We start from the raw sequence: 72,089 nt of genomic DNA, 5'->3' as shown, positions 1-72,089 counted from the left end.
CGTCCACAGACTTGGTTCGTCACTGAACCAACACATCACAGTGGAAGAGCGACTGTGATACCAATTATAATAATTTGATCCAATTCCATTTATAAAAGAATCTTTCTCCCAAGTCTCATTCTTTTGGACCTTATGGTTTTAAAATATGTCTATAGCTATATTAAAAAATTCATCATACCAATATAATTTATCACTCTCATTTCATTTCTCATATGAAATTCAGTTCATTCTATCTCGATTACAATCTTTCAAAACCGTTTTTTTTATTCATATCTTTCATCCCGACATTATCTCTTCAAAACCGATTTGACAAACTTAGAGTCCATTTTAGTTCACTTGTTCATATTTGATGTTTGCAGTTTGCTTGCTATTGCTGATATGTAGTAGATATTAATTGATTTTTTTTTTTGTTAAAAGCAATTGTTTCAAAATTTTACCAAATACTTTTTATGTAACATCTCAGCCAAATACCATGTAGATATTGTCCGCTCTAGCCCAAATCCAACACTTTGAGCTTCACGGCTTTAAAACGCGTCTGCATGTATTGGATTCTCACTTTACTTATAAGCCTCGGTCACACTCTCTTCCTTTCCGATGTGGGATTCAATTCATTCCTGCCCCAATCGTCATCCCTTAGGATCGGTCCTTGCTCAGGCATTATACCCCGGCTCCACCCACTCCGGATCGGGTCGTTACATGCCACCAGCTTCGCCCTGTTTCGTCCCGGACCACACATCGTACGTGGAGAGTCGGCTCTGATAACCAGTTGTAACATCCTGATCCAATACCATGTAGATATTGACTGCTTTAGCCAAAGTCCAACACTTTCGATCTCACGGCTTTAAAACGCGTCTGCATGTATTGGATTCTCACTTTACTAATAAGCCTCAGTCACTCTTTCTCCCTTTTCGATGTGAGATTCAGTTCATTCCTGCCCCTATTGACATCCCTTAAGGCTGCTCCTTGCTCAGGCCTTTTACCTCGGTACCACCAACTCTGAACCAGATCGTTACATTTTATCTACTATTCAGAATAAAAAAACAAAAAGTAGTTCCGAAAAATGGAATTAAACACAAACTTACATTACTATTGGGATAAAAAAAAAAAAATTAGTTTCCCACATGCTTGGCCCTTATATTTGGAACCTAGTCTTCACCCAATCCAAATTCTACTCTGAAAAATGTAAATCTTTGTCTGTAGACCCCACAATGTGAAATCCCCATGCAATCAAAATCTTCACTTTGTAATTAAATTAATTAACAAATAATTAAGGGTCATTTTCATGGTTTGATAAAAAGCTAATCTCTATACTAAATTCATATAATTGTCTATTATAGTTACCACTTTCTATGGAATTGACAAGGTAAGTTTAATTAATTAATGAATAATAATTTTATACTGAAGCTGACTAGATGCACATTTGTTTTTAATGAAAATATTTCTTATAACACTCCCAAATAGAAAAAGGAAATAAACAAGTAAAATAAAAACTACAACTTAGATTTTCACTTATTATTTTGTGCTTTACTTTCGTTCCGACTTTTCGAAGCAACATTTAGCATTTCACTCTGAACCATAGAAAATATAGTGTGTGAAGCAACATTTAGTATTTCACTATGAACCATAGAAAATATAGTGTGTGGTTAGGTTTAGACAACAATATCATTTAATATTTTTATGGAGCTTTTCGTGAAAAATTGTTTGTATATATTTGATGTTGACAAAATTATTCTTTTAATTTTCAAACATATTTCTTCTTTAATATTATTTTTATGGAGCTTTTCGTGAAAATTTGTTTATATATATTTGATGTTGACAAAATTATTCTTTTAATTTTCAAACATATTTCTTCTTTAATATTATTCATATTTCACGGAAAGAAAATGTTATGCCTCATTTAATAAAATTATCATTTAGTTATTTAAATTATTTTTATTAATTTAGATTGTATTTTTTATTGGACAAAAATTTCAAATATAACCATTTGTTCACCAATTTACAAATTGGTTCTTGTGGTTTTTTTATCGCTAAAAGATGATTAAGATTCTCGATGTTAGCAAAACTAAGAATTTCTAGATTGACACTGTCGCTTTTGACTATTGATAAACTACATTTACCATGTGATATCATATTAAACAAAAAGAGTTATATGAATCTGGACACATGAACCAATGAGAGGCCATATATGAAAAGAATAATCGTTAGGACATGTGTTGCAATCATAGAGCTGGATTCCAAATATACGCTCCTAATATCTAAGAAGCACCGTGATTTGTGGAAAAGGGAGACATGCATAGAGACGTATGAAATACGAGCCAACCAAACATTGACACGTGGATATCTACTTATCAGTAGGTAAATAGTCATTTCCAAAGAGGCACAAGGTACGCAATCAAGTATGATTCACTCTATTTTCTAAGTCATTCTTAGTAATTTGAGTGACTTAAGTATTGGAGAAGAGATGTTGTACACCGCTCCCTCTTTAACAGTTTGCTAAATCCTACTCAAGTGACTCCACTTCAGCTTATCAAGTCTATTTTGTAGATTGAAGGACATCACCATGGAATTATGTTCTCGATTTTCCAAAAAACACAATTTTCAGAGCTTTCTCTCTCTAAACATGTACTTTTTTCTACTAATAAAACATACCTAAATGACTTCAAAATTAAAAATTTCATCAAGAGTCAAAACTGAGATTGTCAGTCTAAAAGTTGCTAGTTTTGCTAATGACGAGTACCCTAATCCTCCTTTTGCAAAAAAGAAAAAGAAAATCATAGGTTACCAATTTGTAAATCGGCGAAACCATATGGATTATATTTAGAATTTGTCTTTTTTTGTTTTTATAATTTTTTTTATTGATTAATTTAAAATATGTCCATATTAGAAAATTTACTTACTAACAGCAACAACTCATCACAATTTACCAAACACTAATAATTATTCAGCTAATAACAAACAAATAACAACAATAATAAACAACTAACTAACGGGCTAAAAACAATCGCAACAACTATCAACTAACATCTAAACCAAACATGCATTAAGTGTCCGTTTGGTTTCATTTTTCGGAACTACTTTTTTCCTTTTAATTCAAAGCAGGAGATAAAAAGTGTTTGGTAAAATTTCGAGATAACTGCTTTTAACAGAAAAATCAACTAGTATCTACTACCTATCAACAACAACAGATAATAATCAAAAACATGTGAACGAAATAGACCCTAAGTTCTGCATTGTGAGAAACAAAAGAGTACACATAAAGGACAACTTATCGAATTGATATTGAAAGGTTGCATCACGGATGAGTTGAGTTACTATATTGAAAGCGGTTTCTGATAAATCCATGTATAATCTAATCTAAATTTGATTAAAAGCTAAAATTCGCTAATTGTGTTTGATTTAATAGTTGAAGATTGTAAATTCCTTCTTATGGAATTGGGTAATTATTCTTTTCATTTTGTTAGGCGATCTGCGAATCATATTGGTGATGTTTTTGCTAAGATGGTTGTTTTTGTAAATTTTGTCATCTAGTTAGTTGTTGGTTATTTTCCCTATACGAATGAAAAACTCTAATATCCAGCCCTTATCTGGTAGAGTATGCCATGTCAGAATAAGCCATGAAAAAGGATGATGAACCTCAATCATAGTATCCATTAATCTGAGAACAGTTTGTGCATCCAACTCCATAGTTACATGTTTATACCCTTGCCTCAATCCAAACAAAGCCCTGAATAGACCGAAAAATTCTACAAGAGGGATAGTGTAATAACCAATGTGGATCACAAACCATCCATACCACAAGCCATTTGGAGTCACGCAACATACACCCGTGGAGGCAAAATCAGAATTCTCTTTACATGCTCTATCCGTGTTTAATTTGATCCATCCGAGGTTAGGGGGTTCCCATTTGACCCAAACAACACAATTGTCTCTTTTAAATTCGAAACCATAGAATCGTTTGCAACAACAATCTTTTTCGTTTTGGAGATCACAAACGAGCCTTTAAATCTATTAAAAACACTCCATACAAATACACCCTTCGTTCTCCATTTTCAGAACCACCAGAGTATTAGCAAACAAGATAAGCCAAGCAATATTATAAAAAAACAAACTCTACTTTGAAATTTCGTATTAGCCAGGCATGTAATCTACCCTAATTGGTCGATATTTTTCAGGATACATAGAGATTATAAATACTACACAAATATATATTTTCCAATTATAATAAGTCTATGACTATAAAGGATATATCGAGTTTAGAATCATGAAAGCTTTAAAGTCACCGAAGATTGTATAAGAAAGCTCTCATATATTTCTACCTATAAGGACTCGAGTAGCAGCTGATGTCCTTCAATCTATAAAATAGGATGATCAGACTGAGTTGGAGTCACCTAAAGAGAATGAACAAAAATGTCAGAGAAGAATCAGTGCACGACATCCCTTCTTCGATACTTAAGTTAGTGATCTTACTATGAAGGAAGTAAGTAAGACCTGAAAGCAGACTGAAGACAGAATTAATTACGTACCTTGTGCTTCTTTAGAAATGACTATTTATAGATAAATGAAAGGTACCTATTGATAAGTAGCTCTCCACACATTGGCATCTGATTGGTTTATATTTTGCGTGCTTTTATGCATGTCTCCCATTTACCGTAAATTACGGTGCTTTTCAGATATTAGGAGCATATCCTTAGATTGCAGCCTTGTGATTAGCACACGTGTCTTGGCGGTTATGCTTTTTGCCTAAAGCTTCTTATTGGTCCATATATCTATGTCTGTATTTAATACGATATCAGCAGCATTGCAATGAAACCTAGATAATGATGTTACAAGAATCGCTTCCTTACCGCTTAGCGCACCATTATACAAAGAACCATCTTAGTCAAACTCTTTCTAATTTAATGATTTCTTATGATTTGTTTAATACATTTAAGTGAATTTTATTTATGTTTTAAAAATGCAAAAGGCACTAATGAATTATTAATATTTCCCATCATTCCAACAAAAATCATGATGCATGAAGATTTAAAGAAAGAAAGATTTTCCATGAAATTACATGACATCATTAGATTTTGTATCTTTAAACCAACCACCACTTATTTCATTAATTTAGAAGCATGCAAGTCCTTTTAATTGGGTCCATATAAATAAATAAATACATTACCAAATTTTTAATAAATATTTTACATATGCAATTGATGCTGAGATATGAGGCAATTTGTCTATTAAGGTGGTCCATTTCCTATTTTATTTATTTCTTTGTGGTTCCTACTTTATTATTAATTAATTTTATAGATTTGGTTGTAAAAAATTCAATTTTAACCACATACAGAGAAATTCAATTTAATTTTTTAGAGCGTAGAATTTATGAATTGGGATCTACAATTTTTAAATAAAGGTATAAAAACATATTGTATTTGTGATATATAAAAAAAATAGTGACATATTGAGAATTAATTTTTATGGCAGGATTTAATTATAATTTTATGTGAAAACCCTTATTTTTTAGTTGTTTACTTGAAAATCATAATTAGTTATAAAAATTACAATTAAATTATATTACAAAAAATAATTCTTAATATCATTATTTTCTATATATATATATCACAAATAAATTATATTTTTATACCCTAATTTATAAATTCTAGACTCCAATTCATAAATCTTAAACGCTAAAAATATATTTTAGACACTTAATTTATAAATTCTAGTCATTAAAAATAATAATTTACTTAGTTTGATATAATTCAAATTATTAATAATTCAATTTTTTTTTTTTGAATGGAAATGGAATTAATAAGACTATGAAACAAAGGAATTAAAAAAACTCGAAATATCATCAAAGAACATGGGACAAGTGTAATTACGAGATGACCTAGCAATATCATGAGCCGTCTCGTTCGAGATGATCTAGCAATTGCATGAGCTGCCTCGTTCGCTTATCGCCTTGCAAATATGAGAAAAAATGTGTCATTCTGTAGAAGAAAGTTCTGACACGTGGATATAATTTTAATTTTTTAATAATTCAAATTATTAATTAATATACAGTTAAACCTCGATAAATGAATATTCGATAAAGTAATAACCTCGATTATATAATAAATTCTTCCGGTCCCGACTTGGGCCAATGGACTAAAGTAATAATCTCGCTAAATGTATTAAGTAATAAAAAATATTTAAATCCTTAAGGGCCCAATGAAAATATAAAGTAATAATTATTAAATTATATACAAAATATATATATTGATCAATATAAATACCCAAGAATTTATAAAAAAACAAGACCTATAATTGTGCCTATAATTATTTGATTGATTTGTAATTATGCTAATGTGATAATTACAAAACAATCAAATAATATATTTCCTAAACAAGAAAATTACATATCTAATGAATATTTATCGATAAATGAATAATTTATTAATTTATCGATAAATGAATAATTTATTCATTTATCGATAAATAAATAATCTCACTTAATGAATATTTTTTCCGGTCCCAGCGATATGCATTTATAGAGGTTTTACTGTAATTATTGATAATTTCTCTGTAAATTACTGGAGTAGAATCAAGAGTTGCGAAAAAAGCCCAAACGAGAACAAAATTAAAGTAATTTTTTTATATGTTAAAATAATTAATAACATAAAAATAAAAAAAAAATTGGAGTATTTATATCGGTAAAAAGAAATTAAAATTCTAACTTTTTATTTTAATTCTTTGGTAAATAATATTCTTATATTTATGGACTCTTCTTTGTGGATTTTTTTTTCTAACCACAATATAATTTTGGAGCGTCCACACCACTGCGACGGTAACTTTAAATCATGTCTATATCCAGACTAATCCCCATTCGATGGTTGGTAGGCATTTCAAATAAGTGAGACTTATTTGCAGAATTTAATGGAGCGTTTGGTATTCTATTGGAATAGGGATAAGGATAATGATAAATGGTTGGAATAAGGATAAAAATATAATAGTCGAGAATTATTAATGTTTTTTTTAATGAAAAAATATCAATTAATCAATGAATGAATTGTCTTTACAAACAGCACAGAATTATTAATGTTTGGTATGTGGGATAGAAATAGGGATAAAATAATACATTTTAATATTTTAACTTTATTTAAACTACGCAACATTAATCTGAGGGATAAGATGGACTTTTTTATCATATTAAAATTGCAGGAGCTTATCACATCCTCTTGGGTATAGAATTTGAGGTATATCTCTGTTCCCGTGTCTTTATCCCCTCTGACAAAAAAAAAATAATTATTATTTTTATTATCAGAAGTGTATATATGTTCTATTGTAAAAAATCATATAATATCGAAAAATTCCATTTAAATTTGAAATAAAATCAAATAATTAACATTACAAGATTAAAAAGAATAACAAAAACACATTAGATTACCTATTATTTTAACTAATTTTATCTGCTTATGGGCATAACTAAATATATTAATTTATTTTAGAATGATTAATAACAAATTAATATCTAATTTTACAAAATTAAAATACTTATAGAATTTAATTAGTTTATAAAATAATTATAAAGTTTTTTTATAATTTGTCGATTTTTCGATTCGAAACGTCAAACACCTTTTAAATAAATCATCTCTCAATTAAAATTTTCTGTCTACGCTATGACTCAAAATTATAAAGCTTATTAATTAGTTTGAGAAATAATCGCAATCTTTCCAAAGGCAACGGATATTTGGGCCCAAATCTATATGTTCTGATCAGGCGCAGTTTAGGTCTTTTAGGGTTAAGGTGCAAAAATACTCCTAACGTTTTGGGTTAGGAGCAATTTTACCCCTAACGTCTAAAATGGTGCAATTTTACCCCTAACGTTTGTAGCCAGGAGCAATTTTACCCCTAACGTTGATAAATTGGGTCAATTTCAGAAATAATTCATCAAACTGTCTTCTCGGTCATAAATCTTATCATCTATACTTCACAAGTGCGTCAGTTTATCAATAACAAATCATAAACATATGTCGGGATGTGAAAAAAAATAAAAAAATAAAAAAAAAATATACTGTCTTTTGTACGAAGTAGACAAAAAAATTCAAAAAATTCACCGAATTTATAAATATTAATCTCAAATTCTATTATTAAATTACAAAAGAATGAAATCCTTTTTTTTAGAATGAATTGATATGCAATTGGTGCAAAATAATGAACAAAAACATCTGTGTTTTATAATAGTGTCTGAAATTGACCCAAATTACCAACGTTAGGGGTAAAATTGCTCTTGGCTACAAACGTTAGGGGCAAAATTGCACCATTTTAAACGTTAGGGGTAAAATTGCTCCTAACCCAAAACGTTAGGGGTATTTTTGCACCTTAACCCGGCCTTTTATAACCGTTTTCTCCTAGCAGTATTAAAATTATTGACATAATATACATTTGGCTCCCGAAATTAAGACTTTAGAGTTAATTAGTTCCTTAAATTATCAAAATCATCAATTATATTTCTGAACTAAGTAAAAACCATTGATTGAGTTCTTATTTTAAATAAAAATCATCGATTGAGACCTCATCGAAAATCATCGGTTAAACAGTTTCAAACCATCAGGATATGATGCAAACTCAATTGTTGATTTTTACTTAGTTTAGGAACGTAATTATTGATTTTTATAGTTCAAGTCCCTAATTGACTTCCAAACTTTAGTTTGGAGAGCCGAATGAATGTACAGTAAAACCTATATATAGGAATACACTTGAGACCAGACGATTTGTATAACAATTAGGAGGTTATTACTAAATAGAGTTTGGTATAATAAAATTTCTCAATACATAAAATTTTAATTTTTATCATAGGTATGCATGGTTTATATATAATGTATAACAATAGACATTAATGAAACAAATTAAATATTTAGAATTTCAATTTAGAGTTTAGGTTTTCAATATATAGATAATTGAAAGAGTTTTATGAGAAAAATGTAAACATTATAATTTCAATTTGTAGTTTGTGTTTCCAACTCATAGATAATTTCAATAGTTTTTTTTTAATATATTATAATTTAGTTTGAATTCTTAATATATATATATAATTATTACTATATAGAGGCATAGTTTCTAAAGGTGGGACTTGAAAAGTTTATAACAAATAACGTTTGGGAGGTTATTCCTATTTATAACTGACCCAAGTTGGGACCGAGTTTTTTTTATAACAAAATAGAGGTTATTCCTATATAGAGTATTCTTATATAGAGGTTTTACTGTAATACCTAAATTATTCTGCCATTTTTTATATTTGTCATTTTTGCCATATTGTAAATTTGTATTCCTTTAATGAGAAAAGAAAAATACCTAATTATAAAGGGATAATTTATAAAACTAGACTTTAGAAAAAGTTCATTTACATTTATAGACTCATTTAGACATATGTTACCAAATTAGACTTTTTTACACATTATTCCAAAAATATCCTTACAAATCCCTTGTCTTCTTCAACCCACTTTCTTCAACCTCATCGCCTTCTTCAGCTTATCTTCTGAATATTTAGAGTAAATTTCTACAACCTAAGAACAACGAAAAAAACAGAAACTAAGCAAATGAAGAAGAAATATTATTTCAACTTAAGAACAATAAAGAAAACAGAAACAGAAACGAAGTACAATGAATGAAGAACAAATAGAAGTAAATTTTGAATGTTTAGAGTAAATTTATACAATCTCGTCTTCTTCTTCAACTCATCTTCTGCTTAATTTTAAATGTTTAACGTAAATTCAATGGTTCGCATTTTATGATATGAGAACCCCAATGGGTTCACATTTCATAAAATGTGAACCTATATCATAAATTGCAAACCCCAAATAGATTCCGATTTCATAAAATGCGAACAACTATCATAAAATGCGAACCCATATCATAAAATGTGAATTCCAAAATCATGTATAAATTATATTTGGATTTGGTGATTTGCAAAATTAAAGATCAATCAAGACCAACAATCAACATTAGGAAAGATCGAAAAGGAGGATTCTGATCATCAACCAAAACCTTTTTTTTCTTTATCAAGAATGAGGACGAGATAGGAAGTTGTAAGGTTCACATGCTTTCACACTTGTAATGTTCAACGATTTGCTCCATCAGAATTCAAAGAAGGTGGAGAGTCGAAGCTGCTGCAGAATCCAAGGATTTGGAAAGTGGAGGAGATATGAAGTTGAAGAGTTTAAGGGTGTTTTAGGTATACAAATTGAAAAAAGTCTAATTTGGTAGCAGGTTGAAATGAGTCTAGAAATGTAAATGGACCTCACCAAATACCTAGTTTTGTAAATTTTCCATTTTTTTTGTCCAGCCCATTTAAGGAATTGCTCCCAACTCTATACATCTAACTCTGACACTGTTCGCAAGACAAATTTAGTCCCCCCAAATGTAAATTTATGGCTCTACCATTGCACGTGGTCCAGTCAAATAAGGTCTTAAAAGGTGATGTTGATATCTCTTTCAAGAAATCGAGTCAAGACGAAGAAATACCTCACACGGTGTGTGCGCTCAACCACACGTCATGTGAGATGGAAGGAGAAAGGAAGAAGTGTGAAAGGAGCAATCCACACGCCGTATGGTGCTGCTGTTGAGTCCCTAGAGTGGAAAGCCTTAATTCACACGGCGTGTTCCCGTTGGCACATGATGTGTTCCCGTTGGCACACGATGTGTGAACCCGATGAGTGGGATGTGTGATCAAGTATTCGTCAAGATGGATTGGGGAGAAATCAGGCCACACGGCGTGTCACCCATCAAGACTAGCTAGGGGACAAGAGCTGTAAAAAATTTGATTTCCTTCATAATTATTGTTTATGTCACTCCTTATTTTACTGTTCCACTTAGGTTTATTTTTCTAAATACCATTTTGGCATCACTTTCCCATTCTATCCCTATCTTTCCTTATTGTTTGATAACTTTAGCTAGCATATTTTAGTATTTTACTTTATTAATTGGGAGAGCTATTTAAGTCTCTTTATTTATAAGGATGAACTATCTTTTATTCAATCAATCAATTTGAGCCTCCATTTGAGCAAATGTTTAACTTTGTATTTGGGATTAATTCCTTCAAACTAGACTTGAGAATAACCTCTTTCGTTGATTTACGATCAAAATCAACATGTTCCATATTAATCTGTATCAAAAGGGCATTCACATCTCACTTCGGGATTAGTGAAATTATAGGTACCCTTGATGAAACTGTTATTAATATCCTATTAAATGACGGTCACGTGATCCTCTGTTCATATTTAGGATGCACAATCTAAGATTTTCTACAAATAAAAGTTACACAATACTCTAAAGGTATTCTATTTAGTCTACTTGCTCACCTAAATTCACATACTCCTCAAGTATCATTCTCAGCACTCACTTAGGCACACTGTTCAAGACTAAGGCCGTCTGGACTGTCTAAACGCTCGAAATTGATCATCCGTCCCGATTTTTTTCCGCTTAGTCCCTCTAGGCGATTTTAGCCGTCTGCGCTGTCTAAGCGACAATAAATAATTTTAAAAACAAATTATTTGCTTTATTATAATTCAATTTTGAGTTGTTTTAATGACATTATTGTTGAAATGTTGATGTTTGTATATTTTTATAGATATAGGTTACAAATAAACATGTTTTTATATATTAAATAATTTTATATTATTATTTTTAGATAAGTAGAGTAAAACCTCGATAAATTAATAACCTCAATTAATAATTTTCTCCGGTCCCGATTTGGGCCAATGAGATAAAATAATAACCTCACTAAATGCATAACATAACAATTTATAAAAATCCTTGAGACCCAATGAAAATATAATATAATAATTTATTAAATACGTATAAAAATTACATATATAAATCATAAATAAAACACTTACTAAACAGTTTTTATTTGAAATTTTATGTTTCCATAAACTCAATTTCATCTTTAATTTTTTGGAAGGTATAAACTAAAGTCTCGATGACAAGAAGATCTTCTTTTAGAGAAACATGTGGTACACCGTTACTATCATCTGACTGAATCGTGATTTTCATCATCTTCCATACCTATTACTCTTTTAATAATTTCTTCATCCGTAGGCGGTTTCATTAAAGCTTCATTTTCACTAGGATTATTCAGAATATGTTCTACATTAATTAATCGTTTATTTATTTTCTTTTCCTAGTTACTGAAAAAATTTAATAATTTAATTTGAGAAATATAATGTACAAATTAAAAATTATTCTATAAATTAATAAATATTAACTTATCAATAAAATAATAAAATATTTATTTATCGATAAATTAATAACTTTGTATAACATAATAATTTTCCAGACCTACTATATAATGTATATTTTAATTGGATTTAATAATTTACATAAAAATATAAATCCGATTAATTTTCGACTAATTTTAAATACTTTGTCCATCTGATTAACGGTTAACAATTTTTACAACCTTGACTAAAATTATATTTTTCTAAGGCTTAATATATCATTTGCCCCCTGAACTTATCCAAAATGGTTGATTGGCCCCCTGAACTTTCAAAGTGTCTCGATAGCTCCTTGAACTTGCATAAAATGTTCAGTTAGCCCCCTAAACTTGCATAAAATGTAATCAATTAATCATTCGGTTGTAAAAAAGCAAGTCAAATGCGGAAGATATGTTACACGTGCCTTAGAATGTTATTACATACTTCACAAAATAAATTAAAACATGTTAAAAAAGAATTTCTTACTTATTTAATTATAAAACATTTTCTTCTCTAATATTATAATCGCATACCCCGATCTTGGTCATTTTACTTTTTTTAGATGCGTGCAACATATCTTCCGCATTTAACTTACTTTTTTACAACCGAGTGATTAATTGATTACATTTTATGCAAGTTCAGGGGACTAACTGAACATTTTATGTAAGTTCAAGGGGCTATTGAAACACTTTGAAAGTTCAGAAGGCCAATCAACCATTTTGGACAAGTTCAGGGACAAATGATGTATTAAGCCTTTTTCTAATTAAATTTAACTTTTATTTAAAAAAAATCCTTAGTCAATATTTTTAAAACATACTACATATTTTTGAATAAACAACTAAAGTGTAATTTTATACTATAAAACTACTAAATTAGACGAGTTGAAAAATCCGTATGAAAATAAATTCAGCCATACGAGGTAAGTCCATAAAATCGGCTGCTTTCCACCGAGTAGATCACAGCCGTCAATCCCACCGGAAATCACGTCGTTTCATCTACGTAGTACTGTGGGCCCCACCTCCCTTCAAACCTGGACTCGGCCTCTAATCGCAATCAGCGGTGATTTAGGGGCCCCATAAATCCGGCTTTGGTTGGACACGTGTCGCGTCATGAAAGGAAAAAAACACTATGATCATGTGACTGCACGTGCTTCTCTGGTAGGTTTAAATTAAATGGGACCTACCACGTGAATTTCGGGTTCGGACATCTCATCCCATCTCATTCATCTCTTGCATTGCATGTAAAATTTTAACAACGTAGCAAAGGGCATGCGATGGCACGTGCTGAAGATACGGTGTCCAATAAGAAAGTGGCACGTACTTTCGTTTTTCACATGGCTTAGCCGTTAAATTTAGGCAAAAAAAAAAAAAAAAAAAAAAAAATCAAATAAGGGGTACATAGTAAATTACAACTGATACCCATTTTAATACGATGGTTACTCAACTTCAATTCTTATACGACTAAGATACCAATTTTAATGTAGTGATTACTGAACTTCAATTCTTAAAAGTATGACTATTGAACTTTACATTTTTTAATATTGATGGTAATTCAAAACAATCAGTGACGGTTTTAAAATAAAAAATTTAAAGAGCTAATGATATTTTAAGAAATTTTAATTCTTGAAAGTTTTCGTTTTGAGATCATTTAGGTATTGTTTGGTTAGGAGAGAACGTTGACTTTTAGAGAGAAATCCAAAAAAAAAGTGATTTTGGAAAATAACAAACGCGGTTTCATGGTAAATGTCATTCTGAACAACTTTAATTCTTCAATATTTTCATTTTGGGGTCGTTGACGATCATTTTGAGGAGTTACTTAAAATTGAGTAACCACTAATATTAAAAATGTTAAAGTTCAATAGTCATACCGTTAAGAATTTAAGCTCAGTACCATACCTTTAACGGGTAAAGTTTAGTGGCAATGAATGTAATTTTATCCTTATTTTCTGTGTATTAAACCTTAATGAGCATAAAAATTATTTTTGAATACAGAATTAGTATAACATTTCACCTGCATTAGAATTTTTTTTATTATTTTTAACCGTTCGAAATAGTTCGAAACAGTTTTTAATAAGTATAATAGAATTTGTTGGAAGTAAAAATTGAGAGACACACTCCACAACGTATTAAAAAGGAAATGCTAAATAAACTTTTAAAAATTTACTTTGATATTTAAAGTGTTAAGGTTATTAAATACAACCATATAAAAATACGAAGTTGTTAAATGTAATTGGATAAAAATATGAAATTATTGAATGTAATTGGACAATAATAGAAATTCATTTGAAACTTTTAAAAATTTATACTGCAATTGAAGTTTTAGAACAAATATAAGCAACAAGTTAAACCTTAATTTTGTGTTGATAAATTTTGTAGTGCAGATAATTTGATAATAGTGAAGTGATTATTACTATAAGATTTGAGGTAAAAGTTACGGTAATAATGATTTGAGGTAAAATTTATGGTAATAAAATTTGATGTAATGTAGTGTCAAAATTTGAACAAATTGTGCACATTTTAGCCGGGAACAATTGCACAACTAGATTGTAACACCCTGGTCTAATACCATGTAGATATTGTCCGCTCTGGCCCAATTCTAACACATTGGGCCTCACGGCTTTAAAACGCGTCTGCATGTATTGGATTCACATCTTACTAATAAGCCCCAATCACTCCCTCTCCATTTCCGATGTGGGATTCAGTTCATTCTTTCCCCCTTCGTCATCCCTTAGAGCCGCTACTTGCTCAGATCTTCTACCCCAGCGCCACCCATTCCGGACCGGGTCGTTACATAGATTCCGTCTAGATAAGTGTTACCTTCATTTAACGTTCTTATTTCCGAGAAAGTTAATAATTAGCTTAAATATTAAACATAGTATCTTCCATTTAATGCTCTTCATTTACGAGAAATATAAATAAATATTAAACAATAGTCACTTATGTTTAAATACACATGAATGGTTGTGCAAAAGAAAAGACATTGAATATTGTTCATTCAAAAATAAATTGAACATAAAATTTTACTCTAGGATCACTGATATAGAGACCAATTAATTAAGCATCGGTTTGGATCATTAGCTGACGATAACGATGATGATAACACATGTTTGCATATTGAAGCGGATAATGATAACGATGATTTTATTGATAACACAAGCATGGCAAATGAAGCAGGTGGCGATGCAGTTGAGAACAATATCATTCATGAAGCAGCAAGTAGATCATATGTTAACAATACGAACGTTAAACATGGTCTATAGATGGGAATGTCATATCTAACTTTATAGAGTTTGACTGATGCATACAAACAACATGCTAGTTTCAAAAGTTTTTACGTTATAATGTCATCGTTTAGGAAAGAAAGAGGAGACGAAGATAAGTCTAGGACATTAAGCTATGATAGAGGGAGGAAAAGAGAAGCTCAGAAAAAGTCAAACAAGATAGGTTTCAAAGCTAAAATGGGTGCTGCATTTGAAAGTGGTCTTTGGAAAGTTAAAAGTTGAATTGACGACCATAATCACAAATTGCATCCAGAATTGAGAAAAAGGATGCCTAATAAACTGAATTTGATGATCCATACGAAGCGGCAATTGAAAGCCAATCATATAGGAGGGATAAATGATCCAAGAGCATTAAAATAATGCATGTTCGAAGTGGTGGGCCATTGTTTCTTTTCTTCTAGCAAACACCCTATATAGATTTATCAGTGTTGAACGAATGCATCATGAATTTTGGTGATATGCTTGTGACGTCTGTCGGGGCCCAGGAGAAGGCATCGATGTTGTCTTTTAGACATTTTGTGATGTCTGCTTTGATTGGTTCAGCTAGCTCTGCCGCTATTTGAATTGGTTTGCCATCTACTAACCACACTGTTTCCAAAGAGCCCATGACTTCGACTCTTTCCCACTCATTTTCTTTTTCGTCCTCCACCTAAGGCTTCATGTTCAAGGATGCTAAGTATGTTTGTTGAGCTACCAAATGGTTTCCTTGTGCAATAGTCATGCTTTCTTCAGTTGAAATCTACCGAGCAAGGTGTCAAATGGACAAGGCCCCTGCAGAGTTAGACATGAGTGGTCATCCTATGATGGCATTATATAGTAGGGTGGTGTCTACCATGAGGAATTCGACTGGCTTCTCCATTTGGGTTCGGAGTCTCCAACCTCAGCTTCCAAGTGAACGCTACCAAGAAGAGGTACGATATTTTCACTAATTCCCACCAAATAGGTTGTGCTCGTAGTTAATTGTGTTGCTCCAATATCGAGGTTTTCGAAGACCTTTGGGGTAATAATATTGGCGGAGCTTAATGTGTCAACAAAACCCTTCGGACTTTAAAGTCTACTATTAACATCTCAATTACCAGGGCGTCATTATGCCACTCATTAGGTTTATTTTTTATGTTGCCGAAGTAGAAACCAGACTCTCGCTTTTTCATCTTTTCCAAGGTGGAAACCTCCTCTCTCTTCCTCTTGGGTCGTGGCCCCCCTACTATAACATTGATCACCTTTTAGGGGTGCGGCCTTCGACCTTCTCTTTTTTTTAGTCGTCTCTATATTTTTTAAGGAAACAGTCCAATTTATCACTTTTGGCCATCTTTTCAAGCTCTATTATTAATTCCCTGCAATCTTTGGTTTCATGGCCTTCACTTCTATGGAAGTGGCAAAATTGTTCGTTGCTTCGGCCGTCTTTAAACTTGGGAAGGTATTCGATTCGCATCTTATTATCTTCAACCCAAAAAAGCATTTCCTTCCTGGGAGCGTTAAAGGTGACATAGGGTTCGTCCCTTTGCTCCTGAAGTTTCTATCCTTTCGCTCATTGTCCCTCAATAATTTGTCATTGTTTAAGCCTTGTTCCTTTTTTAGTAGGGGATTTGGCTTGTGCTCATCCCAACGAGTGTAACTTCTCACCCTTTTTATGAATTCCTGAAAGTCTATAGGCCTGGAAGTAATGATGCTTTATTGAAATGCTTAACTTCGGTAATTGCTTTCCATGGTATCGATAGCTCCTCCCACACTAAATTCCTTGACCATAATGGCTAGGGCTTGAAATCGTTTAATGAATTGCGCAAAGGTTTCTCCTACAATATGAATCGTTCTATGTAGAACATGCATCATTTTTCCTTCAGGTATGGAAGTCACAAAGTGATCTAAGAAGGACTCTGCCATCTAGTTGAAGTTGTGGATGGATCAAGGGAGGAGCTGTTCGTACCAAAAAGCTGACGATTCTTCCAGTGTTGTGGGAAAGAGGCAACAGAGAACTGCATCTGTAGATGTCATTGCTTCCATGATCCTTCTGAAATTTTTTACATGATTCACTAAAACTCTGTTTCCTTTGTATTGGCTGAAGGTATGGATACAAAATTCCCTAGACAAAGGTGTACATGTATCTATTAGTGCCGAACGTCCGACGTACGTACCGATTTATCTTTGTTTTTCTAGATCTCCTTCCTAATGATTTCATCCATCTTTTTTACTGATTGGTTTATCCTCGCATGCTTCTGGATTTACTTTTTCCACTGTGTTTCCTATGGGGTGATTGGTGCTTTTGAGGTGACAACTTGCCACCGCTGCTTCATTCTTCTGAACGGTGTTTGATTTTTTCTTCGGAGATTTCGGAATCCTCCTTTCGCTTGGACGAACTTCATTACTTAGAGTACCTTCTTTTTGGGGATGGGGTTTGGGTGTGTCTTCTTAGCATTTATGTTGGACGATGACTAGATTCTTCTGTATTGTTTAAAACATTTTATAGGTTCTTTTCAGTCTTTCTTATAACTCTGTCATCCCTATCGTGTGTGCGGCCCTAATATAATCCATATTTTGTTGTATTGCTCCCAAGTTCTTGCAGAATCGATGGTGACTTCATCCTCCAATATTTGGTATTGAGATTCTAGTTGATCCTAACGTCCAGACTCATGAGTGGATTCTTTTCTGTTTTCTTTGTGGATTTTTAACTGGATGCGATTTTCTTCTGCCATTGTTGAGTCTTCTGAATTTTACATGTTTTGTTCGAGGTCCACACTCACCACATTAATGTTATATATGTATCTAAACTCATGATTGAGTGTATGAATCTCTTGTCAAGTCTTTCGAGGTTTGACCTTTAATATAGAACAAGAGGTCAGAAAGGGATCAGAGTCCGACAAACCCACTCGGATGCCAAGTCAATATGTATTGGAAGGGTTGAAGAAGAATGACTATTTGTGAGTGTATAGTGTTAACGTACCATTTAGTGTGACCATACATATCTAATAATAAGGTTTGCGCCAAACCCTTGGTTTTCTATAAATCTTATCTGTATGAGGATTCTTTTTTCTAGGCATGTGTTCTTACCACGTGTCCTGAATCGTTTTATATGATATCAAATTGAAAAATTAAATCATTTAAAATATCATTAATTCTTAAATTATTTTGAGGTTATCACGATCTAACTAACAATGTAATCTTAAAAATCTTTGGTGTTGCGAACCACAATGACTTTAATCCTCTTTTTACAACATATTTTTTTTTACAAAAACTCATTTATAGATCCACGAAACCACAAAATTATATTTGAAATTTGTACATTTAATTGTGAACAACCAAAATTTATTATAATATGTAATGTAGCTTTTATATGTTTTATTTTTTTATAGAATAACAGTAGCACGTGTAATTTTATATTTTTAATGAAAAGTAAAAATCAAGTTAAATGTTTTTCTCATTGTGTGAATCTTGGACATTGTAGTATTAATTACTCCTTTCCTGATCATGTTGACTTGTTCAGAAGTCAACGTTCTGCATTCTAAAATTTGAGTTTAAAGAGCAGGTAAAAATAATATATTTTTAATAAATAAATACTTCATCCATTTTAAAATAATATATTCTTAATATATTAAGAATATTAAAAAAAAATTGATTTAAATTAAATTTATTGAAGATAGACTAATAATTCTTATTTTTTATGTCACTAACTAAACTGATCCATCCTTTAAAATTAATTAATGGTCTATGATTGACATTTAACTATATTAGCTTAAACTTTTAGTTCAATTGGTTCATCTTAAATCAAGCGGTCGAGGGTCAAATCCTGACAACCTCATTAATTGATGGAATTAAAAACACATAGTGAGATTGGTCTTTGTTGTACATGTTGCAAGCTCGTGAGATATTTGTAGGTGGAAGTATGTCAGAGATTAATATAAGATCTATGATTAGACTTTAATTATTAGCTTAAACTTTTAGTTCAATTGGTTCCCTAACACTACATTGAGAACTTAAAATGATAAAAACTGCAATTAATTTTAAACTCGTTAATAAGGGTAAAATATGGAAAAATTGCCTAGAAAACTAAACCTGAAAAATAATACTCTATCTATTCCACAATAGACATTTTTGAAGGTTAAGGCACAAGAATTACAAAATATAATTAATTTTAACTAAAAGATTTTATTACATTTGTATTAATTGCATTCACTAATTAATTTTTATTTACTCCTAAAATAAAAATGCAACTTAAATATGAGTATATTTGGTAAAAATCAATTAATGTGCATAAATGGAATAAAAAAACATGTATTGTAGAACAAAAAAATTTATCTAAAAAGAGATCTATTGGAAGAACGTACCCAGTATTATTGAAAAAAAATGAATTATTTTTTTATTAACAATATTAATTCGTGTTTGATTGATGAATTAATATTAAGACGCTTTTTTTTTGTCATTAATAATATTGATTCGTGTTTAATTGGCAAACTGATGTTAAGACTTTTTTTTTTCAAACCTTTGTTTAAATGAAATTTGTTTGTATTTTGGCAATAGATTTACATATAGACATAAAATTTGTTTCTGCTCCCTAGACTTTTTACTATTTCCGTGCTTTCAGTTTTTCTTCTTTTGGTGATAGCTTATTTGCACACGGTAGAATTCACTTTACATTGTTGTATTCTGGGATTCCATTGCTCCGTAGCTGACAAATTTTGTCCTAAGGAGGCTGTTTTCGTGACAGGTCTCAATATAGTCACTTCTGGTATTCTTATATGTTCATTCGAAGGTTGAAAGTATTCTGGAATTCTTATTATATTTGTAATTTCAGATTATAAATACTATTGTATTTTTTATTTTATTTCTGTTTCTGTTGGGCTTAGCCCAAATAAAATTTATGAAAAAAGCTCATGTCTTTGATTTTTTAAGATGAAAAGTATCCCACATTGCTTTCAAAGCACTTGGTGGAGATACTTAGGCCATCTCCAACCGTGTTCTCTATTTAGCTACTCTATCTTCATTTTTCTCTACTCTATGTTTAAATATAGAGTTGCTACAGTAAAAGTTCTCCAACCATATACTCTATTTTACCCACTCTTTAAAACTTTTATTATTATTATATTCATTTTTCACATAACAATTTTTTTTTTAATAAACATAACATTTATATTCTTTATATTATTAATCAAAATATATCCATTTATTAATTATTATCATGTTTTATAATTTACTATTTTTATTTTAAACTAAATAATTAAATGATAATTATTAAAATCAATAATTAATAATTCAATTAATTATTATTATTATTAATTTGAAATATAATTTGAAAAAATTTGAAAAAATATAAGATTTAACACGAACAAAGAAATACATTAAAAAAAATTAAAACATTACAATAACACTACAGAGAAATTACATTAAAAAAACTAAAACAATCAAAAACACTAAAGAAAAGTACATTAATCTAATACAACACACATAAATTAAAAAACACATTAATCTCTCATATCAATCCCAACAGACTGCTCGGTCTCAAAAATCTCTACAGCTTCATGGATTGTGTCGATATAATCAGATGGAAGACTTACCCATGGTGTTTCAGCACGTCCCCATACTTCACTGCAATTGTTTTTCTGCGCACTTGCTCGTTGGAGAGAAATAGATGCACCACGAAGAGATTGCCAATTTGCACATAAAGAAGTTGGATAAGCACCATGAAGCTCATGAAATGCAGTAGACGGTGTCACTTTTAGAAAAAATATTACAGAAATATTTTTCCTTTGTGTATAGTTTGCTCTAAAAACCCTCGTGTTTTCAAACAACAATCGAGAAAAATGCGCATTCCATGCATCAAGTGGCATAAACCATTTCATAAATGTTTGTACGTTAGCAGGAATAGTACCCCCACATATACCGTCACACCATTCAGATAAAGAAAATTCCATTGGTATGTAATGCATGTAACATAAGAACCAACACATGTGCATTGAGCTCCTGAGGAACTCTCCCCTTATTGGAAGTTTGAAACAAGACATAAACGGGAAATCGGGATGAAACATTTTCGGTTGAATAAATGTTTGTCCGTAAGAACGGACAACATCATATTGATATTCAATCATCTTTTGAGTACACTCAGACTGATTGAGGGTTGTGATGATGCTATATTCCATGGGGAAGTTTGATGGATCCATTTTCACAAGTGGGTGATAATGAAGGCTCAGATGGGTGAGTCTTATAGATAGCATAAATCTCACTATCTCATGTGCTATCTACAGAATGATTACAGAACCCACTATCCCATGTGCTATCCTTTGGAATCATTACAGAACTCACTATCCCATGTGTTATCTACAGAATTATTACAGAACCCACTATCCCATGTGATATCCTTGGGAATCATTACAGCACCCACTATCTCATGTGCTATCTACAGAATTATTACAGAACCCACTATCCCATGTGATATCCTTGGGAATCATTACAGAACCCACTATCACATGTGCTATCTACATAATTATTACAGAATCCACTATCCCATGTGGAGAAAGAGATTATTTAATAAATGATAATTATTAAAATCAATAATTAATAATTCAAGTAATTATTATTATTAATTTGAAATATAATTTTATAAAATTTGGAAAAATATAAGATTTAACACGAACAAAGAACACTACAATTAGAAATGTACAACACAATAAAAAATCAAATAACACTACAATTAGAAATTAAATAACATGAATATGTCTAAAAAATAATACCTAAATAATAAATATACATGTACAAAAAAATAAATATACATGAAATTAATATTTAAAATAAAAAAATATTTAAAACAAATGCAATTTCTAAGACATATTCATGTATATTAATTTCATGAATATTTTTGAATCTGATGCTAAGGCTGTGGTAGATGCTATTCACTCTGAAAAGCAGGACATTTCTGAATTTGGTATGATTGTGGAAGATTGTCGAGTCCTGCTAAGATCCACCCCATCTTTTAAATTAGCTTTTATTTCTCGTTTAGCGAACAGTGCGGCTCATTTGGTAGCTAGGCTTGCCTGTTCCAATGCTAGCGATTTCTTTTCAACTATTGTGCCAGACTGACTTGTGAACACTATTTATATGGATGCAAATCCATCATCTATTTAAGTTTCACTTTCAGGTTCAAAAACATTTAATGAATTGAAGATTAGTAAAAAAAAAAAAACATTGAATTACATTATACTAAAATAAAAGGATTTTAAAAAAAATATTAAAATAATACAACTTTACTTGCGGCAAAGATGCCGCAAGCAAGTTGGCTCTTTAAATATAAAGAGCCAACTTGCTTGCGGCATCTTTGCCGCAAGCAATTCCAGCTCCGTTGGAGCTGGAATCCAAGGGCTCTCTTTATATTTAGAGAGTCCTTGGAGATGGCCTTGTTAAGGAAGTCCTCACATGCTTGGGGCGTGCCCTAAGGGGTACCCACTTTTGTGAAAGGGTGAGGACATACCTCCTTGGTTGACCACCACGCGCCGCCGTCCGTCCGAACCGAACCGGGTTGATAATATTTTTATTATTATTTTATTAAATTCATTTTTTATTTTTTATTTAATTTAATTCTCTCTGATTTAGTCTTTGTAAACGTTATTCATAACGTCCATTTTTTCTGAACGTGTCTTCTCCAAAACCCAGTCTCCTCCACCTTCCTGATTTTCCTCCCACCTTCTTCTCCACTGAATCAGAGCTCAACAGTTCTTTTTCTTAGTATAAATAGGTGTGAGACAGACTGGTTTTCAATACAATTATTTTTCATTCATTCTGTATTTCGAAACTGAGCAAATTTGAGAGTGTAGGCAGAAACGATTTTGTACGGTTGCAATACAAAATCGTATTACAGAGGGCTGTTTTATCTTGGAGGCGACCGGAGTTGATACTGCTTGCTATTTTCCGGCAGTTCCGCGAACGTCTTAAAGAAAACGACATTGTCCGCGACTCTGCCCATTTAATTTTTGTTCGGTCTCCTGCTGTTTTTATTTTAAGTTCCAACAATTTTAAGACGAATTCAATTACTGCTGAGATGGCTACCGAATAATCAAATGGGATTGCTAAAATCAACAAACCATTCCGGTTTGAAGGAGCTCACTTCCGAAGATGGAGATAGAAGATGATGTTCTACCTCACAACAAAGAAGGTAGCTTCTGTTCTGACTTCTGAAAAGCCGGTTGTTCGTAAAGATGGTGATGAGGCAAATGTTCGTGCTGATGTTCGTGCTGCTGAAAAACTGATTTTCTGTGCAAAAATTATATTCTAAATGGGTTAACAGATGACCTATATGATTATTACACTGCTGAAGAAAAAACTGCCAAAGAAATTTGGGAAGATCTGCCGAGGAAATATGACACAGAGGAGGCTGGGTCGAAAAAATATGTTGTCAGCCGCTACCTCAAATTCCAGATGACGGATGACAAATCAGTGGAGTTTCAATCTCATGAATTGCAAAAGATAGCACATGAAATCATTTCAGAAGGTATGCCTCTAAATGATCAATTTCAAGTTGCTGTCATTATTGACAAATTGCCTCCTTCGTGGAAAGATTTTAAAAATGTTTTGAGGCACAAAATAAAAGAATTTTCGATGGAAAGTCTGATTACACGCCTCCGAATTGAGGAGGAAGCTCGAAAACAAGATTTAAAGAAGAAGTGCTTATTGTTTCTAATAACACTAAAAGATCCACTGCGGTTCTGAAACCCACTCAAAAGAATTTTAAGAATAAGAACCGCAAACCAATCCAAAATCACAACACCCGAGTTAATTTGAATTGGAACCTTCAAAGGAACCAAAATAGGCCACAACAACAACCACCTAGAAATGATGCTGCTTTCCTATGCTTTAATTGTGGGAAACCAGGTCATATGGCACGTAAGTGCAGGAACATGCCAAACACTACTCCTAGTGTTAACCTGACTGAAGAGCAACATAATTTTTTTGCTATGATTTCTGAGATCAACCTCATAGGTGGATCAAATGGGTGGTGGGTAGACACTAGTGCTTCCCGCCATGTTTGCTATGATAGAAGTATATTCAAAACATACACTACTGTGACCGAAGATAAGAAAGTGTTGTTGGGTGATTCTCATACCACTATTGTTGCTGGAATTGGTAATGTGGAATTGAACTTCACATCTGGAAAGACCTTAACTTTGAAGAATGTGATGCACACTCTAGAAATGAGGAAAAATTTGGTTTCGGGCTATCTTCTCAATAAGACTGGTTTCACTCAGACTATATGAGCAGATTTATTTACTTTGACTAAGAACAATGTGTTTGTAGGAAAAGGTTATGCAACTGAAGGCATGTTTAAATTGAATGTTGAGATTAATAAAGTGAATGCTTCTGTTTACTTCTTGTGTACTTTTAATATTTGGCATGCTCGTTTTTGTCATGTTAATAAGCGTATCATTAAAAACATGAGTAACTTAGGATTAATTCCAAAATTGAATTTAAATGAGTTTCTTAAATGTGATTATTGTAGTCAAGCAAAAATCACAAAAACACCTCATAAATCTGTTGTTATGGATTCTGAACCTCTAGATTTAATTCATTCTGATATCTGTGAATTAGATGGAAAATTGACTAGAAATGACAAACGGTATTTTATAACCTTTATTGATGACTGTTCTGACTTTACTTTTGTTTATTTGATGAAAAATAAAAGTGAAGCGTTTGACATGTTTAAGTTGTTCATACTTGAAATAGAAAATCAATACAATAGGAAAGTCAAGAGACTTCGTAGTGATAGAGGCACAGAATATGGTTCTAGCTTGTTTATTGATTTTTATAAATCACATGGCATTATACATGAAACCACAGCACCTTATTCACCAGAAATGAACGGAAAGACTGAAAGGAAAAATAGGACACTTACCGAATCTGTAGTAGCTATTATGCTTAGTTTAGGTGCTGCCTCACATTGGTGGGGAGAAATCCTTTTGACTGTTTGCTATGTGCTAAATAAGGTCCCTAAATCAAGAAGCAAAATCTCTCCTTATGAGATCTTGAAAAATAAAACACCTAGCCTATCATATTTTAGAACTTGGGGTTGTTTGGCTTATGTTAGGATTCCTGAACCAAAGAGAGTCAAACTTGCTAGTAGGGCTTATGAATGTGTGTTTATTGGATATGCTGTGAATAGCAAAGCATATAGGTTCTATGATTTGAGTGCAAAAGTCATCTTGGAGTCAAATGATGCTGACTTTTATGAAGATAGATTTCCTTTTAAATTGAGAAATAGTGGGGGTGCATCATCTAGTAGCATACATGCTATTAGACCTATAGTGCAAAATGAGAGTGAGGAATCTGAACCTAGGAGAAGTAAGAGACCTAGAGTATCTAAAGACTTTGGTTCTGACTTTTATGCTTTCACAGTAGAAGATGATCCACTTACTATACATGAAGCCTTAACCTCCTTAGACGCTGATCTATGGCAAGAAGCCATTAATGATGAAATGGACTCACTTGAGTCAAACCAAACTGGGCACTTAGTAGACTTACCACCAGGTTGTAAACCAATAGGTTGTAAATGGATCCTTAAAAAGAAACTGAAACCTGATGGTTCAGTAGATAAGTATAAGGCTCGCCTTGTAGCTAAAGGCTTTAGACAAATAAAAAATGTTGATTTCTTTGATACTTATTCACCTGTTACTAGGATTACGTCCATATGTGTTTTGATTGCTATTGCTTCTGTGCACAATCTAGTGGTGCACCAAATGGATGTGAAAACTGCTTTTTTGAATGGTGAATTAGAAGAAGAGGTTTATATGGATCAACCTGAGGGCTTTGTAGTTTTTGATCAAGCCCATAAGGTATGTAAGTTAGATAAGTCTTTGTATGGGCTAAAACAAGCACCTAAGCAATGGCATGCAAAATTTGATAACATGATTATTTCATATGGCTTTAAGGTGAATGAAAGTGATAAATGTATCTACTACAAATATGAAAATGGTCTTTGCACCATTATATGCTTATATGTTGATGACCTGCTTATTTTTGGATTTAATATTCATGTTGTGAATTCTGTTAAGTCAATGCTATGTGAAAACTTTGACATGAAAGATCTACGAGAAGCGAATGTCATTCTTGGCATAAAGATAACTAGGTCTGAAACTGGAATTTCTTTAGATCAATCTCACTACGTTGAGAAGATTCTAAAGAAATATAACTACTTTGATTGTAAACCTGCATATACACCTTATGACCCTAGTATAAATTTTTTTGAGAACACTGGAGACAGTGTAAGACAATCAGAGTATGCTAGCATAATTGGCAGCCTTCGTTATGCCACTGATTGTACTAGACCCGACATCGCGTATGTCGTAGGATTGCTATGCAGATTTACTAGTAGACCTAGTGTGGAGCATTGGAATGCTATAAAAAGGGTCATGTGATACCTTAAAAGAACCATGAAACTTGGATTGCATTATCAAAGGTTTCCAGCAGTCCTTGAAGGATATAGTGATGCTGACTGGAATACCTTATCAGATGATTCCAAGGCTACTAGTGGCTATATTTTTAATATAGCTGGTGGTGCTGTTTCATGGAAGTCAAAGAAACAGACTATACTAGCTCAATCAACCATGGAATCAGAACTGATTGCACTAGCTGTGGCTAGTGAAGAAGCGAGTTGGTTGAGAAGTCTGTTAGCTGAGATTCCCCTATAGGAAAAACAGATTCCAGCTATATTGATCCACTGCAATAGTACCACGACTATTGCTAAGATTCAGAATCGTTATTACAACGATAAGAAACGACAGATACGTCGTAAGCACAACACTGTGAGAGAGCTACTCACTAAAGGAGCTGTTAGAGTGGATCATATACGCTCAGAAGAGAATTTAGCTGATCCTTTGACGAAAGGATTAGCTAGAGAGAAAGTCCAGAATACGGCAAAGAGTATGGGACTTATGCCCCTATAGTGATGAGTTACACACAATGGTAACCCAACCTATAGACTGGAGATCCCAAGAAATAGGTTCAATAGGTAATAACAAGTTGTGATGTAATATGTGTCAGATCATGCAATTTGAAGCATGAATATCCTGAAGCGATATGAGGTTGAGATAATAGAAACTCTTAATGAAATCTATACTCCATTTGGAGTGAAGTACATAGCTACAGGAGTACTTTTGATATACTCACCTATATGAATGTGGAAGTGAGGCCGCTTCCTATGAGTTTAGGGCAAAACTCTAGAGCATTCATTAAACCGGGATAGACGTGCATGGCCATAAACGCACGGACTACTAGAACTACACTCTGAAAAGGTTATGGCGTGATATAATGTCAGAGATAGAGTTCAAGACTACGAGTCACTCTAGTAAAATCTGAACTATACTCACTACGCAAAGGTTCAAATCGAAAGATACCTCTGTTTATGTCTGACCTTATGTAATTGCTCAGTAAAATGTTTTTCAAAAATTGTAGTGGGGAATTGTTGGGCTTAGCCCAAATAAAATTTATGAAAAAAGCCCATGTCTTTGATTTTTTAAGATGGAAAGTATCACATATTGCTTTCAAAGCACTTGGTGGATATACTTATTAAGGAGGTCCTCACATGCTTGGGGTGTGCCCCAAGAGGTACCCACTTTTGTGAAAGGGTGGGGACCTACCTCCTTGGTTGACCACCATACGCGTGCGCGCGCCGCCGTTGCCGTCCGTTTGACCGAACCGAACCGAATCGGGCCTGGTTGGATTGGGTTGGTGTGGTGTGATGTGGTGTGGTGTAAACAATATAATTTTTTATTGAAAAATTAATAATATTTTTATTATTATTTTATTAGATTTGTTTTTTATTTTTTATTTTAATTAATTCTCTCTGATTTAGTCTTTGTGAACGTTATTCATAACGTCCATTTTTTCTGAACGTGTCTTCTCCAAAACCCAGTCTCCTCCACCTTCCTGATTTTCCTCCCACCTTCTTCTCCACTGAATCAGAGCTCAACAGTTCTTTTTCTTAGTATAAATAGGTGTGAGACAGACTGGTTTTCAATACAATTATTTTTCATTCATTCTGTATTTCGAAACTGAGCAAATTTGAGAGTGTAGGCAGAAACGATTTTGTACGGTTGCAATACAAAATCGTATTACAGAGGGCTGTTTTATCCTGGAGGCGACCGGAGTTGATACTGCTTGCTATTTTCCGGCAGTTCCGCGAACGTCTTAAAGAAAGCGACATTGTCCGCGACTCTGCCCATTTAATTTTTGTTCGGTCTCCTGCTGTTTTTATTTTAAGTTCCAACAGTTTCATTCTCTTTGTAGATCGATTATTGGTAACAATCTTAAGACACAATTTTATCTTCCAAAGAGATGGACATAATCTATTTTGAGACTTTCACCCCGAATTACCTTAATAAATAGATTGTTTGAGAGATATTTTCGACAAATTTAAAAAATAAAAAACGATTTTGTTTATTATTCTCTTATGTTTTTTCAACAGATTGTATTTTTTATACTAATTATTTTATTTAATTTTTCATAAATGGTTGAATTTGTTTTGGGTGATGGAACGAGTTATCAAAATGGGTTTAACTCACGGAATACCGTGACTCTTGAGACACTACACCTAATCTTACGAGTAACAACGCTATGAACTTGATCAAAGGGTCACAGTTCGTGTACTAAATATGTCGTGTGTATCGTGTCCATTATACTACGTATTTTCTATTGCTTAATTAATGAATCATATTATTAGATTAAGTGTTAAAAAGATTATTGTTAGAAAATTTTTAGGATATAATAAAAAAAATATTTATATTATTTCTAAAATTTATAAAACATATTGTAAAATCTATTTAATGAATCATATTATTCTTTATATACGTAAGGTAGTCAGTGGGGAAACGCCGTAATCATCAATCAAAAAGCTAAAGAGCAAAAAAACTGAGCTCATACTTTATCCTCTTCAAATTAAAACGGTATTGTCCTGTTTTGAGTGGAGCAAAAAGATACGTCCAATTCATATGAATTGGGTAGACATAATCCTTTCCTTATATGGAGGTGCAATCTGCATTAGATTTTTAGGCGGCGAACCGCTTGGAATAATCACTTTCTAAATACTATTTTAAGTGAGTTAAATCGTTATTTATATATGCATCTGTAGTTAAGTACTACTTCAAGCCGCTTAAACTAGATATATCAAGTTTGAGTCCTAATTTAAGTAGTAAATTTTAATTGGAAGATGATTGATACATTTAAAGGGTGCTTATAAGTATCCGACTGAGTAATTGTTTGAAAAAATGAGTAAATTTTTTATTAACAATATTAAATTCGTGTTTAATTGACGAATCAATGTTAAAACATTTTATTTATCATTGACAATACTGGTTCGTGCTTAATTGATGAATTCGTGTTAAGACGTTTTTTTAATAATAATTTCAAATATATATATGTTAATTTTTGTGTTAGTAGGTTAATCAGATGGTGAATTGTGAAATATGATGGAAGTTTATATAGCACGAGCACAGACGCTCGATTATTCACAACCTTGGTCATGCTTAAAAGTCAATTATTTTCAACGTGACTATCATGTTATTATTTCAGTGATTTTTTCTATCTGAAATACTGAAATGACTTTATTGAAACAAAATGAAATTTGATGATCTTTTTAAAAGCTAACTCTAAATTTCAGTAACATCATTGCAATATAACATGTTTAGTATACAAATTTTCATCAGATCCATTTTCAGTATGTACCGTTGGTAAGTTTTATTTTAACGATTATAGCTTAATTGACAATGTAGACTGAATTTGTAAAAAGATATTTTCGATTCGATTCTCAATAAATACATTCGCCTTAGAATTTGAAGCTTGATGTTTGAGTAAATCCTAAAATTTATGAAAGAAAATCGGTTGTCACGAACTCTATATCCTCTTCCATGTCCCTCTCATAAAAATTGGTCCCGCTTAATTAAAATAATGTATTGAGTGAGCCTGGATGACCCGCATAAGAAAATGATGTTATTTTCTGTAAGAGAGACAGAAAAGGCGATAGTAGGTTCGGGACAACAAATTTTTTTCCGAAATTTATCTCAATAAAAATAAATATGGTTTAGAAAAAAGTATATTATGATCATAAATTCCATTTATGTATAACCTTCAATACAAATTATTTTTATCTCAACTTCTAGGTTTGAAATGTGGAGTATAAGCAATAGAAAATAGATCAGTCCACGGGTTAGGTACTCATCCAAACCCATTGGACAATGAAAATTGATCTTAAGTCCAGTCCGGTTACGTATGTTAAAGCCCGCCTATTTTTTGAACGGGTTTAGAATTGGTAAAAATAACACAGACCGATCTTGTTCGATCCGTCTATTAATATTAATTAATGAATTTACATATTAAATATTTACTTTTAAGTATACATTTTATTTTTTATAATTAAAAATTATTTATATATTTTTAAGTGGTGGGTTTATGTGGGTTGGACTCGAGATTTGATTTTTAAGCTCAAGCTCAATCCGATCCGAACCCGACTAAATTAATAACGGATTGAGCTAACCTTGGATTGAACATTTTTACATAAAAGCCCGTTAGACCCACCCGTCCATGGACTGGTTTGATAGAAAATAATGGCCCAGATCATTATATATGTGATGTAGATACACACTAATGGATCAGAAAACTAATGGGCCTATGTTAATTATATACTCTTTGTTGGAAAATTATTGGGCTTGTGTTTGGATTTACTTTGAAATGGGCTTATTTTGTGTTTGAAGTATGTTTAAGGGAAAATTACACAGAAATTCATATTCTAATAATTATTTACAACTATGTTAAGGCATAATTTTGATTTATGTCAAACTAGTAAAATCAGTACTTTTAATATATTTAAAGAATTAGAATTTATAAATTAGAAGTCTAGAATATATTTTCTAGGGTTTATAATTTATGAATTAGAGTCTATAATTTTTAAATTATGATGTAAAATCATAATATATAGAGAATAATGATATATTAAAAAGTAAGTTTGATGATATTACTTAATTGTAATTTTGTACTTAATTATGATATTCATGTATTTGACCCGGAAAATGCGTGTGTTTGGATTTACTTTGAAATGGGCTTATTTTGTGTTTGAAGTGTGTTAAAAGGAAGTAGGATTGTAAAAAACGCTACGTGTTAATCGGATGGATGTGGCCTTCGAGAATTAATTAGGGATAAATCTGATTTATATTTTTCATTTATTATTAAACAAATTGTTATATAAATTCAATTAAAATATGTATGATACTATCTAAAAATAATAATATAAAATTATTTAATATAGAAAAAATATATATTTGTAAGTTATATCTTTAAAAATATGTAAAATCAATATTTTAACAACAATAGCAATGTAACAATTCAAATAAATAAAGTATAATTATCATTAGTAATATAATCCACTAAAAAGTACGAAGCAATGTTATTGAAGTTTTAAATCATATCATGAAAATAAGTAAAAAATGCAACTAAATCAAAATATCCAAAAATGATAAACATAATCACGAATAATCATGCAACAATGTTCAAAAGTGAATTATAATAATAAAAAATTATTAATAATAAACATTTTTGTTTATCATCGTTTAGACGGTCTAGATAGAGCCTAGACAGTTGAAAATCACCTAGGAGACAAAAAAACGTCAAGATGGACTAAGTAGAGAAAATCGAAACAGATTCTCGATTTCGAGCGCTTAAGCGAGGCCTAAGCGGTCCAGACAACCTTGTTTTTAAGGCTCGGTGAGAGTTTCCTATTACCTGATTCGAGACTCGTCATATACCATCTAGGTAGATCCTATTTCAAATAAAATTTTCTACCAATACTAAGATTCAAACTTTAAACCTTTAACCATTCAAATCAACCTTAATTAGTATTATCAGTATAAAATCCTTTAAAAGAAATAATTAAAAATTAAACTATAAATATAAACAATAAAAATGAAATAAATTAAAAGCTGAGTTAATAATTCAATAAAATTAAAAAAAAAATATAACCACAAAATATTTAACAAAATAATAAAAATAATAAATACATGTATAACATGTATATGATATAAGGACGGATAAGACCGAGTTTGACTCAGACTTTTGAGACAAATTATACTCATTCTAGGTGTGGACTTGAGCGAATTCAATTCGGATTAATTTTTAAATATACATGTTCAAACCAACCTATATAAAATCAACTTGAACGGATTAAACGGACCGATAGACTCATGAATAGATATAAGATTAACATTGAAAGTTTTACCACCTCTAATTTCAACCCTCATTTAATTGATTGGATTAGAGTAATGCCTAGTGCCTATGTTGGTAAATATTACTTAAACATGTTTTTTTTATAGTTTATCTGATTTTTCAGTTCGAAACTCGTCAGACACCCTTTACATATATTTTCTCACAATTACAGCTTTTTACGTACATTAGGACTCGACTCAAGATCTAATTTAAACGATTTGAGATTCATTTTCAATACACACTGTTCCACTATTGGAACAGAAAATTCATGGGCCTATGTTGATTATAACACTCTTTGTTTGAAAATTATTGGCTTGTTTGGATATGTTTTGAAATGGGCTTATTTTGTATTTGAAGTATGTTAAAAGGGGTTTTGAAAATCATTAAACTTTATATTTATATCAATAAAATCATTCCAATCAATTTGTATACAAATATTTACTTGAATGTTAAAACGACATGATAGAAATACGTCTATATGACAACTAAAAGTCATGCTAGAGATGTCTTACTTTTATGGCTGATGTGCCAAAAAAGTGGAAGCCTCGTGACTCTTAATTGATATATAATCAATTATTTATCGTGCCGCATCAATTTTTCTACAAATGTAAATAGGGTAGAACAGAAATTACATTCTCTATATCCGCTCCCCGACTTAGTTGGGATTTCCCGTCCCCGAAACCTAAGCGGAAAGTTTTTTTTTTTTTATCTGCATCCTCACCTTAGAATCCTCATTCCTCGTATCATTATGTTTTTTAATATATATAAAAACTTTATTCTATTTTTTCTCTATTTTCTTAATAAATGACAGATGGTATAGTATAACCGCAAATAATAAGATTGATTTGAGTTTAAGTTTTAGAAAGAATGAATGAAATTGACCTAACCTAATAACTCTAAAAAAATCATATATATAAAAAATAAAAAGAAATGTTAAACACAGGAATATGTAGGGATCTCTGTAGGGACATATCGAATACGGGTACATGAATCCTCACGGGATGGGAATACATATAACCACCCCTCCCCGTCCCGATTGTAGGGCACAAAACAATCCCTATCCTCACCCCGCAGAGATTCTAATCAAGGTTTCCTCATCTCATTTACATCCCTCAATTTTCCGATGAATGTGTTCACACAAAAAGGCCAAAAAAATTAAACTCAAATATGAAATTCATTGATTTCATTTTCTTTGTACAATAGATCTCATACTTATGCCTGAGCGATTCACGACAAATCTCTTAATACTGTTCAAACGCATGGTATTTTCCTCTTCCTTCTTTTTTCTGTTCCAGAATCTAGAATTCTAGTATTATCTAGAATTTCAGAATTCAGCAATTCTAGAATCTAGAATTACAAATTTCTGAAATTCCAGTACTTTCTGGAATTCCAAAATCTAGAATTCCCATATTTTCCGGAATTCCAAAATTCTAGAATTCCACTGGAATTATAGAAATTTTTTTCCGTTCTTATACTTCCACGTTTTTTGTTTCTTTTTTTCAATTTTTTATTAGATTTAGTTAATTGGGTTAAATGAATCAATCTGTGGAACCCGAGTATTATAATATACACCAACAATCACTAAAATCTAATGATAGACTTTAATGACAGATTTTCGATTACGATATGTACATAATTTGTTGAGATAATTAACATGTCCGCCTTAGTCCGGAAATGATTCAGCGTCGGCTCGATCATGAAGTAGTAGCAGTTAGTTAGTTTAGTGTTGTTCTTTACTTACCAGATGTGTTCCACTCTTAGAGAGTAGCAGGTCTTTCATATCTCTGTAACTCCTGAGCTCTTCTAGTGCATCTGTTGTCTTTCTTGGCATAAAGAAACCGGAAGCTGTAGCAGCAACATCTTCATCTGGGTCAGTCCTCAATAAATGAGACGAGTAACAACTTCGATCTTGGCGCAGAGGAGGTGCTGTCCTTAGCATGTGCACAAGAACACCAACTGCAGCATCTTGTGATTTTATGCCCATTAGCAATGATTGTGGAGTAGAATCTGAACTCTTTTTCACATCAAGGTTTTGACTGTGCAATGAAAACAAAATTCCAGAAAAAATGATGTTAACCAAGCAGGCAGCATAATAAGAAGAGAACAACAATGATAAGAGGGACAGGTGCAAAAATACCCTTTAACGTTCACAGTCAGGAGCAATTTTACCTTTAACGTCTAAAATGGTATAATTTTATTGCTAACATGGTATAATTTTATTGCTAACGTTGGCAGCCAAGACCAATTTTTGGTAAGTTGGGTTTATTTCAGATATCATTATAAAAATATTATAAAAATGGGTCCTGATATTTACAGCCCTAAGGGCTGTAAATAAGAACCTTAAAATTCTTATTATTAGTGCTATTTTTGTTTTCCAATACCTAAAATTTGTTGATACTTTAATACTTAAATATTTAAATACATTTATCATAATATATTGTTATATTTCCAATACAATTAATTCTCTTTTTTATTGAAAATATAAGAAAACACATGGATAATTAATGCTTATATACAACCCTTAGGGTTGTATATATCATTTGCCTATAAAAATACATATGTTTTACTACTTGTTCTGCACTAGTTACACAAATGTTAGTTCTATGAAGAGTTTTCACTTCTTCTTTTTCTGTTAGTTCCAACTCGTACAAAATATAGTATAATTATTTGATTTTTTTTCACGTCTATTCATGTGTTTGTGATCTGTTACTAATAAATAATAAAATGATGCACATGTAAAGTATAGATGATAAAATTTGTGACTGGAAAGACAGTTTGATGCATTATTTCTCAAATTGACACAATTTGCCAACACTAAGGGTAAAATTGCTCTTGGTTGCCAACGTTAAGAGTAAAATTACACTATTTTAGGCGTTAGGGTAAAATTGCTCTTAGCCATCAACGTCATGTATTTTTTTTCATGATAAAAAGGAGACAAGAAAAAGCATTTGCACCAAGTTTTAAAAAATGGCATACTTACATTTTAAAGGTGAATTCACGGTTTCGTTAAGTTTCTATTTGACCAATGAAGTCTTGACCGCCAAGCTTAATTAGTGGAAGTTTATATTTCTTTCAAGAGCTGGTAAGGAAATGTTGATTAAATCAGTGGTTCACTCGGTTCCTTCTTATGCTATGAGCTTGTATTTAACTCCGGAGTTACTTTGTGTAGAGCTTGAACGTCTGATGAACTCATTTTAGTGGGGCTCGAATGATGGAGTTGGCAAAGGTATCCGATGGACTTCCTGAGAAAAATTATGCTTTCCAAAATCTAATTTAAGTTGCTTAAAAGCTACGATTTCATGGAGCATCTGGTCTTACCGGAACAATATGGTTTGGAACAATAAGAATACCCCAGCTAGTCTGATTTTCAGTCAGACTACTGCTTTGTTTTCGAGCTGGAACCAAGCTAATTTATGTTCGACGCCTATGTTGAAGTGTAATATCGATGTTGCGATTTCCCCTACTCAAAGCACTGTTAGTTTTGGTTTCGTTATCAGAGATAATTCTAGTAACCCGATCATTGCGTCAGCTGAGCTTCTATCGTGTTCCTTAGAACCCCCTTATTGCTGAGTGTCTTAGTGTGCGTAAAGCTTTGTTGAAAGAGCACAATTACAAAGATGCTTTTCATATTATATAAGATAGATTCTGTGTTTGGTTTTATTATCTCTAATTCTAAATCCCTTTGTGTGGATATCATTGACTGTCGTATCAGTTTTGTTGGTCGATCAACGAATCTAGCACATACACTAGCGAGCGCTGCCGGTTCTCAGTCTTGTCGTGGAGTTTTAGGATGCTTAGGTGATCTGAGTTAAAAAAAAATTGGCGGGATGCGGGGGAGGGGAGGAGGGCCACCCTATCTCTTTTCCACATATACTATATTTTCTTCAATAAAACCAAGTATTACTTCATTATTGATCGTCTATCCTACAAAAGGCTTGATAATCTTAACATACTTTAGCAAACAAGTCAAAATAGAATACAGCAAGATGAATCTAGAGATTGGAAGTTTGGATTGACCAACATTAAGTAATGAGAAATTTTCCATTTAGTCTTGTTCTTTGTTAACCTTTTTTTGTGTCTTTCTTTTACTATGTACATTTTTATACAGGATTATGGGTTAGGCCATAGCTAAGCCTCATAGCCACAGTTGTTAGAATCTTACGATTCACGATTCGATTCAGCTCTATTTCGAGCCGAATCTATACGGGTAACAAAATCTTACCGATTCGATTCAGTTCTATTTCTAGTTGGAGCTTCACCACTGTTCATCAAAAACTTCAACAACACTAACTACTAAATCCACTATCCTCTAGTCCGATGGTTATTTATCAAGTTATCAACTCAAACTAGTTTTATGCCATCATTATCAAGTTGACAACAACAAGAAGGCAAAAAAAAAAAAGAGTTAGAAGCTCAGACTCTCGGCCTCTTGCCAATTAAATTGGCAAGGGAAGGCTTGCCCCCAATACACCCTTGTGGTGGGACCCCTCCCCGGACCCTCGCTCAGCGGGGACGCGTAATGCGACCGGGCCGCCCTTTCAGAAGCTCAGACTCTCCATCTCTACTAAGTTATTAAACATAGTCCGATTTGTGAAATAGTTTTATTAGGATTGCATTTACAATAGATTTGAATTGTAAGTACTCGGTCGATATGATTTCTTTTTTGACACTAAAATTGCATTTCTACACTAATATTTGATAATATTTTGAGTTCAACGTGGTAAATATTTTATTTTTTATAATATTATGAATTTGAACTGAATCTTACGATTCGATTCCAGAGTCACGATTCACAAAATATGGATTACGATTCACGAGTCGAATCTCGATTTGACAACTATCATAGCAAGAATGTTCCATCCATCCAAGTTATGCAGCAGTAAGCTCATAAAAAATAAATGCAAAGGCACATATACAATCAATGCAGAAAATTCTTTAATCACACAACATGCTGACACAAAAACCAAATCTAGGCACTTGGAAAACCTATGTCTTCATAACATTTAGGCAACACAAGCAGATTGAAAAAGGAGGGAAACTGAAGTACCTGTTAGGTGAATCAGTTATATCTACATCATCAACATCAAAAGGACACGAGAAGTCACCATCATCCAAGTCATCCTGGAAAGATAATCTACTAGAGCTTCTAGAAAAACCAATACGCGGAGAGCCACCACTGGAAGATAACAATCCTGAGAAGCGTCCTGAATCATCTTTACTGTCTTTGAGAATCTGCAAACAAGCCACAAAATGAAGATGAGAGGACAAGTAGAAATACATACAATAAAAGAGAGCAATGTCACAAAGCAAACTGTACCTTGTGACCAGAGAACTGATTTGCTATGGAAGAGTTCGACTCTCCTCCAGCCCTTAAAGATTCTAATTTCTTGATTGATCGAATACTTGAGGGAGACTCCTGGGATGAAGGATCATACCTTCTGCTTCTAGGAGATAAAGGTGGAAGTGAATTTCTACCAGGGTCAGAAAGGTTTGGAGAAACATATTTTCTGCCAGTCAGTGGAAGAGGGATAGATACAGGGGCAGTCTCTGATGTCATATGAGTTTGCACCGGCTTAACATTGGAGAAATATGTTGGTGTGGAAGGGGACATAGATGGTGAGAATGGAGGTGAAAGCTGATACTCATCAAACCCAGTAGTTCTTTGATGAGTTGGTGGTCTATAGCTTTGATTTCTATGACCAGAAATATCTATTGGAGGAGATGGAAAATCATATGCCATCGGAGGCGAACCACCAATAGATTGGTTCATCATAAAATGAGCAGCTCGGTGGAAACCGCTTGTCCAACTGTGTGGGCGTTGAAGAGGAGCGGCACTAGGTACCCGCATTCCCCTAAGCGGAAAGGAGGTAGCACGAACACCCTTCTCCGAAGAAGGAAAAGATCTGAGAGGGTCAGTGGTAGGACTACCAACGTAATCTGTTATTATCTCCGGTGGGAAACTTGACAAAGGCTCAATGTTAAAATCAGACAGTGATGGACTATAAGTAACGGATACAGAGAGGTAGCCAGGAAGGGCCTCTACAGGAACAAAGCTGTATTCTTTCATTTTTTCCTCCTTTGATCTAGAAAACGCCTCACAAAATGAAGATACCTTATAGATGATATCAAAATTATACGTTTGACTAGATGAGCTCAGCTGCCTAAAAATCCTATATGCTGGGAGAAGCCTCATTTGTGAATAAAGAGCACGTAAAAGTAAGATTGATTTCTTATATGTCTTCTTGTAAGAAGAAGAAGAAGAAGTTTCCCCAGTAAACCGCAGATTCTTATACTGAACTACCCACCTTTCTATAACTGTTTCAATAGGTCTACCCCCATTTGAACCAGCATAGAGATTGTCTGGACAGAGCACAATTATGTCAATTATCATTGGATCCATTATATTTCGTTGCCAGAAATTCAAGTTATCTAAGGCTGCTGGACGATCTCCTAGAACTAAATTGAACCATTTGTCACTCTTTTTTACCCGAGAAACAGATTGGAAGTCAGCACTACGATCCTGTGGGCTAAGAGAAGGAATTCTAGAGTCCAAAATAATATGCAAACTCTTTAAGAGAAACTGCGAAACAATTTGGTCCAGTTTTCCCGATTCAGAATGAGAATTATTGTGGAAATCCATAGTTCTAATAGAGGAAAAGCATCTGAAGCTATAAATCCCGATCTATCCTTCAGATGATCAATCTACCCAGATAAAACAAATGGCGAAACAATTTGTTCCAGTTTTCCCGATTCAGAATGAGTATTACTGTGGAAATCCATAGTTCTAAGCATCTGAAGCTATAAATCCCGATCTATCCTTAAACCAAATAATGAATTCTAATGATTCTTCGCACGAAACTCAAATCATTATCATGAAAAAGACTGAAGCTCATCCAGAAGTCATGAAAAAGGCAATCGCTGAATGTGAAAGTAAAATCAGGAGCAAACAAATAGCTCCGAGAAGAAATCAAAGTTGAAGATGCATTAAATCAAAACGCATTAAACCTCAATTAGAAAGTAAGAGTTAATCAAACAGATGATGAACCTGAAATCATCATCAAAGGAGTCGAAACAACCGAGAGGAAACTTACAGCGGAAAGGCCGAAATCAATCAAATAATGAACTATATTATAGTGAAATCAGGTATTTGGAATTGGAAAAGAGAGACGTGAGAGATTGAAAAACGTGATCTGCGAAAGTTACAGGGATTGAGTAGTGCAGAAAGCAACTTTCTTAATTAAGATTAATGAGTTGTGCAAAAGAAGCAGCCAAGAAACACGGAAGGGGATGAAGAGTTTTTCCCTTTTGATGCAAATAATTTCTTTTTATTAAGTATAACATATGTTAGTTGACTTTGCCAGACCGTTTAACCTAAACCGGTTCAGACTGGTTGCGGTTCAACTAAGGGGTGTTCGGTTATTCCATTTTTTCCTTATGTTTATACTTTCACTTTAAAAATTAGAGTTTTAAATATTTCGTTAGACTTATCATTTTTGTTTTTTATAGCTGAAAAGTAATACTCTCTCCGTTCCACAATACATGTCTTTCTAGAGAACTTTTTTTGTTACACAATACATGACATTTTACTTCAATCTATGCACATTAAGTTACTTTTACCAAATATACCCCTATTTAAGTTGACTTTTTTATCTTGGGAGTAGATAAAGTTACTAGTGAATGCAATTAATACAATAGTAACAAAGTCTTTTACTTAAAATTAATTGCATTACTTAATTAGTGTGCATTATTGTGGAACAGAGGGAGTAGTTCATAAAAATAGAGAATACTTACTTTTTGGAAAAGCAGCATTTTTCCAACAGCAACAAATTGTAACGATAAACAACAGTAGGTAAACCAAACGGGTCCTAATTGGGTTGAGTGGTTCTGGTTGGTTTTTAGAGTTGTGGTTATTTAACTAGGATCAAAATTGTGACTGGTCTTGGTGGAACTGGGTCGAACCGAATAGTTTGTCATATTATCAAGTAAGTCAATATTTCAATATGTTATGTTAGTAAAGTCAAATATTAGGTCGCCAAAGTTAACGTGTCATGTTATCGAATACAAAAACTGTTAGTAAAATATTTTTATGGTTAATCGTGTAAAAATGATTCTTTCCGTAAATCTCGATGTTGATTGCACTAATAATCAAGTGGAGTATGAAGCGTTGATCATTCGGTTGAAAAATCCTTAAGGATATTGGAGCAAACTAAGTCAGGGTGTTGTGCGATTCACGTCTAGTGATGAGACAATTAATGGGAGAATCAAATATCCAAGCTTACTATTGAAGTCATATGTCACAACTGCGCTTCGAATCTAGGTGGAATTTGAAGATGTTAATCTTGAACATATTCCAAGGAAAGAAAACTAGGAGGCAAATGAATTAGCCGATATTAAGATTTCGAAAGAGATAGCCTACAAGACGATTCTCATCAAGAGGTAAAGGCACCATTCGATTATGAAACGAGGGATCCAATTAGAAACGCTCAACATGAATATCAATATAGCATATTTCTAATTCCAAAATCTAGAATTACATATTTCTAAAATTCCAATATTTTCTAGAATTCCAGTATTTTCTGGAATTTTAAAAATCTAAAATTTTAGATTGAAATTCCAGAATTCCAATATAATCTAAAATTTTGAAATTCCAGAATCTAGAATTAAAGATTTTTGAAATTTCAAAAAATATTGAAATTCTGATATTTTCTGGAATTCTAAAATTCCATTGGAGTTCTATTTTTTGTCTTCCGTTTTTATACTTTTACGTTTTTTTTATTTTTAATTGGATTAAATGGATCAACCTATGTTCGTTTAATAAATGGGTTGTCTCATTTATTAAATTGATTGGTCAACCTTACCCATTTTTACACCTCTACTTGAGTTTCACCAACATCAAATGGACCATCAACTATATCATTAAAAGGTAGTAAATGAAAATAATAGGAAAAACAAAACATAAAAATGCAATCTAAAAAAAAAAAAAAAAGGCCGTCAGTGCACTGCGCGTCCCTGCTAAACAAGGATCCGGAGAAAGATCCCACCACAAGGGTGTACAACAACAACATTTACAGTTGCACCAAGGCTCGCCCTCGTAAAAATGCAATCTATTGCAAGAAAATTTTTCTTTTTTCAAAAAAGTATGAGAAATGGTTAAGTATTGATATTCTTTCTTTCTTTACAAGCTAATCTTTCCAAGCATCCTTGATCAATCGTCGCGATGCGAGGCCTTTAGAAGAAAGGCTCGGCGTAAGAGGCATCGATGGCGTCTTAGGCGCCTCCTCATCATCCCAATCATCACCCCAACTATTATCCCATCCTTCGTTATTTTCGGGCTCTGCTTTTCCTCCGCTGGTAACTGGCAGATCCGCGTCCAATCTTCGGTACTTAGTCCCACTAGCTGCCGAGAGTTGCTTTCTTCGGAAGCTCACGCATGCCCAGCCGGCAGCTAGTACTAGCAGCGCTGCAAAGGATAAGACAATGATCATACGTGTTCGTGACATGAAGTTGAAGTAAGTAGACTTTTGTGAGTCGATGATGTTGTCGGAATTTTCAGCTATCAAATGCTTTATATCCAGGTTGCAGTGACCATTCCCGGCTTTTAGGACGATCAAGGTTTCGCTTCCTCCTTTTGTGATAGAAACTTCCACCTGAAGAAATGCGGAGATGTTGGATATTTAAAACACGGACGTATTAGACCGAACATGACATGATAACATAATGTGACAAATAAAACACAAAATACGCGTATAGATGATACAAGTAGAAGTCATGGTTGATGCTGAAAATTCCGACAACTTGATCAACTCGGAAAAGTCTACTTACGTTAAGTTCATGTCACGAACACGTATGATTGTTGTCGGAATTTTCAAAACGCAATTCAGAAATTGTTAATGACTACTACTTTCTAGTTAATAGAGACCGGGTTATCTTTTAACATATTCAAAACACGGACCTATTAGACCGAACATGATAACATACTGTGACATAAATAAAACTCAAAATACGCGTATAGATGATACAAATAGAAGTCATGCTTGATGCTGAAAATTCCGACAACTTCATCAATCGGACGAGAAAAAACTCAACGGAACAAAAACAGATGAACTAACAATTTGCAACGGCCAGCACGACGAGCTAAGTGCTAGCAAAGCAGTAGCTTTCGCCCCACCAGCACGCCAAGCTGGGCGTTGCGAAGTTTTTATTCCTATATAATTTCTCTTTAGTCCAAAGTTTTCATTCCTATTATAATTCATATATAGGAGTGAAAAATACGACGAAAATATTTCTCCTCTATTGTAGATGTAGGCAAAATTAGCCAAACTACGTAAATATTGGGTATTAAGTTAGCTTTCAATTTTCTTTCCGGGATAAAAAAAAAAGGGCGGCCCAGTGCACTATCCGTGACCTCTCGGTCACACGACAACAACGTTTACCGTTGCGCCAAGGCTCGCCCTCAATTTTCTTTCCGGGATAAAGAGCAAAAATTAGCTCTATGGTTATTGGTGGAGGAACAAATTTAGATTTCACGTATAAAACCGTACAAACATTACAAAATTAGCATTAAGGTGTTGTAACTAGAGCAATTTTAGACTTCATTAACAACAGTTCGAACAAAAGCCCATTTCCGTTAATTTGGTTCAATATTTGCGCCACCGGCGTCCACGTGTAACCAACCGTTAGTGCTAAAATTGCACGGTTTCATACGTGTGGAGTCTAAATCTGTTTTCCCCCAATAAGCATACAGAAAATTTACACCTCAAGTGACGCCGACATGGAACCAAATTACCGGAAAATTGACTTCTGTTTGATTTGGCCATGAATAGATTCCGAAATTACTCCAGCTATAAAAACGTTAGTGCTAAAATTACACGGTTTTATACGTGGAGTCTATACATGTTCGCCACTAATAACATAGGCCTAAATTTCTACCTTATCCCTTTCTCCCTGCATAATAAACTTTCAATATCCGATCCAATCCAATTCCTAACAATACCGCGAAGCGTAAACAAAATCTGATTTCAATGATTTCAGACATAATTGTGCAATAAATACCTTTTGGTTTGCTTCTGGTTTGAGCTGAATTTCTGTTTTCTCTAGCTTAACAAAATCCGGAGCAGATATAGCAACAACAATGGCCTTTTTCGCTTTATTTTGTATTAAAAGTGAGTACTGAAGATCTGGAAACAAAAGTTAACCATATATTTCAGTGCAGAAATCATAAAGAAATTAAGTAAATATACATTTCTAACAATTGAAAAGAAAATGACTCAAATCGGACAATTCCTAACAAGTGGTATACTGATTAGTTTCGTAGAACTAGAGTTTCGTCTGCCTACTTTGATTAGGGTTGTAAATGAGCTGAGCTGCTTATGATCGGCTCGATAAAAGCTCAATCGTGTTCGGCTCGATTTATGAACGAGCTGAGCTTGAGCATGGTGAAGCTCGACTTGAAAGCTCACGAGCAGGCTCGATTATAGGTTCATGAACAAGCTCATGAGCAAGCTCGATTATAATGTTTATGAACACGCTCCTGAGCAAGTTTGGTTTAATTTTTTTTTTAATAATTAAATCTCGGGAAACCTAGGTTCGGTGTACTGATTAGTTTCGTAGAACTTGAGTTTCGTCTACATAGTTAAAAGATGGGATTTCCTTATTGTTGTGTACGAACTTGCCGAATACTAATGAATCTCACGCCTTCTCGGAAATTTCTGGATCTACCACTGAGTAGCACATAATTCATTAGTGAAGTTGGTACAACAATAAGGAAATCTCATCTTTTACCTAAATTTCTAACTCTCGGGTCATACGAGACCCGATTACACCAAAACTTACATATATGCATATATCCCAAGAGCACGAACTCCCCGACTCTCAAAAGCAAACAACTCTTGCTTATACAAAACTAAACATAAGTTTTGAATTCTCATTCTAATACCGAAAACTAAACTAAATTGGATTCCAGATATACCCAGGGGTGGACCGACACTATGGCTGGGGCAGCCTTAATTTTGTACTGAAGGATTTTGGCCCCGTCAAAATCCCCATCTGGCCCCAGCCCAGCCAAGAACTACAACAACAACAACAAAGTCTTAGTCCCGAAATGATTTGGGGTCGGCTAACATGAACCATCGTATGAAACCGTGCAATCAAGTCGTGTCAGCGACACATTCTCTCCCTCCACTCTGTCTTATCCACTACCATATTCTCCTCAATCCCTAATAAACTCATACCACTCTCGATCACCCTCCTCCAAGTTTACTTAGGTCTACCCCTACCCCTCACCACTACATCCCTTTGCCACTCTTCAGTCCTTCTAACCGGCGCATCAAGCGCTCTTCGTCTTACATGGCCAAACCACCTTAGTCGGTTTCCCTCTTAGGTCTACCCCTACTTTTGTTCTCAATAGCCCAGCCAAGAACTCCCTTTAAAAAATTTGGTCCCCTGTAATTTTATCCTGCGTCCGCTCCTGGATATACGATAAGAATGCACAAATTACAAAAAAAAAAGACATACCACCATCTCCAGGAACTCTCAAACAAGCAAAGAAGTTGTTCTCATCATCAATGCATTTGTTAGAAGGATCACAATCTTCTTCCACATGAGAATCTTTTACAGAAACCTTAGATTTAGATTCCCCTTCCTTGCCTTTCTCTTTAGTCATTATGTTCTTCTTTTCATTATCATCTGGTTTTTTCTCTTTCAATTTAACATTTTCCTCTTCCAAATTGCCTGTTTTTCTAGACCCGGATTTGACGTTTTGATCTTCAATATTACTCTTCTTGCTTCCATTGTTTTGTTTCCCATCATCATCATTATGAATATTCTCCTTTGATTTGGTCATCTTTTCATTTTCAGCTGTATTAGAATCTGAAACTGAGTTTGAGTTTGATAGTCCTGTTTGCTCATTTGTTTTTGGATCTTCTGAATTAGCTTTTGCCATTACATTTACCTGTTTCAATAATCCAAAATCAATTCAATAACATTGTATATTGTGTAATGCGGGCATGTTGTGCGGATTTAGCGAAGGATAAATAAACGAAAATACACAGATTTTAGGTGGTTCACCAAGATTGTGTTGGCTAGTCCAGGGCAGAAGGAGAATAGCTTTTATTAAGGAGGCGGAAAATCAGATTACAGAATAGGGTTTACATAAGAGAGTATTTATAGTACAGCGAGACCCCGTTGCTTCCTGTCCTAGTGTGTTATACAGATTCAAGTTATTAGGACAGGGCATCTAGTCGATTAGGTGAAAGAAACAGGTTTGTTGATTTAAGACTAAAATCAACTAGTTCAACATTAATCCATATTATTGTGTATATCCACCCGACAATACTACACGAACTCGACATGAATTTAGTGGTTTAGAGTTTTATTAAACAGGTAACAAGTCATTTTTTAGTTGACACGATTTGATACATTAGAATTGACCAGCTAAGTTGAAAATAACATGAATATTAAAAGGCTTAATACATCAAGACCCTGTACTCAGTGACGGATCCAGGATTCACTGAGAGGGGTGCTTATCGTGATCTATTGGTGCTAAATTGATGTTTTTTTAGTGTTTTTACATTAAAAAAAAAAATTAAACATTTTCCGATGACCAGTGGCTGCTGAAGCCCCCTGAATCTGTCCCTGCGTGTACTTGTCGAGATTATTTGATTAGTTCCCTGAACTTTGGAGATGTTTCAGTAGCCTGAACTTGTTTACAATGACTTATTGACTCCAATTCTTGCAATTCTTACAATTTATAATCTAGACAAGTTAGGGACTAATGATCCGGACAAGTACAAAGAGCCTATGATGTATTAAACCATATTTAAAATTATTATTATATACTTAGCCTAATACATCTCGAGCCCCAAAGCTGTCCAAAAACTGCAACTGACCCCTGAACTTCAAAACGTTAACAAAAGGGAAAAAAACTCCCAAAATCACAAATATTAACCTATTTGAGAGGTTATTTGTTCCAAATAAGCAAGTTGAGGGTATTAGTTGTAACATTTTGAAGTTCTGGGGTCAGTTGCAATTTTGGGGCAATTTGAGTGGGTTGAGGATATATTAGGTATATACTTCTATACTTTTACATATCATCCTTATTTTCTTCATAGAGATAAAGTAAAATTACATATTAGACAAACCCCACATAATATAAGTGGATTAGGGATTTATTAAGGCAAAAAGCATAATTAAACTCTGAACTTGATATGTTTTAAGGATCAAACCCCTGATCAATTATTTTTCCACATTGAGCCATTGATCATTGATTTTGTTATGAATTTGGCCCTTATTTAACTTTTCCGTCGAGTTTAGGAGATGAGAAGATCGATTTGGCGATTTTAATATTGAAAATCACAAAATGGGAGAGGAGAAATCGAGTTTGGAAGAATATACTTGAAATTAATTTCTATAATTTCGTTTTAGTTTTTAATTTTTATCTCTCATAGTCAAGGAATTCTTATTTTTATTTGTCCATGTCAACAAGCCGAATCGCCCTAACGATGTATGTAGTCCAAACTCGACGAAAAAGTTAAATAAGGGCCTAATCCATAATAGAATCAATGATTAAGGGCTCAATGTGGAAAAATAAATGATAGGGGCTTAATCCTTAAAACAACGAAAGTTCAGGGGCTTAATTATGCTTTTGGCCATTTATTAAAGAGATTTTAGGTTTAACTTTTGTATGATCATATTAAACCTGCTAATCCAAAAAAGAAAAAAAAATCTTGAGACCCTTATCTTTCATTTTTTGATTTGTTAAAGCCTTTGATTTTTTATTTGGATACATTACGCTCGTAATCTTTTATTTTTGGTCTCAAAGCCCCTACAGACAAAAAAAAAATATCAGTTTTGAACATAAAACTCGGTTAACAAAGTCTTATTTATTTCACCTGGGTTCGAAATTTGTATTTCAATTATGAAAAAAACCTTGAGAAATCACGTATTCCAAAGTTTGAAAGCCGTTTTTGATGTGTAATGTGGCTATAAAAAAACTGTAAAAACCTTATTTCAAACTGTAAAACAATATAATATGTTCACAACTACCTAATTTGGTAAACAAGGGCTTAATGCGACTAAAAGTAAATAAACAGGGCTTAATGTGTCTAAATAAAATATCAACACTTAATGAGCCGAAAATTAAAAATCATGCCATCCAAAAATAACATAAATATCTATTAGTATTAATACGGGATAAAGGTCAAATTTGAACCTAACGTTTTCGGTGAAGTACAAATTTGACCCTAACGTACGAAATACTCCAAATTCAACCTCAATATTTCCAAGTAAGATCAATTTTAGCCCTACGATACCGAAGATTTGAAAAGACCGGTTTGACTGTTATTTAACAGTCACAACGGACCTTCTAAACATCCATTACGTCTAAGATATTTAATATGTCACTAACACATTTCTAAAAAAACTGTTAAAATGCTAACAAGTAATCAGCCACATACAAGTTAGTCACAATTTTTTTCGTCAATGTGTTATATTACTAATATAACTACAAATAACCAATAAAAAAAAATGTACGGAACTGCTTCAGTTATTGATAAAATTGTTTAGAAGGGCTAATGTGATAGTTAAATAACAGTCAAACCAGTCTTTTCAAATTTTCAGTGACATATGCCTAAAATTTTCAGTCATATGCTAGAGCTAAATATGCACTTCTTCAACGATGTTAGCAGGGGCGGTCAAAGGGGGCATTTGCCGCCCCCCCCCCCCCTCTTCATCCCTTAATAAAAAAAAAAAAAGAATTTTAGTCCAAAAAGAAGGTTTAAGTGCAAAAATACCCCTAATGTTTTGGTCATGAGCAATTTTACCTCCAACGTCTAAAATGGTGCAATTTTATCCCTAATGTTGGAATCCAAAAGCAATTTTACCCCTAACGTTGATAAATTAGGTCAATTTGAGAAATAATTCATCAAACTGTCTTCTCGGTCATGAATCTTGTCATCCACACTTCACACATGCGTTATTTTATCAGTAACAAATCACAAACATATGTTGGGATGTGAAAAAAATATTAACAATATATTGTCTTTTGTACGAATTAGACAAAAAAAAAATTCAAAAAAATCACCGAATTTATAAATATTAATCTCCAATTTTATTATTAAATTATAAAAAACATTATATCCTTTTATTTTTTAGAACAAATTGATATGCAATTAGTGCAAAATAAAGGAAAAAATGATTGTATGTTACCATTTTAGATGTTAGGGGTAAAATTGAGTGCACTACGCGTCCCCGCTAGGCGAGGGTCCGGGGAGGGGTCCCACGACAACAACATTTAGCAAGAGGCCGCTCCTAAGACTCAAACCCGTAACCTTCTGTCACACGACAACAACGTTTTTACCGTTGCGCCAAGGCTCGCCCTCTCTTGGCTACAAACATTAGTCTAAAAAAATTTTACATAAAGTTTTGACCCCTCCATTAAATCCTGGATCCGCCACTCGATGTTAGACTCAAATTTGATCCTTATCTCTATTAATATATATTATATACTCTTATATTTCCAAATAGTAATGTGATCCGCGAACACGACACGAAAATCATACTAACCGAATTAGGATTAACACGATAATGACACAATATTTGTAAGTTGGATTAGGATTGACTCATTTGAAACTAACCCGATAATTAACACAACATGAACACGGTCTAATTACACGAATTGTTACCCCTAAGTGTGTACATATAAATTTCAAGCATTGTAAAACTGAACTAAAAATGTAGTTTGGTTACCTTGGAATTAAGGAAAGAGCAGTCAACGGAAAGTAGCAGAAGAACAATACCCAGATAAAAAACAGGATTCTTTTCCATGATTTGATTTGATTTGAACCCACTTCTTTATTCTACTAAAGGACTCTGTTTTCACAAATTAGAACAAAAAAAAAAAAAAATCAAACTTGATAGAAATTTGAAGAAACAGAGCAAAGAAAGAAGAAATACTGACCTTGGAAACGACGCCGTTTCAGTCCGTGTATATCGTAAGATCTTCCTCAATCTACTGCTCATCGAGCTGAAGTAAAAGGGGGAAAAGATTCTTAAAAAGAAAAGAATTTTGAATGGTGATTTTAGGGTTTAATGCTTCAACTCAGAGACACAGGAAGGAAGTGCCAGGTTGACTCTTTCTTTTCTTGATTTCTTCAAATTTTATTGCAAGTGATCGTGTTATGCGACACCGTTTTTAGGGTTTAATGGTTGAACTGAGAGACAGATGAAGTGCGAGGTTGACTCGGCTCTTGTTTTCTTGATTTCTTCGACTTTTATTGCAATGGAAATGGGCTTTGGAGGGGTTGCGTTATGCGACACCGTTTTTGGCAGTATCCTAAAATTTAGGAGTTCTGTAAGGAAAACAGAATACAAAATACAGAATTAAAAGAATATATATGTGTCACTTGTTTGAAGACTTTCTTTTATTTCCATAAAAAAATATTATTCTAAACTTAACATTTAAACTTTGCAATTCATGGGTTATCAGGAAAATGAAAAAAAAAAAAAATCATTAATGAAATTTGAAATTGTACTGGATCCCTTGAGTTTTTTTTTTTTTTCAAACTAAGGCTAGACATATCCATTCCTAAAGTCACGGCAAATCATAGACTTCGAGAGTTTAAAGTAAAATTTAAATTTTGACAAAAATAGAATTCGAACCTCAAATATTATGTCCGGAAGTTATTCTTTTTGTTATGTCTTTTTGTAAAAATTGTGAGGATAAATATTAGATTTTTCCTTTTTAAGGGATAAATATGATTTTTTGTATTTATAAATACGTACTTATATAGTTTAAAATTTTATAAATGGGACTCTAAGATTTTCTCTTAAAATTATTAATAAATAAGCGAAACTTAAATTTTTTTCTTTAAAATATTTTTATATATTTTGTATATTAGTCAGTATTGTAAAAATCGCTAGTCGGACGGACAAGACCTTCAAAGATTAATCGGATTTGTATGTTTCTATTTTTTAGATTTATATTAAATAAATATTATATAAACACATTTAACCGTCTTGCGATGAAAAGGCACTCTAGTGTGTTGGGTCTTTCTACCTTTTCTTCCCCGCCGGTCTTCATCTCTTCTTTGATCCTCGAGGATGTGGTGGGGGTCAGTTTTCCTAGGCTGATCCCGGGTTGAGCGGTTTTTTGTTTTTTTTTTTGTTTTTTACTTTTCCTTTCCTACCAAAAAAAATATATAAATTACACTATCTAAAAATAATAATAATAAATATTATGTAATAGAAAAATATAAATATTTATTTTAAATAAATAATAAAATAGTTATTAGTTAATACTAATTACTTGTTGTTGGGGGCTAATTTAATTTTTATATTTTTAGCATAGGTTATAATTTTACTCTATAGTTTTTTTTTATTTAATTAAATTCATTTTGCAACAAAATAAAAATGTAATAAAAAATAGAAAATAGTATCAAAAGATTATTATAAAAAACAGAAATAAAAAGAAAAGAAAAAAATAAATAATAAAAATCAGGGGCAAATTTGTACCATTTTTCAGCAACCCGTCTAGCAACTTCGACGATGAAAACGGACCCCGAGACAGCAAGATATCAAGCAGTTATATTTTTTTTTAGAAAGTTCGGGATGTTAGCTTTCCGGAATGTCAAAAACGGAGCAAAACGGAGCTAAAACGAAATCGGTAGAATTTTTCAAAGGGAAGTGGTGCTGAAAAACGGGTTTGAATATTTCCAACACATCCAGGACATATTCAATGCATTATCTCCATTCTTCCAACTCCCCACTCACCCACTTTCTTTCTTCAACTAATGGGAAGGTAGTGGGATCATGTTTGAGAAAAATAAGGGCCACTAACTTGGAAATTGTTACCCAAAATCCTATAAATAGAGCCTAATCCTTTCATTCTAAACCCCACTCAAAAATCAATCAAAATCAATGAAACACAGACAACTCAAATTTTTCTCTCAAATTCTCTGCCAAAATCGGCCTCTTTATCAATCCTTAGATTCGTAGAAATCGTTCTCTAGCATCTATTTAGTCTAAACAAGGTCTCAATTCCCAGAATTAGTTCTTTAATCTTCAGTTCCTCAAAAAAACTTTCAATTCTCAGAAACTTCAAATCCGAAATTCTCTTAGTTTAATCAACCAATTCTCAAATCGTTTTTTGCAATCTCTTAGTTAAGTCAGTAAAATCATTACCCAATCATTGGTTCAAGCTTTCTTAGTATAAATCAAATTTCACCATTGTTAAGTTCTTCAAAGCTTCAAGCATTTTCCGTGAAACCAAGATCACCGAAACCCCATTTTCGAGTCATTCTTAGTTTACACACCTATTCCAAATCATATTTGGGAACTTTTTATTGATCTCAATCAATTAAAAAGACCCAGAAACAAGCTTTTGAGTTTTTCATCATTGAAAAATTCATCAAACAATCTTTCTGGTGAGCCGTTTTCTAAATTTTATTTAGAGTTCGTTAGCTGATCATTTTAGCCCAAATTAATTTTAATCTCTTTATTGACATCAATTCTAGAACTCTCAATTTTTATTTCGTTCAAAACGACATCCTATAGCCTTCTAAATCGCCCCCAAAGTACCCTCCACGAAACAGAATCAAGCTTTTGGTTTTTCCAACCATTAAACAATTATTCTGTCGCCCAATTTTCAATAATTTATTCCGACTCATTTACTAGATCTTTTTCTGAAATTCCAGTTCTAAACCCTTCCTTCGCACACTAACTTTAAATATTAGCCTTCGTCCCGCTATAATCCGAACCCTACAGCTCCCGAAATTGAGCCCGAAAGTCCCACAAAGCATCAATTTAGTCTCATTTTGCTGTTTACTTGGTGGTAAATTTCTGCTCAAGTCCCTGAACTCTCCGAATTACTTCAAATTCGCCCAGCACTACCCGGACAACGCAACAGTCCCCGAGCCAATTTTCTGGAGGTCCAATCCTCAATTTCACGCATCCCAACGACATCAAAGAGATCGGTTAATTTTATTTCATTCCGTACATATTTTTTTTTGTGACTTATTTACATTTCTAGCTTTAGAATTATTATTTCTTTTTAAGTTGTAATTTTTATGCTTTATTATTATTTGTAATACAAAAAATATTGAAAAATATTTACAAAATCAATAAAAATATAAAAGAAAATTAAAAAAAAATTATATCTTTGTGTTGTTTTATTGCCTTTATTTTTAGTACTTATCTTAAAAATTGTTTTTCCGACCGGCCTGTCAAGTAACGTCGGGGCCCAAGACCGTTGTTTTTATTTTCAGTCCTTGTAACGGTCGTCAATCGCTTTTTGTTTAGAATTCAAGTAATTTAGGCGCATTTTATTTATTTACTGTATTTAATTACCATTTTATCCTTTGAGAATTAGCTTCTCTGGTACGCCCGCATTATTTTTACCATTTTTAATCCTGGAAACGCGTATCAAGGTTGAAAATTGGGATATTTCGAAAATATCGCCAACACTTGTATTATTTTTTACTAATTGTAATTTATAAATTAGGCCGATTTTAACACATTACAGCCGATTTTAACCTGTTTCAGCCAATTTTTACCGCCTAGACTGATTTTTCCCGCCTAACCCAACTTGTCCGACTTAACCCGATTTGAACCGCCTAGGCGCGGAATAAAATCGGGCTCCCGACTTATGCCGGCCAGTTATATAAAATCGGTCGGTGTTGTAAAAATCACCAATATATCGGCCGATTAGTCATCAACTTGACCGATTTTTACAACACTGATACATTATTAGTAATTGATTCTGAGATCCGAATTAAGTGATTAAAAAACACTTTTAACTAAAAAAACACTTTTAGCCTTAATTCATAAAATTTAATTGTTGTTTACCAAAAAAAAAATTAATTGCTTTTTTTGGCAAATAAAACCATAATTTTTCTTTGTAGAATTGAACCAAACAAATAAGTAAATTCAGGGTCAATTCATTCCTTTCTCTTTATTTCCCTTTCTTCATTTCATTCCGTTACTTTTATATAAACCAAACGTCCCCTTAATGTTATAGAATTATAGTAGGCAATAATATATAAAAATCATATCATAATTAAATATATCATTATTATTATTACTTTTTTTAAAATAACATTATTTTTATATATTATAAACAAGTCATCTTCTCTTAGAAGATAGGATTGGGGTTAGCTTCCCTAGGCTAATTCCTGGGTAGTTTGTTGTTATTCGTTTTTCTTTTCCTTTTCTACCAAAAAAAAAATAAACAAGGTAAATTATTTATAAATCTTACTCTTTAAAATAATTTTAATAATAATGATTTTTTTAATTTAATATAATTCAAATTATTATTTAATATAATTGTAATGTATTTCTATATAAATTTTCTTAAAAGTAATATGTTTGTGGGAAGCCATATGCAGGATATGCTTAACCTCCTTCAAAGTATTGGAATAAAGCAAAATCTCAAATATATTTTTTCATAATAATATGAAGAAAGTAATATTATTATATCATAATGAAATATCATATTATAATTTCAAATATATTATATGTTCTAAAGAAAAGTATTGCTAACGTGGCAACTAACTTATTAGCAAAGTGAATAGTTCATATTAGTAAAATCAACAATTCATAGTAAATGTCATAAATTAATGTAATATGTTAATTATTACTCCCTCCATTCTCAAATAAGTGTCGTTTTAGATAATTGTTTTTATTTTTTTTAAGTGTCGTTTTCGTTTTTCAATAAAATTTAGTATAGTTTTTTGGTCTAAGAATTTAAATTTTGTCTTGATTTATGTGTTTTTTAAGCTTTTCAGAGTTTCTTCTCCAATCATTATAGGAGAGAGAATTTTTTATTTAGTTAATCCATGTAAATTTATTAATTTAAGTGCATATTAATTATGTTTCTTAATTTGTGTAAAAATTCTAAAACGACACTTAATTGAGAATGGAGGGAGTATTTTTTACTCAGAGAGGTTAAAACCTCAGAAAACAGAAAGGAAAAACAACTCAGCATAATAATACGGAGAACTCTACACTGGTGAGGATGTTCTAGACGTCGACAGGAAGTGGGTCAAACTCGTAAAAACATAAGGAAAAAGGCTACGTAGTTCGTCATTCAATCCGCTACTTTATTATCTTCTCTATAAATGTGCACTACTTTAATGTCTTAGCTAATGTGAATTACTCTTTACACTTGCCAACTAGCCAAAAAGATGGATGAAAAGATCGCTCCCTATTAAGCACAAGTCTAATGACAAATTGAGAATCTAATTCGAAAACAACACATCTAAAATTAGAGGTGGCAATTTCTGACACGAAAACACGATTACAGAGACTGACACGACACGATTGACACGAAAATCATTTTTCTAGCATTTATAACATATAAAACCATATGGAACATAAATATGAGATAACACGATTTTGACACGAAACACGATAATTGCCAGGTCTACCTAAAACCCTTTTTCCAAGCGAAATCCAACCCGAGGTAAAGGCCCCAAAGCTCGAATAACACAAGTGTACAAATGCCCAAATTCCCTGCAAAATCATCCAGCCAAACTCTTAGCTCATTTCAAAAGACACCCCTGCAAAAGTAGCTTCCGGATTACCATTACTAGCACCATCATAATTTATCTTGATCGAAATTTGGAGATGCTTCATTAGCCTAAACTTGTTTACAATAACCTATTAGCTCCAATTCTTGCAGTTTTTACAATTCTTGCAATTTATAATCTAGACAAGTTTAGAGACTAACGAGACATCTCCAAAATATTCAGGGACTAATGAGACATCTTCAAACTTCACGAGGCCAGTCAAATAATCTGGAGAAGTAATAAAAGTTAACATTGTTCGACAGTTTACGGAATGTAAATGAGAGTTAAAAATTTAGTTCGTTAAAAAAGTTCATATTACAATCATTACCCTCAATGTAGAGGTTAACGTTTAGAGATAATGAGAATAAAATGTTAAATTTTATTTACTCTTCAAAGAAAACTCTGAAACAAGGTTAATCTAATATTTTCCTTTTTTATATATAAATATAATGAATCTAATATTTTAGACTTAATACATATGTTGCCTTTTGTAGTTGGTCCAAAACTTCAATTGCCCATCTGAACTTTCAAAAGTTCCAAATAACTCCTTATTATTAACTAATTCCCTTCAATAACTCATATTCATATCCAATTGCATTCGATAACTCATATTCTTATCAAATTACATTTAATAACCTCATATTCTTGTTTAATTATATTTAATAACCTCAAAATTTCAATTGCCCTGTGACTTTTCAGAAGTTTCTAATTATTTGTCTATTTGACATGTGGCGAGCATTTTGATATATGATGGAGCATGTCTCCTATTTTCTGTATCCAACAAGTTGAATGCACTTAAACAAAAAATAAAGGGATAAGGTACATAAATACCCCTAACATTTACAGTCAGAAGCAATTTTTACCCTAACGTCTAAAATGGTATAATTTTACCCCTAACATTGGAAATTAAGAGTAATTTTTACTCCTAACGTTGTCAAATTGGATCAATTTGAGAAATAATTTATCAATTTGTCTTATCGGTCATGAATCTTGTCGTCTACACTTCACATATGAGTCATTTTATCATTCATTAGTAACGGATCATAAACATATGATTAGATGTGGAAAAAAAATTAAAAATATATTGTGTACTTTATGAGTTGGATAAAAAAAAATTCAAAATATTTCGTTGAGTTTCTGAATATTAATCTTCCAATTCTATTATTACATCACAGAAAATATGAAATTTTTTTTTTAACAATCTAATATGCAATTGGTGCAGAATATAGAACAAAATATTTGTGTTTTATAATAATGTCTAAAATTGACTCAACTTGCCAACGTTATGGGTAAAATTGCTCTTGTCTGCTAATGTTAGGGATAAAATCACACCATTTTAGATGTTAGGAGCAAAATTGCTCCTGGCTGTGAACATTAGGGGTATTTTTGCACCTTGATGCAAACGTGGCGGACGGGGAATGCATTTCCCATCCTCATCCCCGACTAGTAGGGGATTCCCCATCCCCATTTCCGCGAGTTAGAAGGAGACAGATTTGTCCCTCATCCCGTCCCGCGGGGAATCCCCGTCTCCATAGGGATCCTCATCCCCGTTTAAAAACATTTTTTCCATATTCCACATCCTCATCCTCACGAGGAATCACCATTTATATTTTTTTTTTTAAAAATCAGTATATACTTCTTTTCTTTTCTCATTCTAATTCTAATTATGGGTTTTGTTCGAAAGAATGACAGAGATATTTATGCCTTTAATTTAGGTTAGAAAAAATATTCATTTAGTCCTTGTATAAAATTTTATTTATCTCATTTAATTTTTTATTTAAAAATAAGTCTATTTAATTTAAGTTAAATGTTATAAATTATAATATTTAAAGTATAATTTTAATTACAATTAGGGATCCGTCGGGAATTTCTTATCGGGGATTAACGGGACGGGGATACTCTTTCCCATCCCCGTCCCATGGGGATTCTTATCGGTGATTCCCCATCCGCATCGGGACGGGTCACCAATGGGGACGGGGAATCCCTGCCCCACTTTTATCCCTAGTTATCCCAAAAATATAAGGTCATTTGAAACTTCAAAAAGTTCAGGGTTGATTTGAAGTTTTGGACCGAATATAGGTATCAACCGATACATTAGCCCTTTTCTTTTCTTTCATTTCAATTTTCAAAGAAAGATCCGAACAAAACGATCTTCAAACAGAAAATCACCTCAACAAACACCCGCCATTCTCACCCACCCAAAAACTTTCACCACTATCTTCTCAATTCATAGCAAAAGCTTCAATTACCATCAACAATGGATTCCGCCTTCGACTCCTTCGTCTCCGGCGGAGAAGATTCCATGAATAACGACCAAAATGCCCCTAATTCCGGCCCTTTCGACGACGAAAGTTTCACCGGTTACGGTCCCCCAACCGCCCAGGATGACGTTTTCTCCGGCAATACTCCACCACCGATGTCTGATGACTTCGCCGTTGATCCTTCTGCCAATGTTGCTTCCCAATCTGACGATTTCACTCAAAGTAACGAACCACATTCATCGGAACCGTACGGTTTTGGGATGCCGATGTCGAGTCAGGAATTCTCCTCGCCTTTTGAGACAATGGAGCCGGCGGAGACAGATGGGAATTCGAAGGGGTATGGTGAGGATGACGGCGGTTTATTTGTCTCCGATGGACCGGTTCTTCCTGATCATAGTCAGATGCAGGAGGAAGGGTTTCAACGCCGAGAGTGGCGCCGGTGAGTTTCTCATCTTCCTGATTGGAAATTGTTTATATATCTATATGGTACACGTGATTATAGGGTAAATTACATTATGACCACTGAACTTTACTATTTTTAACATTATGGTCACTGAACTTCAATTCTTTAATGGTAAGGCTATTGAACTTTACACTTTTTAACACTAGTCGCCACTTAACGCCTCAAAACTACCGTTGATTACCTTAAAATAAAAAAAATTTAAGAGTTAATAATATTCTAAAAAACTTTAATTCTTGAAAATTTTCCATTCGATTATTTAGGTGTTGTTTTGGTTTAGGAGAGTAAATGAATTTCTAGGGAGAAAAAACTCCAAAAAAAAATGATTTTGGAAAATAAAAAAATGTGGTTTCATGGTAAATGTCGTTCTGAACAACTTTAATTCTGGAATATTTTTATTTTGAGATCGTTAACGGTCATTTTGATGAGTTAGTTAAAGTTGAGTGGTCATGGGTGTAATTTACCCTCCGGAAGTGCGAAACCGAAACCGAAAAAGAAAAGACATCGGAAAATGTTATTTCTAAACTTGTATAGCTAGGAAATGGTAAACAAACGGAAACAGAAATAGAAACGAGCACGAAACACTACTTAAGAAGTGTGGTATAGTGTCAATAGTGTTTTGTCAGTCAAGATGTCTCTATAAATCATGTTATCATGTGAGATGTCAGACATTAGCACCTCTAGTACACGAACTATTATTTATTTGGTTTGCATCGGAAATTGAATTTTGGAAATTGTTTATATCTATGTTGCTATAAGAAGGGCGTACAAACAAATCGGGATGTAAATTTGGGATTACCGTGTTATACTTATATGTTCCATATGATTATATAACATGTTGCACGGAAATTGAAATTGAAACACATAAAGAAAGGGACAAACAGAAAGTTATTTCTAAAGTTATATAGCTAAGAAATGGAAAACGAAACGGACACAAAACGCTTCCATGTAACATAGATCATATTTGGTATAAATGCAAAAAAAATGATTATAGTTCAATCGTGTTTTGTCATTCACGTTGTCTCTGTGAATCCTGTTATTGTAGATCATGTTATTGCATTTGAAATAATTCGAAAACTGTTTTTTATTGTGGACCCGTACAATGTTGTAACTAACACGTTATGTATTAAGTCTAGGGTGTATGTTCGCAAGAATGAAACTCAAACGAATTAACCAGAGCCCGCACAAGTGGTGGAGGATTCCAAATCCGAACATTCATGATCTGGATATGAACAAGTCGAATTACTTATCCAGATTGTGATTTTTCTTTTATAAAAGCGTTTCATTTGCTTCGAGTGGACTAAAGTGTTGGATTGCTAATCCGTTCTACTAATTAGTAATTATCCATATCGAGGGTTCGAATCCCTCTCTTTCCGGTTCCAGTGATAAAGTCGGAGCAATATGTCTGTCTTGAATCTCGATGATAATGATTTTCAGCTTATGTTAATATGATTATGAGCATCAAATACGGGTTGGCGTGTTATAATTATATTATGCGATCTATATGTTCTGCATAACTATATACGATATAAATGCATCGAAAATGTTATGTCAGACAGATCGTGTTAAATGGGTTGTTTATGTAAATCATATTGTCATGTCAGAAATTGACAGTCCTGAATATGATTTCCACAGCTTAAATACCATTCATCTCGAGGAAAAGGAGAAACGAGAGAAGGAAATGCGCAATCAAATCATCAATGAAGCCGAAGAATATAAGAAATCTTTTTATGAGAAAAGGCAGCTCAATTGTGAAACCAACAAGACTCAAAACCGAGAAAGGGAGAAGGTAACAACTTCTTAAATTCGGGTTTTTTTCCGCGGTTTTTCGGGATACTGACACGTTATGTTGTCAATCCCTAAACTATTTCTCTATTTATGGTAGATTTAAAAACTATTTTCGATTTAGTTTACTCTGCCAGTTATAATGGCGCCCCAATTTGTCAAACATCGAAACACTGCTTTCTTTGACAGTCCGCCTGTCAAACAGGCAGACTAGCGTGGAGAGAGAAAGCAGTTCGTCAAATAGGCGAACTGCTTTGAATATATGAAAAAAATCTTTCGAATGCCATTAATAACTAGCAAAGTGAACTAAAAACACCATAAAACCGGAAAGGTGTCAATACCCTTTTTTTCATGTTCTCGGTTTTTCGCTTCTTTACATTTCCTGGGATAAAAATGACTGTCTTTGTCTGCAGCTCTACCTAAACTATTTCTCTATTTATGGTAGATTTTAAAACTATTTCCGGTTTTATAGTGTTTTTAGTTTACCCTGTCAATTATAATGACGCCCAATTTGTCAAACATTGAAACACTGGTTTCTTTGACAGTCCGCCTGTCAGACAGGCGGACTAGTGCGGACAGAGAAAGCAGTATGTCTGTCAGATAGGCGAACTGCTTTGAATATATGCAAAAAATCTTTCGAACGCCATTAATAACTAGCGGAGTGAACTAAAAACACCATAAAACCGGAAATAGCTTCAAATCCTAACGCCAAATGTGTCAATACCCCTTTTTTTCATGTTCTCGGTTTTTCGCTCCCGGGATAAAAATGACAATCTTTTTCTGCAGTTCTACTTGGCTAACCAGGAGAAATTCCATAAAGAAGCAGACAAGCATTATTGGAAGGCCATCGCGGAGCTGATTCCTCGCGAAGTACCAAACATCGAAAAGAGAGGGAAGAAAGAAAAGAGACCGAACATTGTTATCGTTCAGGGTCCAAAGCCGGGAAAACTCGCTGATCTTACAAGGATGAGGCAAGTTTTCATGAAGCTGAAACAGAATCCCCCGGCTCATATGATGCCTCCGCCTCCCGCTAAGGAAGGAAAAGACGGTAAGGCTGAGAAAGACGCGAAAGACAAAGACTCATGTGAAGAGCGAAAAGACACCAAGGACGGAAAGGATTCTAAGGACGGAAAAGACACCAAGGACGGAAAGGATTCTAAGGACGGAAAAGATGGAAAGGATTCCAAGGACGGAAAAGATGGGAAGAGCGAAACAGAAACGAAAGATACCAAGGATGCCGCAAAGAATGTGAAAGACCCCGTGCCTACTTCCACGCCTACTTCAACGGATGATGCAAACAAAATTCCTGCTTCGCCAGCGAAAGACGCTGCTACTCCCAAAGAAGCTACTCCAAAAGGTGCTACTCCTAAAAGCGCGCCTGATTCCTCCCCGCAGCCTACCGCGAATGCAGCAGCCAATGCCGAGTGATTTTGGTTCTTTTCATCATTCTTTTGGTTACTTAGCTAAGCCATTTTTGCAAAGAATAAGTGCAGCTGTGCGTGCTGGACGGGAGTCCTTGGCTGCAGTCCGGCAGTCCGGCCAGCCCGGCGCAACTTACCAGCATTTATTGAGTATAGGATTATTCTCTAGGCTCCAAATTTTTGACTAAAGAAAGAAATTTTGTAAGTTCAAACTTTTTTCTGATTCATTATCTAGATGAATTTTATTTTGCTGTTCTGGATTTGATTGTGATAATATTTGAATGTGTCAATCTTTTAGCATTTAGGTGTTCTATAATAGTGTTGAAATTTTGCAGGGTAAACCACATTCATAGCTCCCGAATTATAGCGATATTAATACTATGACTTTTAAACTAGACCTGATCTTTAACAACTCTGTCAGGAGAGGATGGCTTTGGAATAAAAGACATGAGCAAGGAGATGTCGATAAATGAACCTCATATCAGAAAATGGAAAGAGAGTTATTGTCATATATGTGTTTTTAATATATATAGACACATATATCTTTTTTTTTTAATCAAAAAAGCAATGAATTAATGAGCCAAATCATGGTAAAATTGTAACAATGAATTAGAAACAGAACTCGGTAATAAACTAAAAAAAGAAGGGCAAATGGATAAACGAGAAGACTGTGCTAATACATGTGTCATCTCATTTGCTTGCCGTCATATCCATTTGACTGAGTAAGAGTCATTTGATGTTAGAATCGATCGTATTTGAATAATTCTATCCCCAAATTCGGAATCATCCACAGAACTAGAATTTATCGCATCAATCACTTGTTTAGCATCAGATTCGAAAACCACATTCCTTATTTCATCGGCTTCTAGCCATTGCATAGCCTGTAATAGAGCTTCAGCTTCACATTCTCGTGTTGTCAGACAACATAACAGACTCGCACATCTCCCCATTACAAACTATCCATTTGCATCTCGTACTGCTGCTCTCATCCCTGCACGACCATCAGCGTTAAAACATGCGGCATCAACACAATACGAGAGAAATCCTTTCGATGGCGGGTGCTTAGCCATGCAACCAGCAGATGAACTATTTCTTACTATTGTATTTCCGATCTGCTGTTCTCCCGTACCAGTCCGATTCCTCAAGAAATTTGCTTCTGACCAATCATTAAGTATTGTGCAGGCATGAGCCACTATTTGATCTATTGTGCGAATCTCATATAGACATATTTTAAAAACATGAGATCCAAATTAAACCAGATTTTGCTCCAAAACGGACAATATCTATATAATATATATTTTTTTTTTTTGAAATAAGGTAAACTTTATTAACTAAAAGCAGAAACAAGAATGTCAAAAATAATCGGTGGTGGACAGGCCCACTCACCACAAACAGATCTAGATGTAACAGCCTTAGCTAAGCTATGAGCTGCTAAATTCGCTGAACGTTTCACATAAGAGACTGAACATGAGTTCAAGGCTCTTAACAAATCACAACAATCATTCACTACATCCGATAAATAAGATAATTGACGATTTTGCTGATGTATGGAACTAATAACCATGAGACAATCTGATTGGACCTCCATATGGCTAAGGTTAAAATCCTTAATTCAGGACAGAGCCTCTCTTACCGCCATTGCCTCTGCTAATAGGGGATCCGTGACATCCGCAAGGTGCCCTATTTTAGCAGCAAAACATCTACCCTGATGATCCCTCAGCAGACACCCATAGGAGCTGAATTTATTCTAGTCATCCACACCTGCGTCAATATTGCACACATAGCTTCCTTCTAACGGTTTTTTCCATTTTGCGATTACGACCGACTGTGGCTGGGGGTGTTTTAGATTGACGATTTGAGCTTCTCTCCAGTCGCGCAATTTCGATAAGGCCATGCGGTGGATTTCCTCTGGTGTCTGTTCCCTGTTATTCCAAACCTTATCGTTCCGCGCTTTCCAAATACTCCTGCAAAGCATCGCTACTTCATTTCCCGTCCCTGACGCCCCTCCGATGCAATTTGAAAGCCAGAAGATGAGATCTGTGACCGTCGATACCCTATTGTCTTGAAAGAAGATTTTCCACACTCGGTAGGCTCACGGACAGCTGATAAACACATGAAGATCGTCTTCCCCATAACGCTGCATATTGGACAACAGTTTGGAAGGGAGCTTTGCCGGGATGCCAGGTTATTCATAGTCGGTAACCAGTTTGTGCAGATCCTCCATAAACAGTTTTTAACTTTTGGGGCTACCTGTAAATTCCAGATTAAATTCCAGTTAATCACGGGGAGATTTGCCGTGTTAGAAGGGCGGGATCCAAGTGCTTTGAGGTAACCACTCTTTACTGAGTAATTACCGGACTTTTCGTTAGGCCAGAACCAGTCATCCTCACGATGCCTCCTTCACGCCGAAATTGAACAGATCAATTGGACATCCCTTCTATTAAAGATTCTACTGGTGAGATCAAGTTTCCAAGTGCCATTTTCATTTAGCAGATCCTTCACCAGACCAGCAGGCAGTGTGGTATCGAGAGGGTTGGTAGGGAGAAGGAGGGAATCATCAAGAAGCCACGGGGAGCTCCAGATTGCGCTAGTTTCACCATTCCCAATTTTCCTTCGGAGACCCATCACAAGCAATTCACGTCCCGCTAGGATGCTCCTCCACACAAAGGAAGGGTTATGACCCAAAGGTGCCTGTAAAAAATCAGAGTTAGGGAATACCGAGCCTTTGTTGGTCCTGTGTAACGTGATAGTATTAGTTCCAAGGGGGGTTAGGAACTATTACAAATTTTTATGTTAATTAATGCTGACTTAAATATTTAAGACTTTAACTCAGTTGTTAGGTCAGCACCGCTGAGTAGAATTGAGACAGCTTTAGTCAGCTGCCGACTAGAGCTATTTCTATCGTGAGTTAGGAAGTAACACTTAAGTCAGTTTCCAACTCAACACTCAGATTACTCGGCACAACATTCAGATTTACTCAACACAGCATATATAGATTATTGTTTTGTTAAGTAATATTTAGCAAGCAATAAATATATATGTATCAAAAGATCAAAGTTTAGAAGTTACTCAGCAGACTTATCCTGGTTCGGCCTCTCCGCCTACGTCCAGTCCCCGGAAATCCTTCCGAGCTTTTTGTATCCTCTACTGAGCTCTTTAAAGGAAGAGCACAAACCGTTTACAATAGCAACTGAGTATGCAAGAGTATCGTCCTCAATTCGTCTACTCAATCCTATCTCTACCACTGAGTACTATAACCGAGTACTCAGCCTTTCTCTACCACTGAGTACTATAACCGAGTACTCAGCCTCTCTTTTCTAACCTTTTACAAATGATAAGAAATTGTTCTTGATACAACAAGGAACACTTTAGATGAATAAATCAATCTAGACTTTTACACAAAAATAGGAGTTGGTGTAAGAGCTTGCTTTTTCTTTTCAGACAGATTCTATTTTGGATTTTCCAAATGAATTGACTTGATGAAGATTTTTGCTTGTCTGTCTTGTGATGATTCAAGTATGAAGTGGCCTTTTTATAGTGATGTTTGAGGCATCAATTATTTGCATACCGACATAGCCGTTGTGGGGAAACGTTCTTCTTTCGTCATCACTTGGTCAGCACTTAGTGCTGCAGGCTAATCCTGTCTTCTGTCTGAAGGAAAATAGGCAAACGTTTGGCAGCGGAAATATAAAAATTTTAACCTATTTCCATTAACCCAAGATCCATTAATCGTTATTTCATATAAAGAGGGATAGAAGGAAATACCTTTTGATGTTCTATCTACCGTTGCAATCGAAGTGCCCACAACTCTTACTTCGAGTTTCCGAGCACAAGACAAAAAACACAATTCAAAAGCAAGTTAGAACTCAACCGTATAAAACAACCAAAGTAGATTGTCTCTAATTAATCAACACAAGATCAAGGATAAAGAGAAAGAGATGAAATCAATTGAATCGGTAGGAAGCGGTGGATTATTTCGTCCTCGACTAAGGGGTTCGAAATTCTCTCTCTTCGGTTGCACAAGGGTTGGCCGAAATTTACTTAGTAGGGGGGTGTATAAATAACCTCTTGTATCTAAACCCTAGTTAGATAGAATTATGTTACTTAATAAGAGTTCTATTCGGAATAATACTCTTCTTATTATTATCTATAATTATATCTAAATATAAAGATAATAATAACTTATTTAGTAGGATAATAATTAGAAGTAATATAATCAAAATAAACCTCCTAATTGAATTATCCTACAATTAAATTTAATTCACAATTATAATCTAATTAAAATTGTTTAAGAATCAAATTAATTATTCATGTAATTTCATACATGAAATTCGCCCCCCCCCCCCTCATTTACTGGGCCTTAGTGGACTCAGTTGGGCTTCCATTAATTAATTAACATCTGTTTCTCTTTTGGGCTCCAAGTCTTATGTGTGACCCATTAGGTTCTTATTGTTTCTAGCCGTATGCAACTATTAAATTAATTTTCTCAGAATTATATTTTAATCTTTGCATAACGGAATGAGTGCGCGAAATGTGATTAGCAAATCCGAAACATTCCCCCAGAGCTATAAGAAGACAGGTGTCGTTGACCTTTCCGTATTAGTTACAGTATAATTCGATCCTTTATCAACTACATCCTTGAACTGAATCTTATGACTATGGATAATGTCAAGTCACATATAGCGAGACGTTCGTTTTACTTGTACAGGCCGAGTCAACTCTAATTAGATAGGTTAAGTGAAATTTGTATTTCAAGTCTTAAGCTATCACCTTGCAAGGATTTAGAGTCAAGTCTTCCACAAGCGATCCTTGGACGTATCTCCCATTTATCAGGAGTGACAAATGCTCAATCCAATGTATAACTATCCTGCAATTACTTCCTGTGACACCCAACGTCTGCCGTTCACACCCCAGAGTCATCTCTATTATGGATCGTGTTACAACAGGATCAAAGCATCACATTCCGTAATCCAGAATCACTAATTAACATTCCTTTGAGTCTTAGGATTACTTATACCTATTAATACCAATGAGATGAACAGGTGACAAGGATGAATCTACCTATCCTGTTATCTCAAGTCCGGTCCCCAATCCTAATGAACTCCCTTTCATTGGATCCATGCAACTGTCCAGATTATCTGTATATCTGAAGCTTGTGAGATCAGCTCTCTGTCTTGACAGAAGACATTGTTACATGCAAGTCTCAACAGTGATATGTCAATCCTAAACATATTACTTGACTTGGGGTGGTTTTAAGTTTATTAGTTTATTATAAAGTTTCGTCTCACTTCATGCTTGTATGAACACTTTATAATCACTTTAAACAAACTTAGGGATTTCCTTTTATCAGACTTATTTAGTTCTTTAAAAGAGGTTGCCTTTATACAGTTATGAAACCATATCTTATTAAAACAAATGACATAAAGAACACTTCATTTATATTTAGTTCATATCATAAAATAATTGTCTATAGGACACTAAACCCCAACATACTCCCACTTGGACTAAAGCCAATTGTTTCTATAACTTATCCCAGTAGAAGTTAGATGACGATCATGTACTTTCTGGGCTAAGGGCTTTATCAACGGATCTGCAACGTTGTCCTCAGTAGGTACTCTTTCTATTCTCACATCTCCTCTTGCCACAATCTCTCTTACAATGTGGTATCGCTTTAGGTAATGCTTGGATGCATTATGAGACCGTGGTTCCTTTGCTTGTGCAATGGCTCCATTGTTATCACAGTACAGTGTAATGGGATTTACAATGTCAGGCACCACACCAAGTTCAGTAATGAACTTCTTAATCCAAACCGCTTCCTTTGCTGCTTCCGCAGCAGCGATGTACTCTGACTCGATCGTAGAGAAAGCTACGCTTCCCTGCTTGGAACTCTTCCAACTAACCGCGCCCCCATTCAAGATAAACAGGTATCCTGATTGGGATGTAAAATCGTTCTCATCTGTGAGATGACTGGCGTCTGAAAATCCTTCTATTTTCATATCCCCTTCTCCGTACACTAGGAACATGTCTTTAGTCCTTCTCAAGTACTTAAGAATGTTCTTGACGGCATTCCAATGCTCATCTCCCGGATTACCTTAATAACGACTCGTTATACTTAACGCGAACGCTACGTCAGGTCTAGTGCATAGCATAGCACAACATACATAATCGAACCGATTGCACTGGCGTATGGGATTATAGCCATGCGTTTCTTATCATCTTCGGTTTTAGGACATTGATGATTGCTTAACTTTACTCCATGTACCATGGGTAAGTTACCTCGTTTCGATTCAAGCATGTTAAACCGCTTTAGCACCTTTTCAATGTATGTAGCCTGTGAAAGACCAAAAAATTTTCTTGATCTATCTCTGTAGATCTTTATGGTGGTCCCTTATAACGTGACAAGTTTAGTTCCAAGGGGGGGATAGGAACTATATAAAATTTTGTCCATTTAGGCTGACTTCTTTTCTTAAGAAAAGGTTTACACAGCGGTGCTAAGTAGTTCAGAGACACAAGCTTAGTCAACTTGTGACTAAGTCTGTTTCTTTCCTTGAGTCAGGAGATAGCACTAAAAGTCTATTCCTGAACTCATCTTCTTAGTGCACTCAACTCAGCGTGAGTTTGTTACTTAGTCAGTTTTATAGCAAGCAACATATAAAGGAGTTTAAGGGTTAGAAATATGTTACTCAGCAGACATATCCTGGTTCGGCCTCTCCGCCTACGTCCAGTCCCTAGAACTCGTCCGAGCTTTTTGAATTCTCTACTGAGCTCTTTAAAGGTAGAGCACGAAACCTTTTACAATAGAAGCTGAGTATACAAGAGTACATTCCTCTATACCTCTACTCACTCCTATATCTACCGCTGAGTACTATAACCGAGTACTCAGCCTCTCCTTTCTATTCTTCTAGAAATGATAAAGTGTTTGTCCTAAACAACAATTGCTAAGAGACTTTAGATGATTGAAAATCACTCTAGACTTTTACACAATGATTGGAAATTGGTGTAAGATTTTTGCTTTGCTTTTCTCACAGAACTTCAGGTATGAATTTGGACAGCGTTTCGTCTAATTGAAGATCTGCATCGATTGAAGCAAATGAGAGGCCTTTATATAGTGACACTTGAGGCACCGGTAATTTCGAATTTCGAAATAACCGTTGGAGGGAAACGGCTTCCTGTCGTTGTCACTCAGTACGCGCTCAGTGTCGTTGGCCAATGAGATTCTTGCATCTTCTGTCCGTGGCAGTGCTCGACAGCTTTTCGTCCGGTAAACAGAATGTTTCGACATATTTGGCAAAGTCTTCCAGACAGCTTCCTGCGCTTTCTGAACTTTACCTAAAGTAGAAATACTTTGTCTAGAAGTTGGTTCTTGTCTGCCGTTGTCTTGTACTTCTTGTCGTTCCACTCAGCAGCTTCATCTTGAAGCAATTGAGAGAAGACTTCTCGATCCTTCTTCAAGCTGAGCTTGTGCTTTGTACAAAACAACCGCATTTTGAAATCTTGCACCATGAGGTCTTGATGTGTTGACTTGGGCTTGACTTCCACTTATGGGCTTTTAGACTTTATATCTTAATGTCTTATAAATCAATAAACTCAACATTGAACAAACACATTAGTATGAATAAATCAAAGCATTTAAATTTATTGTGTTAGAATATATTTTTTATCAATTACATAAATAATTTTGTCAAATCAAAATCATGTGGAAAGGTGTTTCAACAAACTCCCCCATTTTGATGTTGGCAAAAATATTCAGTCAAGAACTCAGTGTTGAGCTCCCCCATGATAGTTGACCTTATTTTACTCAGGATACTCCCCCGTAAGGGTTGATCTACTGACTTAGTTTTACTTTAAACATTTCAAGGTTTAATCAAGTAAGTGTAAGGTCAGTTTTCAGAAATAGGTCAGCTTATGGAACATATTCTTTTTAACTCAGTTTATACGGAAGATTTAGATATCAGAGAGCACTGAGTATATCTTAGTTCAATGTGTTTTAAGAAGACATGTAAAAGAGGTCAACTTATAGATCAACACAGCATACAATCATAAAGCAATGTAGACAAATAGCACAGTTGATTTAGTGAAGATGCGTTAACTATTCAGTACAAAACATAAGTAAGCATCACATAAGATTGGTCAATTTTAAAAGGATAGATGCATGCATAGTTTTGTATTCAGGTCAGCACAACAACAAAAAAATGCATAAGGGAAGGACTACAAGTTTAACAAAATTGAATCTAGTCAATCCTAGTCAAGCTATTTTTTCTTGTAGTTGAGTTGGGCTTCATGCTCTTTAGCTTTTCCTTTTCCCTTGAATTTTTGCTGACTACCTGAAGCTTCCTCTGAATGTTGAGTTCTTTGAGCTTGTTCTTTCTCCCCCGTTTTGCCACCATCGGCAGGAGGAGGAATGAAGGTGTCTTCAATGGCAGCTTGAGTTAGGCGTTTAGAGAATGCCTTTAGCTTTCGTGTGCTTTCATTTATGCCATCAAAAATTGGAACACCATCATCCAAAATAGCACGTGGAATCCTGATAGCTGCGGCACTGAGCATACTCAGGATATATGCTTGAGACTCTCCAACCTAGTGTATACTGTCAGTGAGCATGGCAAATGCTTGATGAAACATCTTCAGCAAGGACGTGTCAAAATACTGACGTTGAGCATTTGAGTGGCGCACGTGGTTGAAAGTGACTCGAGAGTACTTCAGGATTTCGTTCATTTTTAGCTGGTCAGTTCCCATCTCTTCCTTGCTTAAGTTTAGCAGACGTACAACCTCACTAATTTGCTCAATGGAGCATTGGGAGGAGGAAGAGAGTTGGTGATTGGTTTTCTCTTGCTCAGTGTGAAGTTGGTTGAAGAGTTGATGAACTTCGGCAGAAGTTGCATATATTGTGTTCGCAGCTGACAGTTGATGAATTTGACCCTGTAGGGAGTTCATGTGATTGACCATTGTCAGCTGGAGTTCTGCCAACTTGGTTATGGATTCCTGCCTGGGCTGTTGAGATTGTAATGAAGTCATGACAATCAGAAGATCCTTCAGACCTTTGATTTCTGTAAGAAGTTGAGTGACAGACGAAAGTTGAGTGGGCTCAACAGGAACTGACCCAGCGACATCGTTGTTTGTTTGATGGAGGTCCTGGAGCAGGGCTTGAGCTGAGTCAATAATTCTTCGACCAGACTCAGAGGCAGTAAGATAGCTGAATGATCCATCATTTGTTGGCCCAGATGTCGGAAGAGGAGTAGAACCGAATGGAGGCGGTGTTTGGTTCTGCTCAATATTAGAAGTGCCAGCATGATCAGCGGCTGGTCTTGAGTTCACATTTCCAGTTGAGGCTGACTGGATTAGATTCTGCACTTGGATTTGTGGAAGAGGATGATCGGCAGAATGTGTTACTTGCTCAGAGTCAGGCTGAAGCTGACTGGATTTGGGAAGCTGAGGAAGTTCAGTATTGACCTGGGCAGGTATTTCCTTAGCTTGCTCAACATGTTGAGGAGCAGGATCTTCGAGCACTTGCTCGGCATCATCTTGGCTTGGGGAAGCAGTTAAGTCGGCATGTTCCTTAGGCTGAGAAACAGAGGCTTGCTTTTCTTGTTGCTCTGGTGGAGACTCAATAGGGTTAGAGAAGAACCTAATATGTACATCTGATAGGTCAGTGATTTCATCCCTCAGAGGCGAGTCACTCATTAGGTCAATGACTGGGGATCGATGTGCCTTCTTCTTAAGTCTCCTTAATTTCTTGGTCTTTGGAGGAGAGGGGTCAGCAGGAATAGACTCAATAGAGTCAGCAGGTGAAGTTTCCCTTTGAACAGTGTGTTCCTTTTCTGTTGGATCAGCTTCTTCCTCTTCAATCTCCTCAGTGTAAATTGTGCCATGTTGGTCAACATCTAATGGCTCATCATGCTCACCATCCACTGTTTCCTCATTATCGAACTAACCACCCAGTTCTTCTTCATCTTGTTCAATCTGTGGTTGGTCAATATCAACGCCAAGACTTCGCACATAATGATAGTCTTCAGAAATGACAACTCCTAGTGGTGCAACGTTGATAGGACTTAACTCAGAAGAGATCCTTTTCTTCTTCCTCAGTGGTTGCTCATCAGCATCCTCTCTCTCTTCTACCTCAGGCTCAGCTTGCCTCTTGAGGTTTTCCGCTGACCTAGGTCCATCCTGACCTTGTTGAATTTGAGGCTTTGTTCCTCTGGACACAAATTTAAGCTTCTTTGGTGGAGAAACAACTTCTTTGGAGGGGCTTTGAACAGCTTTCCTCTTTCTTTCCTTCTTTCCTTTACGGGTCTGAATCCCATCGGCTTCCTGGACAGCGGCTGCTTTCCCTTTCTTGGGCACAATTGGTTGATCGTAGAATAGACCAAACAGTGCAGCTGCAGTGATCTCTGTGCCCCAAGTGTGGATTTCCTCAACCAAACTCACCTTGTGATCTTTGAGGATCCTGGTAATGATGGAGCCTAGCCTAAGGGTTCCAGTACTTCTTTGAAACCCACCAATTATGAAGACATGCATGTTTATCGGCATATAGGTCAGCATGTGCCAGATGAAGCACTTCTCAAAGTTCGTCGCTGAGTTGGTGCAGTTGATCTTAGGGAAGATGAAATTGGTCAGTATGTAATGGGCCATCTTCTGATGCTGACCCATGGAGGTACTTGAAATTTCCCCTACATGACCAGGAGGTTTACAGAACTCAACGGAGTAGTTGGTTTTATCTTGGTCACCTGATTTACGAAGTATTGCTCCTTCGTTTTTCAGCTTGAGTAGTGAGGCAAGGTATGCAGGGTTGATGAAGATATTCTTTCCTCGAACCCTGGTGGCCATATAGTCCCGGTTATCATCGGCGACTCTTAGGTTAGCATAGAATTCCTTTACTAACTCGGGATAGGTA

General features: G+C 34.2%; 3 protein-coding genes across 3 annotated transcripts; 1 reads left to right on the top strand and 2 right to left on the bottom strand.

Annotated features, from left to right (window-relative positions):
• Positions 1 to 33,859: 33,859 nt before the first annotated feature.
• LOC136211077 (autophagy-related protein 13a) lies at positions 33,860 to 40,011 on the bottom strand. The gene is made up of 3 exons (XM_066002598.1): positions 38,033 to 40,011; positions 37,763 to 37,947; positions 33,860 to 34,751 (listed from the first exon to the last, which is right to left on the bottom strand). Exons 1-3 carry the CDS (start codon positions 39,353 to 39,355, stop codon positions 34,436 to 34,438), a joined length of 1,824 nt encoding a protein of 607 aa, XP_065858670.1. The 5' UTR covers positions 39,356 to 40,011; the 3' UTR covers positions 33,860 to 34,435.
• Positions 40,012 to 41,804: 1,793 nt separating this feature from the next.
• Positions 41,805 to 49,935, bottom strand: LOC136211076 (uncharacterized). Its single transcript, XM_066002597.1, has 5 exons — positions 49,670 to 49,935; positions 49,459 to 49,581; positions 45,229 to 45,664; positions 43,768 to 43,892; positions 41,805 to 42,362 (listed from the first exon to the last, which is right to left on the bottom strand). Exons 2-5 carry the CDS (start codon positions 49,534 to 49,536, stop codon positions 41,898 to 41,900), a joined length of 1,104 nt encoding a protein of 367 aa, XP_065858669.1. The 5' UTR covers positions 49,537 to 49,581; positions 49,670 to 49,935; the 3' UTR covers positions 41,805 to 41,897.
• A 7,490-nt stretch (positions 49,936 to 57,425) lies between these two features.
• LOC136215840 (clathrin light chain 1-like) lies at positions 57,426 to 61,451 on the top strand. Its single transcript, XM_066002956.1, has 3 exons — positions 57,426 to 57,974; positions 59,631 to 59,784; positions 60,567 to 61,451. The coding sequence occupies exons 1-3, from the start codon at positions 57,532 to 57,534 to the stop codon at positions 61,206 to 61,208; spliced, it is 1,239 nt and encodes a 412-aa protein (XP_065859028.1). The 5' UTR covers positions 57,426 to 57,531; the 3' UTR covers positions 61,209 to 61,451.
• Positions 61,452 to 72,089: the final 10,638 nt, after the last annotated feature.

Source organism: Euphorbia lathyris, chromosome 1 (assembly GCF_963576675.1).
Source record: "Euphorbia lathyris chromosome 1, ddEupLath1.1, whole genome shotgun sequence".
Classification (NCBI taxonomy): domain Eukaryota; kingdom Viridiplantae; phylum Streptophyta; class Magnoliopsida; order Malpighiales; family Euphorbiaceae; genus Euphorbia; species Euphorbia lathyris.
The sequence above is the reverse complement of the archived record's forward strand: the minus strand, read 5'-3'. Positions and strand labels throughout refer to the sequence as shown.

Coding starts and splice junctions, on each gene's coding strand:
- LOC136211077 (XM_066002598.1), bottom strand. CDS start 39,355: ATGGATTTCCACAATAATTCTCATTCTGAATCGGGAAAACTGGACCAA. Junction 37,948..38,032: donor ATCAGTTCTCTGGTCACAAG/GTACAGTTTGCT, acceptor GCTTGTTTGCAG/ATTCTCAAAGACAGTAAAGA. Junction 34,752..37,762: donor ATAACTGATTCACCTAACAG/GTACTTCAGTTT, acceptor TTCATTGCACAG/TCAAAACCTTGATGTGAAAA.
- LOC136215840 (XM_066002956.1), top strand. CDS start 57,532: ATGGATTCCGCCTTCGACTCCTTCGTCTCCGGCGGAGAAGATTCCATG. Junction 57,975..59,630: donor CAACGCCGAGAGTGGCGCCG/GTGAGTTTCTCA, acceptor TGATTTCCACAG/CTTAAATACCATTCATCTCG. Junction 59,785..60,566: donor AAAACCGAGAAAGGGAGAAG/GTAACAACTTCT, acceptor CTTTTTCTGCAG/TTCTACTTGGCTAACCAGGA.
- LOC136211076 (XM_066002597.1), bottom strand. CDS start 49,536: ATGGAAAAGAATCCTGTTTTTTATCTGGGTATTGTTCTTCTGCTACTT. Junction 45,665..49,458: donor GCTCTTTCCTTAATTCCAAG/GTAACCAAACTA, acceptor TTATTGAAACAG/GTAAATGTAATGGCAAAAGC. Junction 43,893..45,228: donor GAGAGTTCCTGGAGATGGTG/GTATGTCTTTTT, acceptor TTTTGTTTCCAG/ATCTTCAGTACTCACTTTTA.